This window comes from Pagrus major, chromosome 1, assembly GCF_040436345.1.
Source record: "Pagrus major chromosome 1, Pma_NU_1.0".
Taxonomy (NCBI): domain Eukaryota; kingdom Metazoa; phylum Chordata; class Actinopteri; order Spariformes; family Sparidae; genus Pagrus; species Pagrus major.
Window position 1 is genome coordinate 35,774,801 of NC_133215.1, and position 72,089 is coordinate 35,846,889.

The window sequence follows — 72,089 nt, forward strand, 5'->3', positions numbered from 1 at the left end:
CAACACTGCGGTTAGACGGAAACAACTGATCCCAGATCAGCTGTCAGGGTTCGACTCTGCCTTCTCATCTGCTCCAATCACAGCCGCCCAGTCGGTCCTGGTGTATGTGTGCCAAGTGTCAATTGGTCTAAGTGAGACAACAAAACACAGGAAGTTCGGCTTGTCTTCGAAATAAGAGTCTTTTGGTGTCCGATAAATGAAAACGATGCTAAACCAGCCACTCCCAATAATCTGAAACGAAAAATCCATTACAAAGAAAAAAAACACCTTATTTTTCTGAGAAGTGTTTTTACAGCATGATAGAATTGACCGATATTAGTGTCCTTGTTCATAACATACTTGTTCATATTACAAAGTGTGTTTTGGTGCAGTAGTAGATGATTAAAAACAGCATTGTTGCTTTACACAATTAACCACACTTGTAACTATTAACATTTTATATGTTGCAAATTGAAATTTCAAATAGCCATAATCCGATTTGGCAAATAAAATAATAAAATGAAATAAAACACAATGAAATAAAATAATAATTCTGACTTGCACAAACGCTTTTTCCTCAGATTTCTTGTATGCGTTTGTGGATTGAGTGGATTTTTGTAATGTGGATCATCTTTACATTGACTTTTATTTAGACATTTCTAACAGGAAGTCGTGTGTGTCCCTGCCGCTAGCTTCACTCCGGGCTCTTTCATTATGGTAGTCTGAACGAGCGGCTCGTGAAGCAGGAATCCAGACAGGATTATCAGCCGCAGACACCGCCGAGCTGCACAGCGATATTTCTGGCTCCAGTTCACCTCCAACTCTCGGACCGCACCGACATTTCCATCCGGACCGACGGGCGGGGGAAGGTAAGCCGTCGTCTCCTCCTCTCCTGCCGCTTGTCACTGACAGCTCCCGTTAACAGCAGCTATGATTCTTTACTGGCCAGGAGACATATTCTCTGCTTTATTTAGCGTCGGCTCAATTCATTTTTACATTACGCAGTTGTGAAAAAATAAATAAAATACGGTTGAGGGGCCTGTCATTATCTGTGAGCCCAACAGTCCGGCTGAGCTGTGCAGGTCGTGTTATCCAGTGGACGTTATGGCTTATCGCCCCTGCGGCTACTAGCCCCATGGCTACCGTAGTGTCCCCAGCCTGCAGGCGGACCGGGCTGCCTGCGGACGGGCCGGGCTGCCTGCGGACGGGCAGGGCTGTGTGTCACGGTATTGCACAGTGTGCTATAAGATGAGATGTATGACCACACTGCTTCTGTGTGTCCTCTGTAGCACTCTCTGGACACTTCCACAGGGACCTGTACATGTAGCTGACGGCTCGGCCCTCCTCCCGCTCCTGGTGCCGTGCAGCTGCAGCATCCATCACATTAACGGGATGACGGAGGGAACCGAGCCTCCTCACGTACCGGCACGGTGAGGCGACGTTCACGGGCTGCAGGAATTCTTACAACCCCTGTGGCAGCGTCTTGGAAATTTACAGTGACTTCCCTTTTCATCAGTGAGAGCTCTCCATCTGTGCTGGGACGTCAGAGCTCAGGCTGAACCACAAAGAAACACACCTGGAGCAGGTGGGGGCGAGTCTTTGGAAGCAGGGATGAATGAATGTGCTGCACTCTACAGCTCACATGAGTTAATGAGAGGATGCTGAACTCATGACAAATGCGGCTCACTTAAGTAGCAGGCGTATATAGATTTGATGTTTTCTGTAGTAACCCGAGGTCGACTGCAGCCTTCACACAGGTGGAGCCGGGAAAGCAGATTAAGTCAGAGTTGCAGTGTTCTGTTAAACACATTTATCATCAGGTGCTCCATATAACCCACAGCAGAGGCTCTGATCATTATGACACCATGATGGTGGGAGCCACCATCACCTCGTGCCTCAGGACTATTGTGGTCTAACAGACGGTTTGGTTCCCCTGTGGGAGAGAACGGAGCCTCTATAGCGTGGTGGTCCACTAGCACCATGGACTACCACGCTGAGTGCTGTTTCTGTGATCCCGAGGACGGCCTAGATGAGCCACCACTCCACAGTATCCACGCACCCAACCGGATCCGGCCGTCCTCTTACCGAGCCCTGAGGAGCGCCGTGTCCAGTCTGGCCCGCATCGATGACTTCTTCTGTGAGAAGATCGGTTCAGGCTTCTTCTCTGAGGTCTTCAAGGTATGTGACCTCATCTACTGGTTATGATACAAGCTCTCAGTGGTTGAAATAAACCTTTTGATCATCACTGGTCAAAATATGAAATGACAACAATCTAGTTACAGCACTGTTCATCCTAGCAGTGCTGTAACTAGAGCCTGGACATATACTGGTGCTGAAAACCATATGAAAACTTTGTTTTGTGGAGATCATAATCCAGAAAAAGATGCTTGGGGTCATTTATAATTATTAAATTCCCTGAAGCAAAGTTTACTCTCTCAGTGCACTGATGTCATTTTAGTGCTTGATAGCCAGATTTGAGGGATCAATACAGAGAATGTGTGTGTATCAGCCGATGTATTGATATTATAATTCTTGACTTCCTCATGTCATCATCAGCACTGGGCGAGCATCAGTCTCTGTCTGTCTGTAACACAGTAGTTAGAGGCATCATTACCATAAGTTTCATCAAAGTCTGATGATCATTAGCATCTGAGAACAAATTTGCCATTTATAAAACTACCAAAGCCAGTTGACATGCAGTGTGAATCAGGGCCTCTGGGGCTCAGTTGTGGTTGGTCATGCAGCCTTGCCTGAGTGCATGGTTGTCTTCAAATTGCTTGTTAGACCAACTCCATGCTCTGATCTGATCGACCAGATCTGTATCAGTGGTTTGCACGAGCCATGGCTCATCCATGATGGAGTTATTCAGACATCGTACTATACATCAAACTAAAAGTTCCCACCAGCATCTAACAGCACAAAATATTGACCAACCTTGAACAGCAGACATATAATGTCCCAGGAGATATTCAACAATGGAAATGAAATATACACACACATAAATAATAAATAATATGCAGTCTATAATACACACCAGTATGAGGCTTTTATCTCTTATGAGCGATTTCTCTTCACCTTTTCCAGGCTTCTTTGGGATTATATTATAGAAAACACTGGACAAACAATCTCACCTGGACCTGGAGCAACACATCTCCACCAATGTCTTGCTCGCATTTCTTTCATTTTACACATTGCTTTTTTTTATCTGACACCCCAGTGAGCAGGAGGGTGGTAATCTATATCTATAGTAGTTCATGCCCCCCATCTGCATCACTTCCACTGGAGTGGTGCAGCTCAATCCCATTAAGTAAAGCTACAGTATGGCTATAGTGAAGAGCCTTGTATCTGAGTGTTTCATTGCTGCTGCTTGTTGTCTTGTCTTGTTGTCCCTAAAGTAAGGCTGAACTAAAATTAATATAGCAAGAAGATATATGTTTTGGGCCCCAGGTTATTGTTGACAGTGGAAAGCCTCTGGAACAGCAGGTGGATCATTGTGGGACATGGAAACTCTTTAACATGATACAAGAGTAATTATATTAGAACAGCGTTGTTGTAGGTTTTACAGACTGTTGGGTAAAATCCGAAAGTGTTGATTAAAAAAATAATAGGCCTAATTGTCGTCGTCATCATCATAGAGAGAGGAACATCATCACTGGATGATTAGAAACACCAGGTGGAAACAGAACACTGCAGGTAGAGACTGTGTGGACAGAAATGTCCGTGTTGCAGGGAGACACGTCTGCAGGTACAAGCATTCGTTGCTGTGAGTAGAAACGTCATGGAAATGTCATGGTGTGCCTGATGTAATCTTCAGGTTTACGGCCCAAGCCAACATCAAAGAACTTGTGGCAACGAAGGCCGAGTGTTACATAACCTCACGTTGCCTGTGTCTCCACCAAAAAGCTGCATGTGAATACTCCGCAAAGACTGCAGCTAACGGCCTACTAGCTCGTACATTCTTAGAGGAAATAACTCTCCATACCACCAGGTGGCAGTAGTCTGCATTCGTCTTTCAAAAAGGGAAATCGGAAGACTCAGAACTGGGCATATAGACTTAGACTTAGACAGATTTTATTGTCATTCTGTGAGCAACAAATGAGCACAGAACAAAATTTTGTTTTAGAGGCTCAGCATAGAATTAAAATGAAAGTATATCAAAAAATACCAAAATAAGAAAATAAATATCAAAAACAGAAACATACTAAAAAGTGCAAATTATTGAAAGTGACATAAAGGTGACACAAAGTTGCAAATGTCACTGGTGAAGAGGAGGAGGCAAAAAAAACCAAGTTGAAACCACACTGAATGGGTAAAATCATGGATACTACAGCAATCACAGTGATTTCCCTCACCAACAGGCTTCACTGATGATTCATGCTCAATCTGCCTGGTGCCAACAGTATGGAACACATCACAAAAATGGCTAATGGCCGACTGTTTGCCTGGTGTGTCGGGGCCTGTAGATATGTCATCATCAGCGCTGGTTGAAACATTTACAGAGTAACATTAAGTTTAGGCGCTGTCTGTTTCTTCCCGATGCAAACATTGAGAAAGACCATTCCAAAATGAACAGAAAGCAAAATCTCAGTACACAATGATGTTACCATTTCTCGTCTAATATTTACTGGTATTGTAAATGAATGTAGTCCAGAGATCTGTTATATTTTCTTTCTGATGAGTGGTAACGTTAGCTACTGGCAGAGACATCCTTACTGAAATATAAGATGCTGCTAGTTAGTGTGAAGGGCCATCCACACCAAAAATGATCACTTCAATAATGACCCTGATATCTGCTTGTAAGAATCAATCTAACTCAAGTGGATGGCTGAGTCAGTGACACAACTATAAAGACAGTGGCCAATGATATTGATATCTCTGAGCAACAGTGATGCATAATGCACAGGCCTTTACAGCACGGCATAAAGAACTGAACTGCCTCCTGATGGGTCCTGCCTGTAGCTTTTCAATGCATCTTACTAGTGTTTATTTCATTGGTATGTTTACAAACTCTATACATATACAGCACATATGGTACATTACATTACATTTGTCTGTTGCATCTGTGGCATGTTTGTCGTAAATGTAGATAATGGTGTGTGTGTGTGTGTTTGTTGGTGCATATTTTGTGTGTGTTTTTGCACAGACTAACAGACAGTTTTGACTGTGTGTGTGTGTGTGTGTGTGTGTGTGTGTGTGTGTGTGTGTGTGTGTGTGTGTGTGTGTGTTTGTGTGTGTGAGTGTTGCCTACTTGTGTGTGTGAGGTGACAGGCTGATTGGAGGACAGGTCCCACTTTCCAGACTAAGTAGATTACTCACACACACTGTGTGTGTGTGTGTGTGCGTGTGTACATCTTACTTTTTCCTCTGAGGTAATCTTTATGTACGTATTTAATACCCCATTCTAACATGCAGTCTATCCCTGAAATGTTCTGGAAACAGATCCTGCATGGTGTCATGTGTGAATGGAGCAGAAATTGATACTCAGGGACAAACTGCTGAACCAATTTCCCTCCTCAAGAACTGGTAACATTTTAGGGAAAATGCCTGTATGGCAAGTGTGAACTAGAGGCCTAGATGTTTGACTCAAACTGTAACTCACACAGTAGCTCTGGTAACGTCTGTTTTTCAGTGATTTTTGAGCTGTAGTTCTGCCGGTGAACACACCAACCTCTTTGGCCTCTCTCCTGGTCTTCTGCTGCTCCCGTCACTCATCCTCTAAAGCAGCTCTTCACTGCAAGGGTGTGCTGCCTTGCCCCTGCTCCGCTGCCCGGCCTGTCTCTACCTAATGAGCCCAGAGACACAGCAGCCAAAGTGACGGCGTGTTTACCGGTGGGGCAGCTAGGCTCACAGTCCTCTGTGTCAGCTCCCCCACTGGCTGTTTGTTTTTACAAACCAACCGCGAGAAAAACGTAACGTCAACCCATTAACACCAGACAGCCACTGAGCATAACAAAAATGATAACATGTCAGTTGAGGAAAGTTCAAGAAATATATAGATATTTTATTTTTAAATGAATACTTTTTTCTCTTTTCTGTTAAATTCCGACAAATCGCATACTGATTATAGACCAATATCAGTGGAAAATATCAGCCAACCAGCACAAGCAGGAAATGTTCCTGAATGTAGCTCCATGTGTGAACAGTAAAAACCACTAGGTTATCCCAGTAATTTACAGGGAACTATGTGTGAAGGCTATAAGTCTCACCTCCTGACCTCATAGTCAACACTCAGAATCCTCACGTAGCAGTCAGGACTATGTCCAGTAAAAACATGTAATGCAGTGGTTGGAGTTATTTGTTCAGGGTGAGGGTTTATGCAAAGTAGATTCCAGGCCACATTCCTCCGCTCTTATCTGAAATAGCCAAAGTTTTACACACTCACACCCAGAGAGTGGTGCTTGACGTAGAATATGACTGTTATAGGCTTGAGGAACATCTCAAGCGTTTAAAAGTTTATTCAGTACCTCATATGATTTAAATTGTATGTTCTTCAGATTCATATAATTTAAAACATGAGAGGTGTTTTACCAGTTAAGTGCTTCAAAACATCAGTTTCATGTGTGTAGGTGGGTAGGTAACCCTAACTTTAACCATATTGGTGTTAGCTTTTAGTGGAAAGCACCACCGTGACACAGTGAAACTGATGGTGATCTTATCAGAGTGTGGGGAAGATAGAAAACTTTGCCCCAATGTTTCTTCTTTAATAACTTATCTAGCATGAAGAGAGGCCTCTGTCAATGGCATCTCATCACTGTTCAATAGGTAAGGGTTAATTCAGATATTTATTTCAAATGTAAAAGGGAAGGAAGAAATAAAAACGTTGAATACCATCATGTGTACAGGGGAAAGAATACATTTTGCCATGGCCCAAATGACCTCTCTCCTGCTGTACATTTTTTTGGCCATCTTAATTAATTTTCTATGCTGTGCTTGATCACTAACTCAGTGATGTGATCAACTTAAAGGGGCACTACGTAGTGTTGGAGAAGTAATTTAAATTTAGAATTTTATTATTTACAATATTAGTGAGGTAATAATACAAACTCAAAAATGTTTATATTCTCCACGAGTGAAAGTTAGAGTTAAATCACCCTAAAACTGGTAAAGCTACGAGATGAGAATAAACTGAGTATGCCACCTGGCAAAGGGGCATAAAGTGGTAAAAGTTACACATATTCAGATTTGAAGTAGTGTTGCGTAGTGCTGGAGTACATATTTAATATTCAGTTTTGGTCAAAGGGAGCGGCTCTCACTTTCAGCCCATGCAGAGTCAAAATATAACATTAAAATACACACAAACAGAGGTGAAATCAAATCTTGCAAACTTGACAGTGGATTACAGAAGCACACAGTGGCTCAGTCGTCCTCTATATACACACTGATCAATTGATCAAATCCTATATAAGTTTACTCTCTAAATCTTACTTAAAGTGGAAACAGACAAAGTGACACCAAGTGGGCTGCAGCTCGTAGGCCGCTGTATCAGACCAGCTGGTCTTGTGAGAACCATAGTAAGGCCTCTGACACGCTCTTCTGTTGTTGTCAGTCACACATGTTGGTGCAACCGGACTACACACCTGATAAATGATTGGCCGGTCGTGTGTCACTTGTAGCATGCTCCATTATCAAGGGATATGATAGGCTAAGCCAAAGCCATGTTTGCTATGTGCTATCAAGTTGGATTGTATGCAACGTCCTTGATGCATACGAACATTTTATTGAACTGTTTTGTTATTGCTATTGATGATGTGTCTATCGCCTGGTGGGAGAAAGAATAGCACGGTGATAGCCAGGTTTCCAGGGAACCAAAAACACCTATGGTGTCATTGCTCTATATCCATTACTGGTGCGATGTGTGTGATATTTTAAAACAAAAAACTTGTCTTCTGACACTTTTATTTATTTTGATCTAATTTATTTGACAGAGTGGAGCAGCACAGCTCCTGATGAAATGACCTTTAGTCTATTTAAAATGTAACAATTGAATCATACCCATTCATTGACTCTTCAAGCATTTGTACTTGTACTGGCCAGCGGCAGGAACATACCTGCTATTTTAGTTCATTTGCAGTGTGTCTTTGGCCTTGTCCTGTAGTTTAGGAGCAGAAATAACAATAATGATTATTTATAATAATTTAGTGTGGGGTTGTCCGGCTCTGCAGGTTGATGATAGTGACTGAAGTAATCAGGCCATTTTGAACAGGCACTGCAGTCGTTACTGTTAAACTCAGCTGATTTCCTGTTAACGCTGCTTTATGTGTGTGTATGTTCCCTACTGTACACTGCTGGGTGAGGCCTCAGTAATGGCCCAGTGGATTTGTGAAGATCAGGTGGAGTGATGGGAAATCCAGAAAGCCTATTAGTGCTACGCTATTATTACACACACACACACACACACACATGCATACACACACACAAACACAGACACAGATGTATGCACTCGCAGGTCCAGACACTGGCTGGATTTTGCAGGTCCAAATTACCAGTCTATGACCCATCCAGTCACGCATGACTGTAAACCCACTGTACCTGCATCTTCACATGTTCATGAACTGTGACACTGTTATACTCTGTTTCCAGACTTGGCAAATAATCAAAAGAAATCAACAACAGCTGACCTACAACTTCACTGATGTCATTGTTTGTCAAATACATCATTGTTTGTCACATACATCTTTGTATCACCTCTTGTGATACAAAGTGGTATAGAGTCCAGCAGGGATGAAGTCTTTTTGTAGGCTAACCCAGAAGTTAGCATCGCCTTGGTTCCCTCGACAAAATTTTTATTTTGAAACATCGCTGAAAATTAGCTCTGTGACAAACACAAGTTATGATACTGACACGTTTTGTTCAGCAAGATAATCTCCACAGATGAAGACTATTTCTCCGACCGCAGACGACACTGTGGCCACATGTATTAAACGTCACCACCACTAAGCGTCTTACTACACAATTACTATACAGGTTTTCTGATCAATGTACAAGTTGTAAAGTCAGAGTTAGAATAGTTTGTAACTAAGTGGGCCTGTAAAGTCGGACTAGTGAGTAGATGAGTCTCTGTGTTCGCTGTGATGATGTTTAATGTCCCCGACAACCTCTGTAGTCTCATTTAGACACTTGTTAGCAACCACTAACACACGGAAGAGCTTTATAATTAAACACTGGGACATTTATAGGTGTATTTTATGAGGTAGAACAAAACTTGTAAATATCTTCAGCCTGTGGTAACCACACACCTTATTTCACACATTTAACTGAAAACACAAAAACTCACAGACTTTGAGATGAGGGAACCGGATGTGCTAACATGCTAACTGATTTCCATGTATTTGGACTCACTACTACAGCACTTTACTAAGACAGAACAGGCTGGGGCTAGCTGGATAGCATGCTAACTTCAGCAGGCGTCTCTGCAAGACAGTACACAGTCGTCTTTGATGTAACGTCAACATGTTTATTCACATTCATTTGATAATGTTTTTTTATGTTTTAAACTAAAACTCAGAGTCTGTCTTACAAACTGCACCATTAGAGACACATTTTAAAAAGTTTACATGTGTGAAGAGTTCAGTGTCGGGGGTAACGTGTTATAGTATTATATTTCTGAAAGCAGTAACGGCATATAACGCGTCTAACAGGGTGTGCAGTACAATTATTACAGTTACTATGTCCAGTGATGTCTTACCATCTGAAATTAAGTGTTTCTAGATGTTTTTCAGCCTACAACATACATTACATTTGGAAGTAACCAGCAAAACACTACTGTCAGGTGGCTGGCAGTTTTGCCCTGTTCAGCTCGTACTGGGATCAGGTGTGCAAATCACTATAAATTTGGACAGCTAACTTTATGGGATCCACTTGCTGTACATGAAGCTGTGACTTAAAAACTGCCATTTGTGATCTGGTGTTTCAGGAGAAGAGTATCATATTTTTAATGAAAAGTCTTTGAGCTGAGGCTCAGGAGGTAGAGTGGCCAGTGTTGTAAAGCACTTTAAGTGGTCAATAAGATGAGAAAAGGGCTCTATAAATACAGTCCATTTACCATCACTGTCAAACAATCCTGCTTTTGCAAGATAAATGTGATGTACAATAAACCACATGTACTGTAGTCAGAGCGAACAGATGATCTGTGAACACGTTTCTTGCTGTCCTGTATGTGTCATACAAAACCAAAGCTGAAATGACAACAGGAATCAAAAAGGTGTTCAGACAGGATTGGTTGAACTGTATTTGTCTTTGCTATGTTCGTTAGGTAGCAGGTGAAGCTAACTGTATCCTCTGACTGTTCTGTGATGGCGGTGAAACACCACATCTCAGTCTCTCTCTGCGTGACTTGCTTTCTCACTGTAAACCTTCTCTGATTGTTTTCCAGGTGCAGCATCGGATCACAGGGCAGGTGATGGCACTCAAAATGAACACGCTGGCTAGCAACAAAGCTAACATGCTGAGAGAAGTACAGCTCATGAACAGGCTTTGCCACCCCAACATACTCAGGTTGGTAATACTATATAATATAATATATAAATACACACTCCAATGTAGAGGCTGACCCACTGTATGTGACACCTGTATTGCTGGGTCAGTGTAGATCAATATAATGTCTTTGTATTAAAAACACAGACAGGATCAGGATCAGGATCAGGATCAGGGTTAGGGTCAGGATCAGGATCAGGATCAGGGTTAGGGTCAAGATCAGGGTTAGGGTCAGGATCAGGCAGTGCTGTGCCCTCTGATATCAGAGACTGTGCACTGCTGGAAGTCAAAATGCTTTTGTAATTCACCCTCTATCATTCAGTGTGATGATGGAGGTTTTTTCTCAGACGCCTTAGGATGTCCAGTCAGTATTTTTTAAATCATATTTCTTCACCTCTCCTCAGGTTTCTTGGCGTTTGTGTGCACGAAGGTCAACTCCACGCTCTGACTGAGGTAGAACCCTCCCTCATATCCCTCTTTCTTTACTGTTGTCAGATTCTTGAAATGTCACAACTGTTGCATCTCTTTTTCTCATTGATTTCAGTCATACATACAGTACATATGGTTGTATGCAAATAACACCACTGTGTTGGTGGTGTTTGTACATCTGTGGTTACACTGCCAGTAATGGATAAATAACTGAAACACCACACAGCAAAATAACATGTTGAAATAGTTAAAATACAATCACAACTGCAGCTGTGTGTATCTGCGTTAAATGATGGTGTACCAGGCAGGTTATGATGTTTACATGGTGTGCAGTGGTAACCATGGCTACCATTGAGGCATGGCTGAACATACCTGTCCTTGCCACTAGAGGACTGTCCTGAACAGTTTCATCTCTCTCAGTATAACCAGTGAGCCTATGAGATCTGACATAGTCTCATTATAAACCATGAAGGGCTTCAGGAATTCTGCTCATATTACAGTAAAGTAGATTATATGTTAATAGGAAAGTAAAATGACTCTGGAGATCATGAATAAAAGTTCTGCACTGAAAATGTTACCAAAGTGAAAGGACGTAAGTATGATCAGGAAAATATGATTAAAGTATTAAAAGGTGAAGTAATCAAAGCAGAAACTGTTTTGTACAGGACTGACTGCAATTGTTTTGTTTCATCCTGGATTAATCTACTGATTATTCTCTCCATTAATCCATGGATTATTGGTTTGTAAAAATTCTAAAAATAGTAAGAAATGTCTCACAACTACCCAGAGTCCAAAGTGACACCTTCACAATAATTGTTTTATCCAACCAATAGAACAAGATTCAAAATAATTAAAAACAAATTAAAATTTCAAATTCGGCACATTTGTGAAACTGGAACCATTAAATGTTTTTGCATGAAAAGTGACTTATACCATTATCAAAATAGTCAACTCTTCAAAACATCCTGTGAGGTTTGGGTGTAAAATCTTCATCTGTAAAGTAACTTATAACTGAAGCTGTCAGATAATTATGGTCAATATGAAATACGATACTTACATCTAGGAAGTAGTGGAGTAGAAGTAAAAAAAGTACCATGAAAAGAAAGGAAAAGTACAAGTACCTCAAAGTACAATACTGAAGTAAATGCAGTTCCACCACTGGACCACAGGACAGTAATATCCACACAAGAAGAATACAACAAAAAATACATCATGGGCCAGATTAATAAACAAACCAAGGCGGACAAATCCACTGTTGAGCAAATCAGTGTCTCTTATAAGAGAAGAACAATCAGTGATTCAGCCTTCATAACATCTGCCTTCCCTTAATGTGCACTTTGTCTTTTGTCGTCCCTCTCTGCAGTATATAAATGGAGGTAACCTGGAGCAGCTGTTGGACAGTGATCTGTACCTGTCGTGGGGTGTCAGGATCCGTCTGTCTCTGGATATCGCCCGAGGGCTGCAGTACCTGCACAGCAAGGGCATATTTCACAGAGACCTCACATCCAAGGTACAGCATGCAGATACAAAGTGTGTGACAAAACACAGCTTTTTATTAGAAAATGGAACAGTAAAAATTTGGAAACATTTTACAGTCTGCTGCCTGTACGAGAACATTGAAATGAAAATGTCAAAAACAAGTCAGTCTCTGTGTGCTGGAGTAAAGAAGGGAAAAAACAAAGGCAGCACTCCGCTGGTCTGGTTTTAATGTGTTGGTCAGCCATCTCATTCTGTGTTTGGTGCCATGCTCCATTAACAGGCTCTGACTGACTGGAATGAAGTATTCATAAAAACATTTTACCTTCCTCTTGCAAAGCTGATTATTACTCATTTATTCAGTCCAGTAGCACAGTGGTGGTACCAAGGCAGGGGGCTCCACCAAAAAAGTTGAATCATGCACTGTCTACTGAACAACAGTTTAGAACAGAAGGTTCATGTTACAGAGGGATTATAGATTACAACCTGAACAAATGAACCTAAACTATCAGTGTGGCTAGACTAGTGAGGTCAGTGAGAACGTACTTTTTGCACTATGATGTGTTTATACATTTCTAGTAGTTGTAGTTATTTGTAGATCTGACCTGACTGTTCACCTGTGCAGAACTGTCTGGTGCGCTGTGATAACGGCATGTTCACTGCTGTGGTGGGAGACTTCGGCCTGGCAGAGAAGATCCCTGATTACAGGTCAGTGGGGCAAAATCTAACATCTCTTCCTCTTCTGCGATCTTATAACAAGTCCCTCACGAAAGAATTGTATCCAGCGGGAAAGTCTGTCAGTCTAACTACACAGAGTCAATGGAATATGAAGAATATTCAAGTTTAAATTATAGCAGTAGCTCACAGCAAATTCAGCCGAGTGTAGTGTCTCTGAATGAACACCTGACTTCAAGGGAAACCTGGTGTCTTTGCAGTGATGGTGTGAAGCAGCCTCTGGCCATTGTAGGCTCCCCCTACTGGATGGCTCCTGAAGTTCTGAGAGGGGAGCTGTACGATGAGAAGGTAAACCCACTTCATCTGCTACACTAATGGAGAACAGTACATAAAGCAACACTTTGTACTTTTTGACAGAAGGACTAACACACTTCCTCCTACAGCTGTAACGTAAAACAAGAACTAAACACACAATACTGTAGAATGATTACCAAATGATCATGACATTGAAAGGGGCTCTATGTAAGATTTTGTAGAAATGTACATGTATGAGTCACTTTATTATGAGCCATATGTGAGTGGATTGTAACATGACGTGAAAAATCTTCCTGTCTCTCTCAGTTGCCGAAACAAGCCTGTGTAAGATTTTTTTTTTTTTTAGCCTTTGTATGGCTTTATCGATAGGACAGCTTCAGAGATGACACGCAGCAGGGGGCCCAAGGCCGGGGCTCGAACCTGCCCCGGGTGCAGCAAGGGCAAAGCCTCTGTACATGGGACGCCCGCTCTACCAACTGAGCTAGTGGGCACCCCTTGTTCAAGCTGTTTAATGCGTAGTCCAAAAACAGTCCAAAGAATGTGACTTGAGAATGTTCTCGAATGCCTCATCTCAGTGCCTCTCTCCGCCCCACTAACAGAGAGCAACAGTGGCTAATGTTAGTTTAGAAAAGGAGTCTGCTAACAGACTAATGAGCGGCTTCCAGCTTCCAACACTGAAGTGCCACAGAGCCCTTTAAGCAACTGATTCTAGGGAATTTTGGGAGATGCTAAAAGATTTTTCAAATTTCAGTTACTAGTCAATACATGGCTGAAGTTAGACATCGGTGATGAGGTAAACAAAGACAAAAAAACTTTATTTTATAAGCAAACAAACACAGTCACAGTCTGACATACCGCTGTGTTAGCAATGGACAGTAGGTCAGTTATTTTACACTTAGTGTATAATCACCTGAAACTAGGAATCGTGCTTTCTTTACCTTAGAATGAGCCTTTTATATCTACAGACAGAGCAGGTTCTCTTCCAAGGAGTCCACCATGTTTCTACAGTAGCACAGAATGGACAAACCAAACACTGACTCTAGAGACTCCTCATCATGTTTTTAGTGGCCACTGTGTGAGATAAGGGATGCTCAGTACCACTAGATGCCACTAAATCCCACAAACTGGTCTCTTACCTTTTGTCTCAAAGTTTAAGTGAGCTTTGGTGAGGTTTGGACGTAGTATCGGGCACTCACTACAAAACTATTCGTACTGGTACCAATCTTCTGCTAAACATAAGGTTGCAGTGTACTACTGTGTGAAATCTAGTTTGAGCCCTAACCTGTGTGTGCATGATCAGAGCTAACACCCAGGACAGAGCTGACATGAACACCCTCTCCTCTCCTCTGCTCAGGTGGATGTGTTTGCTTACGGCATTATCTTGTGTGAGATCATCGCCCGCATTGAAGCTGATCCTGACTTCTTACCCAGGACAGAGGTAGGACTCTGCAGTGCTCACTGTGTGTGTGTGTGTGTGTGTGTGTGTGTGTGTGTGTGTGTGTGTGTGTGTGTGTGTGTGTGTGTGTGTGTGTGTGTGTGTGTGTGTGTGTGTGTGTGTGTGTGTGTGTGTGTGTGTGATGTGTCTCACCCTCACTGACAGAAACATGTTGCTTTGTGGTGGAACAGTAATATATGTTCCAAACTGCTCTTTAGGACATGTTGAAGCTAAAAACTTTGAACTAGAGAGTCATGGACACGAGCTCTAGTTTGTTGATTCAGATTAAACTAGTCATCGTTCTGCACTGGGAGGACCTGAATAGCTCACCACTGAAGAGGAGTAAGCCTGTGCACGTATTGTCTGTGTAGGTGTCATTGTAATGTTAATAATAATACTGTGTCATGTAACATTTATTAATGGCCTCTATGATTATTCATACTTAATATGCAATGATTTTTATTTAACATTTGTACAGCCCTGATTCTAAAAAAGCTGGGACGCTGTTTGAAACAAATAAAACAGAATGTGAAGATTTGCTAATCCTGTTTTACATATACTCAATTTAAAACGGTACAAAGACAATGCATTTTTATATTTGCCTTAAAAACTTAATTGATTTTTATAGGGCTTGTGTCCACATAGTGTTTTTTGCCTGAGCAGTAGCGTCTTTGTTACATTGTTTCTAATGAGGAGTGAGCGTCTGCGGCAGCCACTGTGCAGTGTTTTTTCTCTCAGAGCCCCACAGTCCTGAGCATACCGCCACTGCTTTTCTGAACACTAAAGAAAAACTCTATGTGGACACAGGCCCCCATTCTGAATATGATGGCAGTAACACGTTTCAAGGAAGTTATGACTGCAGCAGCAACAGACTGTGAAAGTTGTGGAATGCTCCAAAAACACCTGTTTGGAACATTCCACAGGTAAACAGGTTCATTGGTAACAGGTGATAGGATCATGATTGGGTATGAAAGGAGCATCTTCAAAGTGCTCAGCCATTCACAAACAAGGATGGGCCGAGGTTCAACACTTGGTCACACACATGATTGTATAAAGGAGACTAGGTGTCCTTAGGAACACTTTGTAACACTGTTGTCAATAAACAGCTTTTGTAAATGATTGCATTTTCAATATGGTTTATGTTTTGCATGAGTCCCAAGCGTTTTTGGAATCTGGGTTGTAACACATCAACAGGACAGTATTATTGAAACTAATTGAGACTGAAATAGTTGTGTGCCCGTGTGTGTGTGCAGAACTTTGGCCTGGACGTGGATGCATTTGAAAACATGGTTGGGGATTGTCCACGTTCATTCTTTAGCCTAGCTGTCACCTGCTGTAATGTAAGTACACACACACACACACACACACACACACACACACACACACACGCACAGTGACGTTTGTGATAAGCTATAAATAAGATTGTGAAGCTGACAAATGTTTTCAGTTTTGTTTTCACTCATGTCTCACCCTATCATGGACTGTTGGACCTCTCTGAGAGTGAACAAGTTCTGTAAATGAAAGAAGAAGTTTTATTGATGTGATGATAAGATAACTGTGTATATGTGGATCTTTTTTGGATCTTTCTTGTTTTCAGATGAGTGCAGAGAGGCGTCCGTCATTCTTGGACATTGTCTTCACATTGGAGGGTATGGATGGAGAAGAAGAGGGGGAGAAGCCCATTGCACTTGGTAAAAGGATCAAATTAATGATTGTTCTTAAAAGATGCCTTCATTTAAAGTTAAAGACATGATACGTGTGCTCACACGAGGCTACTGACTTTTTGCCTACAGCCTCACATGGAGAAATGAAATCACATGACTGCCACAACTGTCAGAGATGGGTTTTCCCTCTCAGGTTTTCCCCTACAAGCCCACTTCAGGGCTGAACTTGGGATTTTTAGCATGTCAGTTAGAAATGTTTGCAAAAACTGAAACAAACTGAAACTTTCTCCAAACCTCATTATCAGTACCACACAACTGAAATCATATTTCCCCTTTGTGTTACTGGGTTGCAAAAACCCAGTAACACCCACTAAAATCTGCTTTTTTGACTTCAATGTAAATGGGTACAATCAGCATTCACTCCTGCATCAAATGACTCCACAGTAGTCACATAATCGTAGTCAATAGATTACGTCTGATTGTAAAGAACATGTATATCATGGCAGTCCTCAGTTCCAATGATTCTACAGCTCTCATGTTTCTGTGATGGAATGAATGGATCACATACTAATTTGTCACAAAAACATTCATGAAGTTCGTTTCAGTAATGAATTTATTATAGGTCTTCTGAAAATGTGACCAAATCTGCTGGCTCAAGAGTATACATACAGTAATTCTAATATTTGGTTGAATGTCTCTCGGCCATTTTCACATCAGTTAGCCGCTTTTGATAACCATCCACAAGCTTCTGGTCGTCCTCTGGATGCATTTTTAACCTCTCTTGACAGAATGGTTGAAGTTCAGCTATATTTGTTGGCTTCCTGGCACAGACTTGTTTCTTTAGCACAGTCCACATGTTCTGATGGGGTTCAAGTCATGAATGCAGGCCTAATGCAGGCCTAATGCAGCAACATTCTCTTAATTTTTTATTTTTTTTCTATTACTTTTTTGTCAAGAGAAAAAATAAGAGAAGTCACTCCAGATGCACCAAACGTTCTTACCATCCAAATCTGCTGTAACCCAGGTGTGCTGAATGATGAATCCCCACTTGATCATAAATCTGAGGTGCCTGGCTGATTGTAATTAGCATAGGTAATGCCCACTAAACACCATATAAGGGCAGGTGTTGTGCTGTGTGCAAATTGCTGACACTGGCAGAGGGATTGGCGAGATGCCAGCAAAAAAGAGTAGTAAAAAGAAGAAGAATTTCAGCAGCAGTAAACTTGAGGTAAAACAACGCAAACATGTGATCTTCCACAGTGTCAGCACTGGCGTTACACGAATGTCAGAAAAACAGTATCAAGGCACACAAGGCTTTCAGTACTCTCGGAAGTGCACGGCTCAAAGAGGACTGTGAAAAGCCTGACCTGTCTCCTGTCTCTCTCTCTGAAATGATCCTGTGGCCAAAACTCTGAGTACTTGGAGGTGTGGAGGCACAGGATTTGTGTTTCGCCTAAACTGAGGCTCCAGGTTATTGCACAAAGCCATAAGCAGTACTCATGGCAATCTGAAATGGGTCAGCAGCCATTCATCTGTCTCACCAAACAGATCTGTGCGATCTCTAAAAAGCGCTCACTGCGTAAAGCCCTGTTTGCCAAAGCATCTAGTAGCAGTATGTAAGCCATGACTCAGGTGCTGAATGCACGTGATCGTCCCAGGGTTTTTATAGTCTTAGTTAGGATCAATTGACCAATAGTATTTTTAACCACAAAATAAACAATCCACTCATTAAAATTCCTCTAAAAACATATAGGCTGATAATATTATTATTATATTTTTTTATGTTCCTATAATTTAAAACATGTTTCCGTACATTGGACAAACAAATTGTGGACTGTGTAAACAGGATGTTTGTCTCTTTTCTTGGTAAGAGTGCTCTCGACCAACCTTACAATTTTCTCTTACCAAAGAGAAGAGCAAAAATAAGAAAACATTGGTGAAATCAATGGTTTCTAACAGAGTAAGAGAACATTGTGGATCAAACAAAAACAAGAGAACATTTGTTCTTACATCGCTTCTTGCATGAGGCCCATTGTCCTGTTGGAACACCCAACTGCAACCAAGAGCCAATCTTCTGCTGATGATTTTAGGTTTTCCTGAAGAACTTGGAGATAATCCTCCTTCTTCATTATTCCATTTACTTTCTTTAGAGCAGCAGATCCACTGGCAGCAGAACAGCCCCCCAGCATAATACTCCCAGCACCATGCTGGACAGTAGGTTTGGTGTTCTTGGGGTTAAAGGCCTCACCTTCTCTCCTCCAGACATATTGCTGCTCATTGTGGTCAAACAACTCAGTTTTAGTTTCATGTGACCACAGAGTTTTCCTCCAGAAGGTTTTTTCTTTGTCCATGTGATCAGCAGCAAACTTCAGTCGAGCTTTAAGGTGCTGCGTCTGGATCAAGGGCTTCTTTCTTCCACAGCAGCCTCTCAGCTCATGTTGATGTAAAACACACCTGCCTGTGGACACTGACACCTGTCCTCCAGCAGCTTCTAATTCATTGCAGACTTGCTTTTTGGTGGTTTTTGGTTGACTCTTCTTCTTCCATCCTGACCAGTTTTCTCTCAGCAGCAGCTGATAGTTTGTGTTTTCTTCCTGACGGTGGCAGTGACACAACTGTGCCATGAGCTTTATACTTACAAACAGTTGTTTGTACAGTTGATCTTGGAACCTGTAACTGCTTTGAAATGGCTCCAGGTGACTTGTTCAAATGAATGATCTCTTTCAGATCAATGCGGAGCTCTTTAGACTTTCCCACTGTAGTGTTAGTGGCTGAGTCTAATGGATGTATCAAATAGGTCCTATTAAAAATGGGCCCAGAAAAGTAACCAGCTGTTATCAATCAAAATCACTCAGAAGAGGTTAAGAGGCCATGCTACACAGAACATTTCATTCACACAATGTTCTATAATCACCAGAAATGATTATTCAAGTGACATTTAAGTCACATTTTCAGAAGACCTGTAATAAATTAATTATTGAACAAACTTCATGAATGTTTTGTGACAAAGTAGTTTGTGTTTCACTCGTTCATCACAGAAAACTGAGAGCTGTAGAAATCATTGGAACTGAAGACTGCCATGATGAACATGTTCTTTACAAGCGGATGTAAACTTTTGACCACTACTGTATGTTAATTGATCATCCAATCCAGCACTATTGGCAGCATGTGCGGAACAGTTATTTGTATTTCCTGCCTTTCTCTGTCTGTCATGTTCTCAAAATCTTGTTCATTTTCTCCCTCCTTCCTTTGTTCAGGGCCAGTGATGGTAGATGTAAGCCCACACCGGCGCCGCAGCTCTCCCTGTCACTTTAGTGACCACAACCAGCAACGGCAAGGCTTGGCGAGGAGCCAGTCGGACATGTTACCACCGGCAACGCTGACCCCTCCTTTCCTCGGGACCCCTGCACGGGTCAACCCTTTCTCTCTCAGACAGGACCTGAATGGTGGGCGGTGTAAACTCTTAGACACACCCAGCAAGTCCGTCATCTCCCTGACCTTCACCCTTCCAGCGCTTCGCGATCCATGTGCCTCCCCCCACCTTCTCAGAGGGATGCCAGGAACGCGAGCACTGCCGAGGAGATGTCAGTCACTTCCCTGTACCCCAGAGCTCAGCCGGACTTTGGCCTTGTCTAGAGACATGGAGGGGAAGGAGGAGGAGAAGGATGAGGACGTCAGAGTGGCGGCAGTTAAAGGAGAGAGAGAGGAAGATATGGAGGACAACGTGAGGAATAATACAGGTGTGTTAGAAAAGGCGGATGAAAGGTTGCATGACAAGCATATGGAGGTAACTGAGAAGAGAGAGTTGTTGAAGGAGGAGGATGGGATGGGGGAGGATTCAGGTCTTCCTGTCGAGCTGGAGATGGTGTCTCTGGAGCGGTTGGAGGAGGAGGAGGAGGAGGAGGAAGAGTTTGTGTGCCTAACAGAGCCCATGGACTGCACCAAGTCTCCAGACGCTGCAGATAGAGTCTTGGACTCCACACCTATAAGACCCCTGCTCACCTCTACTTCCTCCTCCTTACGGACCAATGGATGGCGACTTCCCATCTCCAACGGACCGCCCTCCTTGCCTCCTCTGCCACGACTGGACAACAACAACGGCTCAGCCCTTGTAATTGGCCAGCAGGTCCAGTGGGGTGGAGGAGGGCGGTCTAATGGTTACAACGGAGCCCAGGTCCTGTCCTCTGATCCTAACGGCACCTCTGAACAGGATGAGGTCATTTCCTGTCCAGGCTGTTGCCTGGTGGGTCTGAGTTTCCCCTCGGTGTGCCTCCGTGGCTCAGCTTCTGTGTCTGCCCCCCGCCGAAGGGCTTCGTTACCACGGCAGCGACCCTACCGGAACCTCAACGGTCCCATAACTAGTGGCGGCGCTTCCTCGTCAACAACAGTCGCCACAGCAACCAAAGCTCTACTGTGCCGCAGTACAAACGGACTAGTCGTGGCTGGACCCTCAGTGCCGTGTGAGCCTGGCCGGTCTCTGCCAGAGGCCCAGACATAAGCTGGCTCAGAGGGGATTTGGTTTTGAACTTGTGATATCCACCAGCACTAAATGTCAGCAGACAAACACAGCAACACTAGATGTTGCTTTGCTAATACTGAGAACCCAACACTGACCCCAGCATCTGAGATGTGTTGTTAATTCTAGTAACAGCAAACTGTAGTAGTTAGTGATTAGAGCGCCACCTGGTGGGCTGGAGGATTAATCACAACAAATCACCGTGACAGTGAAGACATGGTGGTCTAACATAGGACAGGCAGAAGACAGCTGAAACAGACAGGCTTCAGACAAAGCGGGCTGAGCTGGGCTATAAACTTAACACTGAACAGTCAGGGTCAACCTCACATTACTGCCGCTGGAATGGTGCTGATCCACACAGAGCAGCTAGTCTGACTTACACTGATGCATGCTCCATCCATACTCCAAACCAAATCAAACTGAACTCAGTCTGCACTCATCTGTGCTGCCTTCATGTCTGGAGGCTCTTATGGTATAAAAAGTGTGTGGCTGCCTAAACAAGCTAAGTATACTTGGAATTTATTATCATAGTTATGGCCATCATTTCTATCAGTGATAATAACATTGTACTCAATTAACCCTCAAATTAATTGCTGGAATGTGTGAACACGGAGACATGATTCAAAAGTAGTCTGATGTGGCAAACATCCATCACAGTTTACAGACAGACCTCCTGCTTCAATTTCAACACTCTTCTTCTGTTTTGCATAGCAGCCCTGGCACTGCACTGCACTGTTAAGGCCAGGTCCCATATGGAGTGAAAATGACGGATGTGAATGGGGTTTACTACAGCCAGCCCGGTGTGGCTGCAGGTACATAAACGTATGATAAAACACTGTTTTTGATTCTGTTTACTGATTAACAGTAGCTAAACCCTGGGAATATTTATAAAATTAATAAAGATGATTTACTTTGTACATTTTTATCGCAGTTGCCCTCAGTATGTGTGTGTGTATGTATGTGTGTGTGTGTGTGAGTGTGAGTGAGAGAGAGAGAGATACAGACTGATATCTGTTGCTAAAGGAAGGAACTTCCTCCGCTCGTCATGTAAATTCTTTATTTTTGCACACAGTTTGGAGCACCTTACAGTAAGACACCAGGCTTTTACTAGACGGTGCTTTATTTAAATATGTGTTACTGCTGTTTTATGTGTGTGTGCTTCTGGCCCAACGAACTACAGAGCTCTCACCCTTTGACATCTACTCCCCCTCACATGTATCTTGTGTATTTACATATACATTTTGATTACACTGTTGTTGTAACTTAAAAAGTGGCATGTGAAACAGGTATGAATATTTATTGTACAGATCATTCCACACACTGTGTGTGTACAGTATGTGCTGCGAAAGGTAGAGTGATGGATACTAACAGGATACATTTTATCCTATCATTTCTGATGTTAAACCATGGTTCTTGCTTCATTTCTATTTTTGTTCTGTTCTTCCATACAGCTAGAAACCTGCGTGCAATAATCTGGTAATAAAAAACATGGTTGTGCATAACCCTGTGTGCTGTTTTTTATTTCTTCTTTTTAAATTGGCTGAAAGTGAAAAAGTAAGGTTTAATTGAAAAAGAGCAAGTTTAAAGTTGCGAACATTACAATTAAAATGATTCACTAAATACTTCTGCAGATGAAGCAAGGAAAAATTCCAATGATATCAACCACAGTAAACACTGCTCAAAATGTTTAATCATTTCAACGTAATACAAGGAGTTTATAACTGCTCATGAATCAGTCTCAATTTAAAACTGATAGTGACTGTAGTCCAGTGGTACAGCACAAACCCTGTTTACTGTGTTTCACCATTGTCATATCTATGATATATTTGTATTACATAGCCACAAATAGATTCATTATGTCGTCGGCATGCATCCTGTAAACAGCTGTGTTTAAAAAAGAGAAGAAGCCGAGTATAAAAAATGTGTGTTGTTCTTTAATTTGCTTTCTAAACAAATGCAATGCATTTGTGCATACAATGGTGTATGAGAGGTGGATAGTGATCAATCCAATATATAGACATATACATAGATTTACATAATTTCATGTGAATAAAATATAATTGAACTTATGATATAAAACTACTTTCAGTTTTGTGAATAGATATATCTTTTGTGTTTAAACTCCTACATTCAGCTTACTATGTTACTCCCCTCACTACAGAATTCCAAACAAATGTATTCTCACTTTCACTCTGTGGAGGGAGCAGTGTGCAGTACTTTCTGCAGTTTGAAAGAACTGCTGCCATTTCTTGTAAATGGTGGAGGGAGGGGTGAGCAGCAGTCGCAGTGTGGAGGCATGAATAATCCTGACCTGAATATTAACTGTTGCCTGAACAAGAGTTCACTACACAACTGAACTTAGTGTTCCATTATAATAATACAATAATTAATATTTGGGTATGTTTAAATGGAGCTGTACTTTCAAGTGGATAAACAGAAACATAGTTATTTACAGGACACTTCCCAGGAAGTGATGAGGAAGTCATTTTAAATTGTGTAAATTAATGTGCATTACGACTAAAACAAGCTGGATAAGATGACTTTAAACCCTGGCTGCTCAGGTTTGGATGGTCAAAAGTTGCTGTGGGCAGTGATCGTTTCAAAGTCTGCTGCTTTTCATCCAAAACCCACACTTTCTTCTCCAATACTGATGAATGTGTTTCTGCCATTGGAAATACTTGTTTCAGCAACAAAGAACAACAATAAACAGTTTAAAAAAAGAAGAAGAAGCAAATGTAAATGCCAGTGGGCTAATTTTATGACAAGTCCTGCTTTAAAAGTATATTTTTTTCTTTCTTTCTTGAAAATGTTAATGCACCATAGTGCCTTATATTACAATGTATACATTTCTGTCACACATTCCGTTGTTGGGATTTGTGCAGACATTAACGATACATTATGTACAGTGCTTTTGAAATGACTGTAAAGCAATTTCATAGCAATCCTTGCTGATTTACCCATAAAAAATATTAGAGCTAGCCTTAGCTCACATGGCTATTGTTCACCTGGACACCCTAGCCAGACTAATCTATGATAAAAACTTAGAGCCAACCAACCAAATAATATTTTCATTATTTTTGGCAAGTTTAATTTATTAATAGGAAGGAACTTCCTCCGCTCGTCATGTAAATTCTTTATTTTTGCACAGTTTGGAGCACCTTACAGTAAGACACCAGGCTTTTACTAGACGGTGCTTTATTTAAATATGTGTTACTGCTGTTTTATGTGTGTGTGCTTCTGGCCCAACGAACTACAGAGCTCTCACCCTTTGACATCTACTCCCCCTCACATGTATCTTGTGTATTTACATATACATTTTGATTACACTGTTGTTGTAACTTAAAAAGTGGCATGTGAAACAGGTATGAATATTTATTGTACAGATCATTCCACACACTGTGTGTGTACAGTATGTGCTGCGAAAGGTAGAGTGATGGATACTAACAGGATACATTTTATCCTATCATTTCTGATGTTAAACCATGGTTCTTGCTTCATTTCTATTTTTGTTCTGTTCTTCCATACAGCTAGAAACCTGCGTGCAATAATCTGGTAATAAAAAACATGGTTGTGCATAACCCTGTGTGCTGTTTTTTATTTCTTCTTTATAAATTGGCTGAAAGTGAAAAAGTAAGGTTTAATTGAAAAAGAGCAAGTTTAAAGTTGCGAACATTACAATTAAAATGATTCATTAAATACTTCTGCAGATGAAGCAAGAAAAAATTCCAATGATATCAACCACAGTAAACACTGCTCAAAATGTTTAATCATTTCAACGTAATACAAGGAGTTTATAACTGCTCATGAATCAGTCTCAATTTAAAACTGATAGTGACTGTAGTCCAGTGGTACGGCACAAACCCTGTTTACTGTGTTTCACCATTGTCATATCTATGATATATTTGTATTACATAGCCACAAATAGATTCATTATGTCGTCAGCATGCATCCTGTAAACAGCTGTGTTTAAAAAAGAGAAGAAGCCGAGTATTAAAAATGTGTGTTGTTCTTTAATTTGCTTTCTAAACAAATGCAATGCATTTGTGCATACAATGGTGTATGAGAGGTGGATAGTGATCAATCCAATATATAGACATATACATAGATTTACATAATTTCATGTGAATAAAATAGAATTGAACTTATGATATAAAACTACTTTCAGTTTTGTGAATAGATATATCTTTTGTGTTTAAACTCCTACATTCAGCTTACTATGTTACTCCCCTCACTACAGAATTCCAAACAAATGTATTCTCACTTTCACTCTGTGGAGGGAGCAGTGTGCAGTACTTTCTGCAGTTTGAAAGAACTGCTGCCATTTCTTGTAAATGGTGGAGGGAGGGGTGAGCAGCAGTCGCAGTGTGGAGGCATGAATAATCCTGACCTGAATATTAACTGTTGCCTGAACAAGAGTTCACTACACAACTGAACTTAGTGTTCCATTATAATAATACAATAATTAATATTTGGGTATGTTTAAATGGAGCTGTACTTTCAAGTGGATAAACAGAAACATAATTATTTACAGGACACTTCCCAGGAAGTGATGAGGAAGTCATTTTAAATTGTGTAAATTAATGTGCATTACGACTAAAACAAGCTGGATAAGATGACTTTAAACCCTGGCTGCTCAGGTTTGGATGGTCAAAAGTTGCTGTGGGCAGTGATTGTTTCAAAGTCTGCTGCTTTTCATCCAAAACCCACACTTTCTTCTCCAATACTGATGAATGTGTTTCTGCCATTGGAAATACTTGTTTCAGCAACAAAGAACAACAATAAACAGTTTAAAAAAAGAAGAAGAAGCAAATGTAAATGCCAGTGGGCTAATTTTATGACAAGTCCTGCTTTAAAAGTATATTTTTTTCTTTCTTTCTTGAAAATGTTAATGCACCATAGTGCCTTATATTACAATGTATACATTTCTGTCACACATTCCGTTGTTGGGATTTGTGCAGACATTAACGATACATTATGTACAGTGCTTTTGAAATGACTGTAAAGCAATTTCATAGCAATCCTTGCTGATTTACCCATAAAAAATATTAGAGCTAGCCTTAGCTCACATGGCTATTGTTCACCTGGACACCCTAGCCAGACTAATCTATGATAAAAACTTAGAGCCAACCAACCAAATAATATTTTCATTATTTTTGGCAAGTTTAATTTATTAATAGAATCTGTATACACATTACAAATAATAAAATGTTTTCAAAACAGAAAAAACAACTTTGTTACAGTATCAGTTAGTGTAAATGTGATTCATTACTTATACCCCATGTGTAAGAAAGCTCTATAGGTCAGGGTCCGAAACCCCCCTCCTGGTACAAGGACAACTGACGCGTCAGGACACGCCCAGTCACACTGGCAAGCAGCACATTACTCAGTGAGCAGATATGTGAGGCTGCATGGACGTTCTGTGTTTCGCTAATGACGTGTGCATTCTTGAGGAGAAAGTCCAACAACCTCATTAAAGGAGTGAAATCAGATCTCTCTCTCCAAGTGCCTTGATTCTCTGACCGGAATCACAGTCCATGATCTGCCCCCTCAACCAGCTATCTGTTTAAAGAGGTGTGCCCTCAAACACCCTGGGTGTTACCATGACAACTTTCACCAACGTTCTGACAAACACTGACACTTTGGGTTTCCCAACCCGTCAAAAACTGACGCATTTGGGTGGTGGCCGGCCCGACCAACAATCCCGGTGTGTCAGTATTTGACGAGCTGGGAATGAGACTCAAAAATCAACTGTTCTTACAAATAGGACCTTTAACCTTCACCTTATTCATGAACTTATAGACCATACATATTAATAATCATAATAATCATTAGCTCTGCAGCAACTGTAATTCCTACTGTCAGGGAGTCAGGGACTCTGGAGGGAGCAGTGTCCAGTACTTCCTGCAGTTTGAAAGAACTGCTGCCATTTCTTGTAAATGGTGGAGGGAGGGGTGAGCAGCAGCTGCAGTGTGGAGATCAGAAGTACCTGAATATTAACTGTTGCCTGAACAAGAGTTCACTACACAGCTGAACACACAATTGTGAACTTTACAGGCAAGTGTTGAACCCACATATGAAAAATAAGGTTTTGGATTATAATATAGAAATAATTAATGCGTAAGTATATTAATGTTTACATGGAGCTATACTGAATAGTGAATTCCTGTTTTCCTTAAAAGTATTACTAAATGACATAGCTACATTACAGGACACTTCCCAGGAAAGTAGGTTATTTCATAGAAGTTATTTCAAATTGTGTAAATTAATGTGCATTGCAACAAAATGTTCAATATTTTTTGATTTCTTAAAAATACACCTATATGATTTAGTTCATGAATCAAAAATCAACTGTTCTTACAAATAGGACCTTTAACCTTCACCTTATTCATGAACTTATAGACAATACATATTAATAATCATAATAATCATTAGCTCTGCAGCAACCGTAATTTCTACTGTCATAGGGGCAGATATCACATACACCTTTTTCTCAGACATGACCTGTCAGTGATCTCTTCTAACCTCAGCTAACACCAGCTCTGCAACAAGATGATGTATTTCTTTGTGCACTGCAACTCCCACAGGAAACTGAAAGTAGTGTAGATCTGGCACCCGCATTAATCTTGTCCCCATTTGAAATAGATCTAACAGAAGTTAGGATGAACCCCACTCTAGTCAAGGGCCCATTCATGAACCCAAATCAATATGTAGCACTAAGGCTGGTCACACTCAGCAGCTGACTGTCTGGACATAACACTGTCACTTAACAGTACGTTCTGTTTATAGTACTACAGAACATTTCAAACAAATGTATTTTCACTTTCACTCTGGAGGGAGCAGTGCCCAGTACTTCCTGCAGTTTGAAAGAATTGCTGCCATTTCTTGTAAATGGTGGAGGGAGGGGTGAGCAGCAGCTGCAGTGTGGAGATCAGAAGTACCTGAATATTAACTGTTGCCTGAACAAGAGTTCACTACACAGCTGAACACACAATTGTGAACTTTACAGGCAAGTGTTGAACCTACATATGAAAAATAAGTTTTTGGATTATAATATAGAAATAATTAATGCGTAAGTATGTTTAAATGGAGCTATACTGAATAGTGAATTCCTGTTTTCCTTAAAAGTATTACTAAATGACATAGCTACATTACAGGACACTTCCCAGGAAATTAGGTTATTTCATAGAAGTTATTTCAAATTGTGTAAATTAATGTGCATTACAACAAAATGTTCAATATTTTTTGATTTCTTAAAAATATACCCATATAATTTAGTTCATGAATTGCTGATTATTTTCTCATTAACTTGTTCATTAATTCATTTCTACAGTGTTTGTCTTTATATTTTGAAAATTATGTTGAATTAGTTCATGCTGATCAACATCTCAGTGTTTTGTTTTTATGTTTAGTTGACTGATTATATAACTTCATAGACGTTATAAATTCTGGTCATAAAAAATGTAATCCTGGTAATGGAAAAATCACAAATCAACATTTATCTTTTTTTTTTTCTTTCTCCATTCTACCTTTTTTCATTCGTGTACTTATCTGCTTCTGAACAAGTCAGATTGTGTCCTCCATACAGTTAAAGTACAGTGAGGCAGGAACCCACCCAGCACATTCTAGGAAACCGCTTATGGACCAAAAACCTAAACAGGAAATTCTCATTGTATGATGTTATCATCCTCCACTGCAGTTAAAAATAACACAACAGACAGAGCAAATGCTCACTGAACTGTGACTGCCATTGCAGGTAACAGTATTACATTTGTTAGTATAAAAATCCCTGTGTGTGTATGTTTGTACCTATATGAATATTTGTCTAAATTCAGTTTTGGGTATTGTATGACTGATGACGGTAATATGTTAATTATAGCTGAACTGTTGTCTCTGAGGCAATGAAATATAGAAAACAGTTGTAGTTCAAAGTCTGTTCCAAAGTCATCACAGATGACAGATGGAGATAAATTGTGAAAATGGCTATACATGTCTGCACATTCCTATTTAGACTCTAAGAAACCCTGCTTGAACTGAACCAGCCAAGTTTCAGTTTCACAGCTTAAGTAGTTCTAGGTGTGGTTTGCTGAATGGGGCCATCTGATGAAGAGGACAAGCAGCAGAAAGACTCTGAACTGTGAACTGCACCTGCTCTCTGTCAGCCAACATGACCAGCAAATACTACGGTAAGTCATAATGATATGTGCTCATGCTGTTAGTTACACTCTAATGTGTTATACATAGTATCCTTCAGCAACCCTAAAACCTCTCAGCTCACTGTAACAATGTTCATGAATTGTATAAAGCCAGTCACAAGCATGACAGTGAATGTTGAAAGAAAATGTACTAAAAACATAAATTTCTGTTTTTTATGGCATTCAATCAGAACTATTTCAACGATGACAGTCTGGAGTGAAAGCAGATGGTTACCTTTATTTGAAAGCTAAAGTTCAAGTTTAAAAGTTGTAAAGATAACATTAGAAGAGTGTCAGTGGATAAAGTATGGATAAGAAAGAAACCAACAGTTAACATGTAACATATTGCTCACTGCCACACAAGGTAAATGCAACCTCATCGCTAGAATAAATGTTGGCAATGCAACTTTCTGCAAACTAATGATATGTTGAACCTTTACATTTATGTAGGTTTAATTTAAATGTTATGGTGTGACCACAATGAGCCCGGTCTGGTTAGGTTTAGGCAACAAAAAATGGTTAGTATAGGTTTGGAAAATGTCATGTTTTTCTTTCTTAAAATGCCTGTTTTCGTCTAAATTGTCCAGATTGTCTCCTGAAAATATAAAAATAAAAATATCCAGTGGTGTCACACTTACAAATGTTGGAGCTCAGGCTCGCTCTGCCATAAATATATAATGTGAACATTATATGACATGTATTGTAGGAATGTCAATATGGTACATATGACACAAATGTAAACACATCAGTCATTTACAGAATGTCAGGTTAAATGTCAGCATTTTATTCTGGTGACTGAGCTGTAGTACAACTATTGGTTTTTGTGCAATAGGAAATGAACCATTGTTTAAGTTGAGTTTAGTTAACTTAACTAATTGTTCCAATTCTAATAGCAGGTTGCTGTAGTGGATTTGGATAGTGAACCACAAGGATATGTGTCACTTTTTCTGAGAGGCCAATTTAAGAAATTGAGACTGCATTGAGTCAAAGACGCTATAAAAATTGGCATAATGATTTTGTATTTCTATACAAACGAGCTATAGTTTATAGTTTTTGTGACTAACCATCAAGATATTCCTTTTCTACACAGAAAAATAAAACTGTATGTCGTCTGAATTTAAGTTTCTCTTTCACACTTCATTCAAACTGGACAGAAACTAAATTAAAGTCACCACAACAGTGTTGATTTGTCTTTCTACAACCACCTCTCATTTGGTCCAAATAAATCCTCAGTTCACAGAGTAAGATATGAAAATTGACCAGCTGGAGGCACCATGGACACAAGCAACCCAGCACAGCTACTGACAGTCCTATCTTTCTACATGGAGTTTGCCTTTGATAGTGATCAATAATCAGTAAAGATGGTGTTAACAAACTCTGTTTGACTGTTTATGAGCAAAATGCTCTGTTTAACTGGAGGAGGAGGAGCGCTGCGGGGTGTCTCTATGTGCTTAATGTGGTCCGTGGATCTCTGTCCTCTGATCGGACAGGACAGGTCATAAGAACTATTATTCTGATCAATGGGGGATGAGGTGTGGCTGGATGTAATACTTCATCTTTAATGAGGAACATATTAATAACATAACCTGCAGCCATCCTCCAGCATCAGGGCCCATCTGTTTGCTGGCTGAAATGGTGCACAGCGCAGCGCAAGTGTCGTTGGTCTTAAAATGAGGTGAGATCAGGTGCTTTGCTGGCGCATCTTGGAGCAGCAGAGAGTGTTTGCGGTAATAAGATGGGCCCTTGAACTAAAGTCAATGTCGCAGTGATTTACCTGCTATATAGAGGGCAGCAAAACTAAAATCTGTAGGTATAAACAGGACAGTACAGAGGATACTCTCCGGAGGAAACAGCAGCGATGGCGCTCAGGAGTCGGGAGATTTCAATGATCAATGAAGTTAAACTCTGTCGTGTGTGTAAACACGCGCATCGTTTCTCTTACGGGGGCTGGAGTCCATTGCAGGTTATGTTATTAATATGTTCCTCATTAAGGATGAATTATTTCACACACCCACACCCAATCCCCTATTCTTCAGAACAACACTATCCCTGAGCATTTCTGTAAGCGTCTATGTTTTACCCTGTTTCTGTAATGCAAAATCAGTCCTAGACTGACTGAGTCATCATCTTTCTGGGGACACCCCAGTGTTTGTGTCAGTGTTTTGTTATCAGATATGGGATTTCATTAGTTTTTTATTTGTTACATTTTCAGATACATTTTCAACACATGAATAGAAAATCATTAGAACCATATTACATTAAACATGAGTTTACCACTACAGTTTGTCAGAACTCACAAATTTTATCAGGGAGCCACTGAATTTACTGGCACCCACTCAAATGACCAGCTGTGGGTCCCTGGTACTCACTATATCAAAAACCTATCAATATCACTGAGCCCCAAAAAGCTGATCAGAACTTTTCTAATAGCCCTAAGCTGTAAATTAGCTGTAAAATATTTCACTATAGCTCCATGATGAATCATAGACCTAAAGTCTTGACTACAGTTCTACACAGACTGTAAACGCTTGCATGATGTTGATGCAGTTGAATCCAGATCCAGTCTTATCTAATGGTATTTATTCTCCCATACAGGAGTAAATCATGTGGAGCTGAGGATGGTGATGGTGGGGAAGACAGGAATTGGGAAGAGTGCCACTGGAAACACCATTCTGGGACGACAGTGCTTTGAAGCCAAGTTGAGTGCAGTGTCTATGACTGTGAACTGTTCTAAGGGCAATGCTACGGTGGATGGGCAACAGGTTGCTGTGATTGACACCCCGGGCCTGTTTGACACCAGGTTTGGCATGGACAAAACAGCTAAAGATATATGCCAGTGCATCTCTTATGCCCTTCCTGGACCCCATGTATTCCTGGTGGTCATCAGGCTGGGCAGATACACTGATGAAGAAAAGCAGACGGTGCAAAGGATTCAAGAAATCTTTGGCCAGGCAGCAGACAAATACAGCATGGTTCTCTTTACTGGTGGGGACCTTCTGGAAGTCACTATCGAGGAGTTCTTGAATGAAAGCCCAGACCTGCAGCAACTTGTGTCCAGATGTAACGGCCAGTACCATGTCTTCAATAATAAGATAAAGGATCGCTCTCAGGTCAGTGAGCTGCTCCAAAAGATTAGAAATATAGTCCAGAGGAACGGAGGAAGCCACTACACCAACGAGATGTTCCAAGAGGCCGAGAGGGCAATCGAAGAGGAGAAACAACGCATCCTGAAAGAGAAAGAAGATCAAATACGGAGAGAAAGAGAGGAACTGGAGAGGAAACTTCAGAAAAAATATGACAAGGAGATGAACAAAATTCAAGAGCAACTCCAGGCTGAGAGAGAGAGGGAGAAAAGAAGAAGAGAGGAGGAAATGAGGAGGGAAAGGAGAAGGAGGGAGATGGAGAGGGAGATGGAAAGGATTAGGGAGAGGGAGGAAAGAGAAGCAGAGAGGAAGAGAGAGGAAGAGGAAAGACAAAGAATGATGGCAGATATGAGGAGACGTCGAGAGGAACAACGTGAAAGAGAACTAGAAGAGGAAAGAGAACAGTTGAGAAGGCAAGCACAACGACAGGCTGAGAGTGATGATGACTGTACGATTCTCTGATTTGGTTTTCCTGTCTTTTCTCTGTGTGCCACTGTTCTGAAGTGTAGTAACCTAACTAGTGAATGTATGAGAGGAAGAAACATTAAGTACATGTACACTATGGCTACCATTGATAAGTTGACAAATGACTATGATTCACAGATATTAGATTAGTCATGAAACTTCAGACTAACACAGAAGGAATTTGTTCAACATGATAAACTTTGGTGCTAGGGACTACAGAATTTGGGGGAAAAGGTGCAGTATTTTAAGATGCATACATGAAATTATTAAATGATATTTCCTATAAAAGCAGAATATATGAAATGTTTGTCTACTAGGAAAAGCCTGGTATCATCAGACTTATTTGCATATGCAAATGAATCTGGCTACACCAGGAACTATAGAACTTTTATGTCATGAATTATTACTGTCACAACAATCAATCTGGATTTGTAATCTGTCTTATTGATTTTACTGATTGTGTTATTGACTATATTAATAAAATCTCTGTTCATGTCAAAATGTGTATATCTGACCACACAATGCAGTGAATAATATGTAGTATTTTGTATTCTTCAAGTGGACAAATATTGTGATGCATCGTTGGATGGTTGTGGTGCAATGTCTTGAAGGGAAAAGAGCCAATTCACCAAATCAGTCTCAGATAAAGGTGCTAAACCGTCGGTTTGTCATTAATAATTAACTTAATAACTACAACCAAAATTACCATAACAGCTAGTAACGGTTGAAGGATTTTGGAGTTCTTGACAGAGTCGAGGTTGGCAACAGTCACTCTTGTACAATATTAAATAGACAGCATGAAGGTTCAAAAGCCTTTTATTTAACACAAAGATGAAAACACACTAACTAACATGTACTATATACAAGTGTCTGTATGTGTGTGTCTGGAGGAACCAACTAAAATGGTGGCTAGCGTTCAAGCTGAGTTCAGTTCAGAGTCCATTTTGAAATCCACAATGAACGACTTCATCTGTGGATCGAACACATATATTTATTATGATTATAAAAATAATCACTATTTAGGTTTTCTTTTACATTAATAATAATATCATAATGATAGCTTTATGTAGCACCTATCTTGTGAGAACATAGCTGCAAGTAGAAGCAATCGCCCATAATTGTCTTGGAAACTTTTGGGGGAAGTTTCCTGGCATATTATCATTAGGTTTTTCGCCCGTACTTGCACTGACAATTTGGTTGGGGGTCAAGTGAACCCCAAAGGGGGGATTATATCATATGAGAACATAGCTGGAGCAACATTTACATGAAGATCTGAATTTGGTGATCTCAGAAGTCGTAAAGATGGAAGAGGAGAACTACAAACAACCTGGGTGGCTGTGATCAATAGGGCCGTTACGTGGGCAGATATGTGGAGGATGACCTAAGCAGGGCTAAGCTTCCTGATCAGGGCCACATATGACACCCTTTCCAGTCCCCAAAGCCTGCACCTGTGGTATGGCTCAGAGGAAACATTTAAACTCTGCAAATCTCAAAACCTGAGCCTGCAGCACATACTCTCTGGCTGCAAGGCAGCGTTGATGCAGGGTTGATATGGATTGCACAAAGACCAAGTCCTGCACAAGCTAACAGAAAAACTTCTGAAATATTTCATAATTTCTAATAATGTTATATATCTAATTCTGTTTACTCAAATACAATCATTTATTTCATGTCAGATTTATTTATCAAATTTTTGCTCTTTTTAAGTTCCATATGATTCTCTGAGGATAAAAAACATCAGGTTTTATCTTATCAGTCAAAAGAAATTTTCATGTTCCAAAAATGACATTTCTGTATTCTATAGAAATGGGCTCTTACATGCTCATTTAAGCAAATTATTATGATTGATAAGTAATTGGTTAACATGTGTGACTTTTATCTTGGTGGATTACATTCAAATATATGAGCTAACCATCTTATAAATGAAACTGCATAAAACTGGATGAGTACCCTGAAAACTTTCAACGACGCATTTTAAGATTAAGATTAAGATTAAGATTAAGATTGTCTTTATTTATCCCACAACGGGGAAATTCACATGTTACAACAGCTCGAGGTGCAACAGTACAAGTAGAATCAGAAAAATATGCATAGAAATATTAAATAGAAAATAAATAGAAAAACACAAGATATTTACAAAAAAACAATAAGATAGTTACAAAAGCAAACAGGTGGGTGGAAAGTGACAACGCCCTTCCGTCTTTATTTGATAGGAGAGCAGTGCACAGTCGAGTGCAGAACTTAAAAGAACTGCTGCCATTTCTCGGAAATACTAAGGGTAGGAACAAGAAGGGCAGGCTTATGTAGCTGCTTTGTGCAGCAGTGTCTGCTGTGCGGTTTCCTGTAAATGGTGAGAGAGCTGAGAGCAAGGGTTGAGTTTTAGCTGTTAAAAACAGTGGACACAGAAGATAAACTTCAGATAACAATGATCATAACTATAACTGTATGCACAGTTAATTATTGAGTTCTTGTCAGCTGTAATTACAGTTATACGTCATCTAATAAAAAGTCATTATGTAAGTGAAACAACTGTGATTGGTGGAGCCAGTTGTGGGTGGGGTTTGTTGCATAGGCTCATGTTAAAAGAGCTGCAGCAGACACACTCTAAACTCTCACTTCAGCTGCTGTGTCAACTCTGTACTCAGACCCAAACATGGAAGGCAACTTCAACAACCCGAACATGCCCGGCAACTTTTACAACCCGAACATGCCTGGCAACCCGAATATGCCCGGCAACTTTTACAACCCGAACATGCCTGGCAACTTTTACAACCCGACCATGCCTGGCAACTTTTACAACCCGAATATGGCAAGCAATTTAGGTAAGTTTTTATTCATATTTTAAAGTACAATTATTTACTTAGTATAACAGTGATCACTGCTGAATCTAATTTTATTTGGCACGACTGTACCGCTGTACCTGTGTATAGACCTGTGCTGAGTAGAACTGCAAAGACATACTTATTATTTTGCAATTCTAACCTAACCTTTCATTCATAAAATGACATTACATTCTGGATTACTTTAGTATATTCACCAGATTTTTCAGGTAAATGTCAAGATTTGTTGGTCACTAGGAACAAGATATGGCACTTTTAAGTCAGATAAATGCCATTTTGTTCTAAAGAATCTGAGCCCTCTTTAGGTGTTAGGTTCAGAAAATGTGCTTTGAAATTGAGCTCAACCTTTTCACATTTGCTGGTCTACTGAGTGGTGTCACATAGACAAACAGTTACATTATTGTTAATTATTATGACTCTATTGTTTTCCTAAGGAGAAGGCAACTTAAAAACTAAGAAATCTCCAGTTTAAAAGGACTGCAGCCATGTCCCACTATTGGTGATCTGAGCAGTATACTGAATGGATATCTGATCATGGAAAGAAAACAGTGCATGAATAAATCAGTTTGTCCCAAGTGACGTGTCTGAAAGAGAAATATAGTACATTTCCTTAGTCCAGTTTTTACAAAACTTTGAACCCCTGACAAACTCCCTTTTTGGCTCTCTCAAAACAGCTGAATAGGCGTTTCTTTTCTCCCATGTTTGTAGACATTGCATTGAGTAGAATGTACCTGATGTAGATTTGTTGTCACTCATTCTTCTACACAGGATATAGCCGCACAAATAATGTGGAGCTGAGGATGGTGATGGTGGGGAAGACAGGAATTGGGAAGAGTGCCACTGGAAACACCATTCTGGGACGACCGTGCTTTGAATCCAAGTTCAGTGCAGCGTCTATGACTGTGGACTGTTCTAAGGGCAAAGCTACGGTGGATGGGCAACAGGTTGCTGTGATTGACACCCCGGGCCTGTTTGACACCAGGTTTGGCATGGACAAAACAGCTAAAGATATATGCCAGTGCATCTCTTATGTTGCGCCTGGACCCCATGTATTCCTGGTGGTCATCAGGCTGGGCAGATACACTGATGAAGAAAAGCAGACGGTGCAAAGGATTCAAGAAATCTTTGGCCAGGCAGCAGACAAATACAGCATGGTTCTCTTTACTGGTGGGGACCTTCTGGAAGGCACCACTATCGAGGAGTTCTTGAATGAAAGCACAGACATGCAGCAACTTGTGTCCAGATGTAACGGCCAGTACCATGTCTTCAATAATAAGATAAAGGATCGCTCTCAGGTCAGTGAGCTGCTCCAAAAGATTAGAAATATAGTCCAGAGGAACGGAGGAAGCCACTACACCAACGAGATGTTCCAAGAGGCCGAGAGGGCAATCGAAGAGGAGAAACAACGCATCCTGAAAGAGAAAGAAGAACAAATACGGAGAGAAAGAGAGGAACTGGAGAGGCAACTTCAGAAAAAATATGACAAGGAGATGAACAAAATTCAAGAGCAACTCCAGGCTGAGAGAGAGAGGGAGAGGAAGGAGAGAGAGGAGGAGAGGAAGAGGGAGAAGGAGGAGATGAATGAGGAGAAAAGAAGGGAGAGGGAAGAGAGAGAAGCAGAGAGAAAGAGAGAGAGAGAGGAGAAAGAAAGGCAGATGACAGACATGATGAATAGAATACAGGAACAGCATGAGCGAGAACTGAAAGAAGAAAGGACAAAGTTACAGTCCAGGTATGAGGGTGAGGCCAGAGAGGAAGCTGAGGGGTTTAATCCATTATATCCTCTGGTACAAGCAGGTGAACTAGCACTTGACGCTGGCAGAAAAGTACTTGCAGGAGTTAAACAACTGGGAAGGGCAATTGGGAGCTGGTTCAAATTTTGAGTGGCCATGGCAGTTTAACCACAGAAGAAGGTTCCAGAGGCTTTGGCACACAGGAACATATGAAATACAAAGAAAATGTAATTCATCCACACAACTATTTTTTTCATCAGAGTCAATGATGAAGCTAATTTTATTTGTTGAGGCCCTCCTACAGGAGGTTAGTAAGGCTAAGTCACTTGTATCATGGACCCACATTTTCATCTAAGTGTCTTTTCCCTGGATTTGTCTCTTTCCTGAATATTGCAGAGGATATATTTAGTGTGTACGTTTTATTTTTGACAGTATGAGATGTTGCATATCATAAACATGTTAAGATCATATCATTACTCAATGAAATTATTCTTTTAATATTGCTTAGCTTTTCATTTAACCACTGCTCTTTGATTTTGCTTTATTGATGATGCTGATTAATGATGATGTTCTTGTGTGCTGAACTGAACTTGAAATAAAGATGTGATGTTAAGACTAATCCTTTGTCAAAGTGATAATTAACTGTCAAAGGTCACAGGCCAACACTCTCTCAGGAACTTAGAGTCATACACTAAAGTAGTTGTAGATAACACTGTTATTCATTTCACATTTTGAAATGATAACCCATCAATATCAAACATATTTAATAAAATGCAGCTTTTTTTTTTTTACAAATTACCTGGAATAAGGCCTGGAATGGCATCACCCCTCCCTCTCCACCCACACTAGTTTGACACACTACTACACAACATCATTTAAGAAGCTATACAATTATTTTGGAATTTATTTAGAGCGATAAAAGGCCCAGACTATCAACAATATTACTTAGGCCCACTGGATGGTGGTCTGGGTTCTCTAAAATGTAAAGATAAATAGGCAGCTAAAGCTGATGTGCTGGCATACTGGCATCATGAACCACTCAATTCTGCCCCCTCTGGCTCCAGTTTGAGCCAGAGGGGGCAGAATTGAGTTAAGGACTTTACAACTATATGCCTCAGTGTCCAGCCTACAAATCCTTCATCCGCACTAAATCAGTAAGTCGTAGTTTTTTTTTGTCAGAAATTCACAGAAGAAAAAAAGGTCCCTAATATTTCAATAAACACCACTTTGCCATAACTATGCCTTTATCCTGGCATCAATCAATCAATCAATCAATCAATCAATCAAACAAACAATCAAAATAATGTGTGTAAGGACAAGACATAGTGTTATTCTGCACCCTTCTACAAGCTCAGTGGATTTACTATTTTAACAAATGATTTGACTACATGGAAACACTGGTAATGGTGTTAATCACCTCTCACAGATCATGGTTCCATTAGGACAAGTCACTTGTTTTATCTCAAAAATGCCGGAATTCCCCTTTAACAGATGAGGTGTGGAGGACAGGGTGGAAGGAAAAACACTTCTGACTGTCGAACTGTCAAAGTTTGATTTTCAAAAAAAGGTCAATTTGACAATAACAGCAGACACAGCTGCCTCTCTGACCTCTGCTGTGGACGCTTCTTCATTTAGGACATTCGTGCTTTCCTCTCAGAGACTGGACAGTCAAACAAGTGTCCTGAGTCTCCTCCTTCATGGTGTCCCCCTGTCCTCCACACACACACACACAGACACAGACACAGACACACACACACACACAGACACACAGACACACATACACACAGACACACATACACACAGACACACACACACACACACACACATCAGCTGCTGGTTGGAGCGACGACGCGCGTGTCTGCTGTGAAGGCGCGTGCCCGCGCGCATGAAGCACGAGGATGAGTGAGCGTCCTGTGTGTCTGCGCAGCGTCACAGCGTCACAGCGTCCTGCTGGCAGCCTCCCAGGGACAGATGCAAGGGACTCTGCCCACAAGTGAACGACGACGTGTCTCCACTGGTGTCGGCTCAGAAAGACTGACAGCGTGCAGCACATCCACACGAGCGGTACGTAGCCTGTGCGACTGATTCCCTGCTGATGGGCTCCAGTGGCTGCAGGCAGGAGGGCTGCTGTGCTGTGGCAGGCTGGACAGATGGGTGTGTGTCTGTGTTGTGTCCGGTCCGGTGTGACAGTCCGCCCCTGCCTTCAGTGCTGTGGTAGAAGGTGATGTGTACAGTAGACAGGTGAATGTGGTCGGTCCAGTTCTGTTCGTACAGTGGAGAGACAGGTGCTGATCCACTGAAGGCAGGGGTGTTGCCTCTCTCTCAGTTCACTCCACAGATGAGACATCATCCTCACCGAACTCAAAACAGCAAACTGTCTGTGGGCCCCTACTGTAACCGAAGTAAATCCAAAGTGCTGTAATCAGCATTGTCTTCAAAAATACAGCTTACAGGGAAACATGTCTCTCTGTGTTCCTCTCTGTATTGACGGAGTGCAGACATCTGTACTGTATAATGTTGCATCTCAGTATTTCGGACAGGGTCACTGTAAGAAAATAAAACTAAAGGCACTACTTTAAAGATTCTGTCAGGTAGCTATATATCCAAAAACTGTACTCACAAAGAAAACTGAAACAGTTTTCCCATGTGGTATTTTCAAACTGTGAGGAAGCTTGTCTGTCTTATTACAGTGCAGTCACTTTCCTTCTGACTTCAGCCAGGAGGCTCCGGATACACTGAAGGGTAAAAGAGTAAAATGCACACAGTATAGGACAAAAAGGGCTTTTCAAGCGTTAGAAAAATAAGAGTGTAATGCAACTGTTTCTGCACATTACAATGTATCCTGTTTGATTTTAATATTTTCTGAGCAAAAAAATAATGTCTTTACCACAATTTACTAGTGACACCTGCTAAAATGTCATTCAGTGTAACAACAAGCTTTGAATCCTTTGCCAGTATCTAACCGAGGTTTCACCCACACGTCAGCAAGATGTTTTTATAAGGAAGTAAATGTAATTTAAAAAACAATTAAATTAAGTTGGTTCACATATTATTTTATATATTGTATAAAGTACAGGTATTATTGTATATTGTTTCATTTTTACATAAACATATCTGTTACACTGAATGTTTTGTTCCCTTTATTGCAATGATTCTAGTATTTTAGTTTGGATCCATAAATTATTTTAGAAGTAGCAGGTTTGAAAACAAATGTTGTTGTTTTTTTTTATTTAAAAATACAAAAATCCATTCAAATAGTAAAATATATCAAACAGTGATCTTTACACAATAATGGTATTTACAGTTATTCATAACATATATTTATTTTTCTAAAAATCTAACAATGAAAATATTTTGGAATATGTCACTGAATGAAATGCAAATATCTAACATAAGTCCCATTCACACTGCATTTTTCAGGTGGGAATATTGCACCAATATTCCGGCTCACTGGGGGGGACAGTTTCGTTCCGCCTCTGATCCGCTACCGGAGGTAGTGACATAGAGGCGAGACAACGTCTGTGTGTAAGGGTGAACCGGTAGCAGGGGACAGGAGTGTGACGGTCTGATGGCGTGCACAGCCTGAAAGTGTGGGAAACATCCAACACTTCAACGAACAAAACAAAGTTACGAGACCAAACAACAGTAATGTGGTAGCAGATAGTGTCTTCGGCAACTTATATGAGGTAATAATTACAGAATTTATACGTGGAAGAGTCGCTGTCATCCTGTCTGTCCTACCGGCTTTTTGTCATTTCCCTACCTCAGCAGTGAGAGCGAGGCAGCTCCTGTGGTTTACTGATGGCGATAATGTCATGTCATTTATAGCAAAAACCTCTCTTTGTCACTTTCCACGATGCATGGTGGGTCAGGATGTCAATCACAACACTTTATAACAGTATAGGTATGATTACAAGCAGTTTGCTGAGATTTTTAGCTTAAAATATGACAGAAGTTAATGATGCGTACCATCACGCCTCTTTTGGATCCACAAAGAAACGATTCACTCGAGTTAACGCTAACGCAACTCTGTGTTATGTTTCCAAAATATTAGTCCATTAGTCCATAACAATAAGTCTCAAAAAGATATTTTCGAGCACTGTGTCAAAAAAGTGCAACATTACATTGTAAGATTTAGGATTTACTGAAAAGTCTACTGTCACTAATCCAGAGGACAGTACAGAGTAAGCAATCATTTGTCAGTGTGTACAGTGGAAAAGAGTGGAGAGTTACCCTATAGGCCAAAACAGTGTCAATCTACATAGTATTTATCTGCTGATCATTCAATATTGCAGGGGAATATATCAAAATAGAAATACATAGTTAAGGCCTCAGTATGCCTCAAACAAAAGAGATAGTCTGATGTGCCATCCAACCACTTATTCATTTCATAATCATAAATTATATCTGTTCCAAAGGGACAGGTCTTTAAACCTGCTGTCACCTCCTGAACGCACCCACCAAACCACCCCAACATTTTTCTTCAAAATGTCTCTGTCTTGAATGGCTTTGCCATCTTCACTCCACAAATTGTCCAAATGGTGCATACTTTAGGAAAGTCTTTAGTTTTTTTTTCGAGAACCCAACCGATATACTGGTTAGCCGGTGTTGGCTAATCACAGATATATCCTGTCCGGGTCTATGTTGTCTGATACACACTGGGATGAAACCTTATTAATTTTAACATATAATGTGGAAAAAGATGTTTGAGGTCATTTATGATTAGTCCATTTCAAGGGATGTTTACTGTTGGTGCACTGATATCATTTTATACAATACATTTTATCCATTTATCTGTAAAATCCTGCCTCTATTTTGAAATCTTTGTTAAAAGATAACCTCATTTATATAACCACATAACCACATTTGACAGGTCATTGCAAAGAAATTGTTTATGGGGCGCTTGTTAGCTCAGTTGGTAGAGTGCGTGTCCCATGTACAGAGGCTTTGTCCTCGCTGCAGCGGCCCAGGGTTTGAGTCTGACCTGCGGCCCTGTGCTGTGTGTCGTCCCCCCACTCTCTCATCCCATTTCTTGTCCCCTCTCTCAGCTGCCCTGTCAATAAAGGCCAAAAAATGTGTTTATATCTGCTGATAACTTGTTATCAGAATTTTTTTTCCTCCCTAATATCAGTAATGGCATCGGCTCAAAAATTGAGTATTTGTCAGGCTGTGATTAATTGTACGTTTTCATCAGGAGTGTTTGTGATGGAGGGGCAAGTGCTGCTTTTTTACTTACCTTACCAAGATGTATCCTGTCAGTCTGGGCACTGACAACCTTCTAGTTGCTAACTGGCTTCTCTAACAAAGCTGATCCTCAGCATCTTTTTCTTTATGGATAGAATAGACTAGACAGCAAAGTGTAGGACAGAGAAAGACATGTGCTCTGTACCTTTATGTCCTATAAATCCCAGGACAGAAGAAACATCTCAAACGTGAAGACTGTTTTTATTTAAGAATTTATGCAACACAAAGCAGACATTGTCAGACCTAACAAGTTTGAACATATAACACAGTGCTGTCTCTGTTTCCCTCTGTGTCATTGTCTGTCCTCAGGAGGTCAGTGATGACATCAAGACTTCCTAGGTCCTAACCACATTACCATGGCAACAGGGAGAAAAGGTATGTTTGGCAGTTGATGTGTGTGTTGTGTGTGCATGTGTTTGCATGTGCATGTGTGTGTGTGTGAGTAGGTGCTACTGTTGACTGGCTGTATTTTGGCCTTCATACAGTTAAGTCTGGCTGTTATCACCAGGGGGCAGTGTGTATCCAGAAGTCTGGTAAACTGGAGAAATGCTTCCAAAATGGGTCAGTGACAATACACAGGGGAGTACAGTGTAAAACAACATATAAGATATTCTCACTTTTCTGACAGCTCCCCTCCTTTGTAGTTTAGACATTGTCATAGCCATGCACTGACAATGAACATTTGTATGAGATATGATTCAGTTTTTATCACCTGGGTCTTATTTGTGTTTTAACTTTGTCATTACTTGAGGCTTTGTGTTGACCAATAACACCACTAGAGTGTCAGAGGGCACACTGTACTTTGTCCTCAGAGCACTGTGCGTTTGATGATGTAGCACTCCCCCTATATTGGACTTCCACCACTGGGCAACAGCTGCTTTAAAAATGTTCTAATGCTGTTTGAGCGCCCAATATTTCTACAACCTTACAAAACGTTTTCAGCTCACTTATTACCTTTAGAAATTCAACAGTTTCCAGTGAAAATTCAAAGATTCATGACCTGCAGGACCTAATAAAACCACGGAATGTGTTTTTAATGTCCAACTCATCTGCCTTCATCACTACATTACATGTGAATGTGAATCTCCTACTTCAGCACTCAGTCGGTTGCAATCACTTTAGATGTTTGTTACATTAGACCTGTTACAGTTGTGTTGTCCAAAAGGCATAGTGTCAACTTATCAAGATGTTTCTGTTGACTCACATCTGATCTTTCCAATCTTTGTTTGCATCTTCAGTGTATTGCTTTACAGGAATAAATTCAAGATATAATATGTATAATATGTTTCTGCATTAAACAGTAAAAAAACAACAACTAAGTGTTTGTTCTGTATGTTGTTGAGTTGTGTACTTACATCATCCCAAATGTTTCCAACAATGTTTAAACAAAAGAAAAATAAAGGACAGACTTTTTGGGCAGGACGACCTTCTTCAGTGTGTATTCTAGCAAAATCACAGTAAAATGACACAGGTGTGCTAATTAAAGGTTATCCGAAACTGCACAACAGGTATACCCCAATAGGGGGAGCTGTATCCTTTTGAAGGAGAGCAAAGGAGCACGCAGGGTCTCATACAAACAAAACAACATCTCACAACAGAAGAGCACCTAACTGTATCACAGAAACAGCAGGACCAGAGAATCCACCAGTTTACTCAAGGTAACGTTTCAAGACTAAACCTAACGTGACTACAAATCAGCAAGTGTGACTGTTTAATGGTGTGTTCACCTCCAGCCATGCATATTTGCACAAGTTTGACTACATGGCATCATTTGTGATTGTTAACCACTCCTGAGAGTGTCTATTCACCCCAAACAGTCAGACTACTTTACTACTTTTAATCCCAAAAGTAAAACAGTAATCTCTGAGCTCCTTTCACGTCTGCAAACAGCTCTGGATCAGAGTTTATTCCTCCAGAAGGTCTGGCTCTGCAGCCGACTCTCTTTTCCAGAGCTTGTATTAAAAACATTCTGTTCTGTTTTTGCTTTGTTGCAGCTTTGGTCATATACACACATTTTTACATTTAACCATCATAGTTCACCATATTTCCATTATTGTTACTGATACCTTGATTGCTAGATGATTTAAAACCTGTGTTTGTCTGTTACCAGGCTCCACCTCCAAGGCAGGTGGGGTGCATTTCCCTGACGACGATCAGCCCCCCGGCTCTCCAACGCGGAGAGACGACCATTCAAACCTCTCTACTCTCATTGCTATCCTAGAAAAGGATGGCAGCTACTTGGTCAAGGTGTGTGTGTGTGGATGGACAAAGAACCCAGGGGGCTGTTCATGGCACGTCACATGCATGTCCTCATTTGTGTGTGAATGAATTAGTCACATTATTACAAACCCGATGACAGGCCAGATGGGTGACAAGAATGATCCGGGATCAGCAAGAACTGTAGCAGTGTGAATATTCACAGCAAATCTCACAGCACCCTGACCTGTAGATGTTAAATGTACTGGTGTTGACCACAGTGGTGGACAAACAGCTCAGCCAATATCAGCACACTTAAAGCAGATATAATCTATATTTTCATAGTAACAATGAGTGGATTGACAATGTGAAATGGGTCGCAGTGATCTGCAGTTCCTTGAGTTCTGTTAGAATGAGCTTCAAATTACAACTCATTTTTTTTGTTTTTGTTTAAAGAGTTCTGCTCAGCACTATTCTCAGTCACAATTGGACAAAAATAAATAAATGAAAGGAAAGCTTATCAAAAGTATTTGTTAATATGTGTGAACTTGTCGTCTCATTACTGAACGCTCAGAACACTGAACCCGAACCCTGAAACATTGATTGAAGCTACATTGCAGAGAATGGGCATGAGCATTACAAGTGAGAATGCTGTGCAGTGCCAGACCAGTTCTGATGGCCACTTCCCGAACGGGGAGTATTTAACCCTTGCCAGACCCATGAGACTTACTAAGTGTCCAATAAGGTTACTCTTATTACTCATCTATACATATGAGAGGATTCTATTGGGTATTTGTCTAAGTCACCTTTTGTGGTCTTCAGGTCACATTTAATACAATCTAACAGGAGACTGGAGACAGGCAATGCCATCAGGACAGCTGCCCTAACCAGGCATCTGCAGGAAACACAGAGCTTAAATGGCCCTCAAGCTTTACCTTTAACCACTGTGTCACTTCTCTGCATTGGTATCAGCACTGATGAAAGGAGCCTTCAGATATTTTACTAAAATAGAAGTAGCAACATCACAGTGTTGAAATACTCTTTAACAAGCATTAAAAAATCAGTTGGGTAAAAGTACAAAAGTATCAGCATCAAAAAATATTTAAATACTAAAAGAAGAAGTACTTATTATGCAGAACGGCCCATTTCAGAATGGTATATATACATATACATTACTGTATTATAATTATTCTTTATTGTTGCAGCTGGATAGCTGATAATAGATCATAATTTACTGAATGATTTATATTTGGTTAATAATTTAAATCTGTAAAGTTACTAATAATTATGTTATTCTTCTTCTTCTTCTTCTTCTTCTTCTTGTTCTTGTTGTTCTTGTTCTTCTTCTTGTTCTTCTTGTTCTTGTTCTTGTTCTTGTTCTTGTTCTTGTTCTTCTTGTTCTTGTTCTTGTTGTTGTTGTTGTTGTTCTTCTTCTTGTTCTTCTTGTTCTTGTTCTTGTTCTTGTTCTTCTTCTTCTTCTTCACCACCAGACAACCATAAAAATGTAACAACAGCTACACCCCCTCTTCATTCCCCTCCTTGTTTTCCCGACTTTGTCAGTTACTCTTTGTCTCTACTCTGTCGTTCCTCTCTTCAGGCTGGTTTCCTGAAGAGCCACCACTGTTATGAAATTGTCTTCACTGTCCCTGATGTCCCCACACTGGGCAAAGAGCTCTCCTGTCTTCCTTCCTCTTCTCCAACCAGGAGGTCCTCCAGCCTCCGGGTCCATCGTATTAACTCCACAATGGAGGGTAAGTTCAAACAATGCAAACAAACAAGTGCATTTCCATAAGTATAACTATTGGTCTCTTACTTCATTATTGAAACAGACCGACACAGTTGTCATTTTCACGCCCAGCGCCCACGTTGTGTAAATAACAAATGTACTTGCTCCCACCTGTGCACCCCTGGGCGGGTTGGTCTTAAAGTGAGGTGTGGTCAGGCGCACTGATGATGGATTGCTGTGTTGAAGCAGTGGAAAGTGACAGCACCATAGACCAACAAAAAAGCTGGTCTGAAGTTAAAAGTCTGTTAACAGTCTGTTTCCTGATATTTAAAGGACACATTAGAGGCTCCTACACAGGCGGGTTCACACCGTTCATACACTCTGATTTTATGATTTGAGAGGCTGCTTTCAGTTATTTTAAACATTTCCATTCACAGTCATGTCGCTGTAATAAATATCGTGGCACATTTAATCAGTGAAACCAAAAGCTGTAGTTTTAAACTCTCCAAAGGAAACAAAATTAAACATTTATCTTCTAAAATAAATATGAATCTCAGGATTTATCAGGATAGCTGCTTAACTGTGTGTGACCTGTCCATGTGTAGAAGAACACAGAACATTAATTAACATGAAATACTAACCGATCCTGTCTGGAGATTTAAATTATCAGTCATTAATATTTTCCTCATTAAAGACGTATTTCACATGAACGTAGAAGCCTGATCCAGGGAATGAGATCCACGCACACGCAGAGGGATGCGCACCAGCGCTCCTCCTCCTCAGTATAATATCAGTTTATTTTTTCATATGCAGTCAAACAGAGTTGTTGATGGGACAGGTGATTGTGAGGATCCAGCAGCAGAGGATCACATCCCTGTCCCTAAGTAGAGACCAGTGTCAAGCCCTGGCGCACCTGGCTCTCAAAGGGAATAGGAGATGACACTCTGATGGGTTAAATTTATGTTATGTCCAAAACACACCCATGACTATTTCAGAGTATAAATACAACCCCTTGCACTGCACTTTACCAGATTATCTGCTGTTTAACTAGCAAAATGGACTTGGACCTATACGCACTTGCGCCATGCGCTTAAGACAAAGTGCCATAGACACTTTGAATTTCAAACATCCTGTGTATATTATAGTGCCACCTTAGTGTGTGTTTCTTTCATCATTCTATCATTAGCAACATTATATCCCATGGATCTTTCTTTCTAGTACAACAGCAGTTATCTATTTCAGTCTCTCAGGAAGATGAAGGAATGTCTGTATGAGACAACCCTTTTGCATTACGGAGGATAGTGGAGCAGAGCTGAGGTGGGACTTTAACTCTCTGGCCATTGTTCCAAAGATGCTTAATGAAGCCTTCAAATCAAGTATGTACCATGCAGCTCAGGGACTGACACTGCTTTGATTGATACAGCTGAGTGAGCAAATTCCAGCACAGCAAAATCATGTTTCAAAGTGCATTTGAAGCACAAGTACAAAATAGACTGCACTGTCAGTGTCAGCACTGTGTGTGTCTGATGATTATCCACAGTGAATGAAGAAAGCAACTGTCTCTTTCTCATCCTACAGTATCTCTTCTTATTTATCTGTCTGTAGGTACAAAAGTAACTGTACATATTGTTTCTTTTTTTTTAAATGTAATATCGTAATTATTATTAGCATGATGAGGCTTCAAACAGCCATCCCCTTTATACCTTGATCACTTCCCTTGCTCCTCTCCCTCGACATCAAAACAAAGTTATTGGCTTGATAAGACTCATGCAACTGAATTTATGAGATAGTGTAAATAAATACACCGATCAGCATAACATTATGACCACCTGCCTAATATTGTGAAGGTTCCCCTTGTGCAGCCAAAACAGCTCTGACCTGTCAAGACGTGGACTTAAAGGAATAGTTCACTTTAGAACGAAATTCAGTCATTATCGACTCACCCTCATGCTGATGAGAAGTCCGGTGTAGTTTCTTATTCCTCAAAGTGCAGCTGGAGACCCGCAGGGGTACCGTCCTGCAGCAAAAATCCATATAACGGGCGTCAATGGTGTCTGACAAGAAAAGGTCCATAAAACTACACAAAAACTTTGTAATATTCCTCCATACTGATCGTCCGCTGCAATCCAAGTGTCCTGAAGTGGCAACATCCAGAGTTTACTCGAAACAACAGCCATTTACTAACATTTTACAGCCTAAAAGGTTACTATGCTATATCTGCCTGGAGGCACGCTCCCGCGTGCACGTGAGTCTCCCTCGTGCCCCGCTCGACCTCTGAGGGTGTCCTGTGGTGTCTGGCACCAGGGCGTTTCATAGTGGATCCTCTGGGTCCTGTATGTTGGGGGGTGGGGCCTCCATGGATCAGACCTGCTCCAGCACGTCTTACAGATGCTCGATCAGATGGGTTCTGGGGAATTTGGAGGCCCGGTCAACACCTTGGGCCCTTTATTGTGTTCCTCGAGCTGTTCCTGAGCAGTGTTTGTGTGTGTCAGGGCACATTGTCCTGCTGGGGAGCCACTGCCATCGGGTAGTGTTGTTGTGATGAAGGGGTGTTCTTGGTCCACAACAGTGTTTGGATGGGTGGTGCGTGTCAAGTGGCATTCACATGAATGCCAGCAGCCAAGGTTTCCCAGCAGAACATCGCATTGTGATGAGATGATCAATGTTACTCACGTCACCTGTCAGTGGTTTTAATGTTGTGGCTGATCGGTGTATATATGTAGAGATTGACGAACCCTCTCCCTCCCCCTCTTTAGGAGGAGTAAAAGTAACATGTGAGTACAGGACTCACCAGGAGGGGGTGCTGCAGGAGGAGATCACTCTGATAACCAGAGGGAGGAAAGACAGTGGTCTGAAGATCAGACTGCAGGCCAGGGTCATTGGTATGTGCTAATACACACACACACACACACACACACACACACACACACACACACACACACACACACACACACACACTGAATTTGTTACTATTCAGAGTAAGTTGTTAGTACAGTGTGTCGTGTGTTCACCAGTCAAACTGCAACTTCTGAATGCCACTGCCAGATTAACTTCACAAACATTGTTTTTTCCAAAGATATGTTTGTGATTTTTATTTTGTGAGATCTTTCTGAAGCTGTTTCACCACCAACCACAATTCAGTCAGAGACACTTCAAGGAAATGATCATTTATAGCAAATGGTTCTGCAGTTTGTTTTTGTGAATTAGATGAAGCTCTCAAAGAATCAAAGCTGCTCTGAGGATTCTGGTGAAAGAACTAATCTGCCCTAATAAACACATTCTGTAAATGAAAATGAAGTCTTAAAATAGTCTGACTCACCGGATGTAGACTGTTGGTATAAAGCCTGTCATAGGCCACCTATTTCAGGCTGCAATCCCTCTTCCTGCCACTATCTGTGTGTTACTAGCTTTTTTGCTACATGAAACAAGAACGAGCAGGCCAGCAGGGTTACACTAACACTAACCTGGTCGCTAACATTACAAACCTAAACAAGCTAGCAGCTCTTTACTTTTCTTTTGTGGGGTTTTTGCCATATTAATGCCATGGTTCACCTCCACACATGCAAAACAAGTTTCCCCCTACACTATTCTGCAGGCAGGGATACTGTCGATGCATCCTGGGTATAAAGCCGCCCAAGATGATTGTGATTAGTCTAAAGATTTGAATACATGACAAAGCATTTTTCCTGGCAGAATGATAATTGGTGCAGCCAGACCTTTGTCTCCAGCCCTGACAGAGTAAAACACCAAGTGTGTGAGGTGGAGCTTGGGGTGGCGATGGAAGCAGAATGATGGATCATTTTCACAGAAGACATGATGACATGTCAAAGTAGAAATAGCACAGGTGTAAATGATAAAATGATTGATGAATTCCCTTTAGCTGCGTCAGTTTCAGGCTCCTTGTGCCTGATGGCTCACTGTCACACCGTTATTGCCACTCCCTCTTACAAACAGGCTGGACGTGGAGAGCCTTGCAAATTTGCATGTTAAATTTCAATCTGATTGAAATTTGCATTAATGAATCATTAATTTACATTAATGAATCAGTAATGAATCTATGCTCTATTTGATTAAACAATTTCCTGTTTAATTAAATAGAGCTCCTGTGTGTCCTTTAAGCATTGCATTGTGTTACAGATGTACCGAGCAACATTACACTCAAAACTCACACATATGCAGCACACACTACACACTTAAAACCTGACTAGAATTTGTATTTGGTATGGAATGGGACACAGGTACTGCTGAAATGCAATGCACAAATAATAGCTCCTCCTAACTGTAAATAAAAGTAAAACAGTTCAAGTAAGATCTCAGAAAAATCAACTAGAGACCATCATGTGATGGGATCATACAGATAAAAAACACTTTTTTCTTCTGTCAATGCTGATAATCACTGTAGGACTGGCATGCTAAATTAAAATCCTCCTTTTGTGAAGATAAGACCAGCAGATCAGTGGCATATGAGAATGGGTCAGTCACAGGGCACATCCTGGTTGTTAACTGTTATTTTTTAATCCATCGATGCAGACGAACAATAACTCATAGGACCCGCATTTTGATCACAAAATTCAGCTGCGATGGATGATTCTATGAGAATGAGCCTGACACCTGAGAAGTGCAATGCCAGGAGTGAACAGCAAACTGATGAACAATAATCTGTCTGCACTTCTCTATCCCTCTCACACTCGTCCCCTCCCTCCCTCTGCCCAGACCCACATCACGGGACGCCCATGCTGCATGAGGGGGTGAGATGCCTGGGTGCTCAGAAAGATGCCCACACAAAGCACAGCAGTGACCGTAAGAGGATATGATAAAAAGATACACACAAATAATGTGTATCTGCACAACAGTGCTGTTCACTGACTGGGTCAGGGCCCAGAGTGGTAGTATGAAAACACCAGATTGTGTTTCATCCAAAACTGCTTTATTTGACTGGAGTCAGTGATACTATGGTTTGCTAGTGTTATATTCCAATATACACTACCAGTCAAAAGTTTGGACACACCTTCTCATTAAATGTTTTTTCTTTATTTGTATTATTTTCTACATTGTAGATCAATACTGAAGACATCCAAACTATGAAGGAACACATGGAATTATGTAGTAAACAAAAAAGTGTTGAACAAACCAGAATATGTTTTATATTTTATATTCTTCAGAGTAGCCACCTTTTGCTTTGATGACAGCTTTGCACACTTCTGCCATTCTCTCAGTCAGATTCATGAGGTTGTCACCTGGAATGGTTTTCCAGTCTTGAAGGAGTTCCCAGAGGTGCTGAGCACTTGTTGGCTGCTTTGCCTTCACTCTGCGGTCCAACTCATCCCAAACCATCTCAATTGGGTTTAGGTTGGGTGATTGTGGAGGCCAGGTCATCTGATGCAGCACTCCATCACTCTCCTTCTTGGTCAGATGGTCATTACAAAGCCTGGAGGTGTGTTTGGGGTCATTGTCCTGTAGAAAAACAAATGATGGTCCCACTAAGCGCAAACCAGAAGGGATGGCATGTCACTGCAGAATGCTGTGGTAGCCATGCTGGTTAACTGTGCCTTGAATTTTGAATAAATCACTATCAATGTCATCAGCAAAGCATCACACCTCCTCCTCCATGATTCATGGTGGGAACCACACGTGTAGAAACATCTGCTCACCTTTTCTGCGTCCCACAAAGACACAGTGGATGGAACCAAAAATCTCAAATTTGGACTCATCAGACCAAAGTACAGATTTCCACTGGTCTAATGTCCAATCCTTGTGTTTCTGGCCCAAGCTATTGTCTTCTTCTTCTTGTTCTTCCTCAGTAGTGGCTTCTTTGCAGTAATTCGACCATGAAGGCCTGATTCACGCAGTCTCTTCTGAACAGTTGATGTTGAGATGGGTCTGCTACTTGAACTCTGTGAAGCATTTATGTGGGCTGTAATCTGAGCTGCTGTTGATTTGTGGTTTCTGAGTCTGGTAACTCTACTGAACTTATCCTCTGCAGCAGAGGTAACTCTTGGTCTTCCTTTCCTGGGGCGGTCCTCATGAGAGCCAGTTTCATCATGTGTTTGATGGTTTTTACGACTGAACTTGAGGATACATTCAAAGTTCTGGATATTTTCTGGATTGACTGACCTTCGTGTCTTAAAGTAATGATGGACTGTCGTTTCTCTTTAGTCGAATAGCGCTATTCACTGTATTGAACTATGTACCAACCCTACACAATTACACAAATTAACTCTTGACAAGGCGCAGCTGTTAATTAAAACCATTCCGGGTGACTACCTCATGAATCTGACTGAGAGAATGCCATCAAAGCAAAAGGTGGCTACTTTGCAGAATATAAAATATAAAACATATTCTGGTTTGTTCAACACTTTTTTGTTTACTACATAATTCCATATGTGTTCCTTCATAGTTTGGATGTCTTCAGTATTGATCTACAATGTAGAAAATAATACAAGTAAAGAAAAAACATTGAATAAGAAGGTGTGTCCAAACTTTTGACTGGTAGTTTATATGTTGGAAAATTACAGGTCAGTCAAATAATGAAATAAAAATGGATGCTTTTTCACAAGAGTCAAAAGTCTAGAGCCATATATAGTTGCTAACAAGACAGCTTGAAAACCACCAGCTTGCAGCTGTGGATGGCAACTGCTGTTTAATTTAGATAGCCACGAAGCCTCCGTTGATGGAGTACAGTAAACCAGCACTCAACGTTTATACCAGCTCACACACGCGCGTGCTCGCGCGTGCACACACACACACACACACACACACACACACACACACACACACACACACACACACACACACACACACACACACAACCACACACAAAGCCACTGCTTGCTATGATCAGCAACAAACATGTAGTAATGAACTTTAAAGTCACAGCAGCAAACCAAGGAAAGTTTTTGACTTTTGACTCATACTGTCCTGTTGCTTTACCATGTCCACCACCTACCATAAAGAACACTGTTCAAAACACAGTACAGTGAATTGTTTGTGGTTCACATTAAAATAAAGTAGACTTGCATAATGGCAATTGTAATAATTAATGTCATTCCTCTGTTAACTTTAAAGGCATCAAAAACAGAACCAGCTGGAGTATCTTACATGTTTTAGCTCTTCTCTTAATTTGACTGCATATCTCAATATAGAATTAGATTAACTGATCAGGATTTGTGCAGGATTACACACATTTACTGCTGTCCTTGTAGTTTTACTTTGGCAGCGTTGGCACTGTTTGCAGCTTTCTGAACGGACACACTTTACTGTAGGAGCTGGACTAGTCCTGTATTTCCTGTAGCCATAAATATAAAAAGATGACATTATGAGGATTTCCCATATAACCACACTGTTGTATTTTTAACTGTAGCCAGCAATTAAAACTGCATTGTGTTGCAAGTATTATATGGCACGATACTATTAGAATATGTTTAAATATGTTGGCATCCTAAAAAGCAGAATTGTTGTGCAACACATCCTTAATGGAAAATTCTGGTATTTTTAAACCTGGGCCCTATATTCACACGTTCTGGTGTGTAAATTATTCATAATTACCAAACGTTTTGGAATCGGTCCAGTAGATTGCCTCAGCTGAAAGGCTGCAAAGTAATCCTTTGGGCCGTATCCAGGCGTCAAGTGTTTTTTTCACCGAAGGCTGTGGTTGTTATTCAACACTACAGAAATGATTCCCACGGACATAGAGCTTTTTGTTGAAGTGGCAAAAACAAGCACTTTCTGTGAGTTGCCCCAAAGGATTATGTTACAGCCATTGCAGCCAGCTGAGGCAATCTACGGGACCAATTTCAAACTTTTGGGAAGTACGAATCATTTTACGCACCAAAGCCTGTAAATACCTATATTTATTATAGGATTAAAAATACTGGAATTCCCCTTTAGGACCATGAAGTCTGTTTTTTTTTTTTTTTTACTGTTTGTGGTGCAGAACACAATCTGAACTGAAAAAAAACTGTCTTTGATTGAACAAGAAATGCTGTTCTTCTTCTTCTTCTTCTTCTTCTTCTTCTTCTTCTTATTTTTATTATTATCATTATTATTATTATTATTATCCATGTTATTATGAATCATTTCTCTGCAGACCTTTTATTATAACTAAGGAGTACGTATCATTGTCTGTTTTGGAAATTTTATCTGCCTTAAGCATGTTCTCTGTTGACATCAGTGTAGCCTTCTTCATGTGTATTATGAGACTTTACATTAGCAAATGATACGTCATTGAATTGCTGTAAACGTACTGGTAATGCTGAAACAAAAAGAGATTGGGGAGTTTTTCTCTTCTATTTGCATGATTGATACTGTATCTCATGAAATGTAACCAAATTGACTGTCTTGGCCAAATAATTCCAGGTGAATGACAGACCTGTGTGACAGCAGAAATGTGTCAAATCTTTGTTTGTTTGTTACCATACTGTATTTATTGACTTTAGTAAAAGGAAGCTGCAGCCTCACTTGTTACAGTTACTTATTACAGGAATAGCACGTTTTTGATAAATTGTCTGATTTGAACTAAGATAATCAGGGTATTCTTGGTAGATTATCAGCTCCATTCATTATGTAATTGAGTCTATGCTAACCCTTTAGCACACAGTACATTAAAGTGATAGTTGGGTCTTGTATAGATGTTGTACGGTTGAGGGATTGTAGTGCCAAAGGAACAGGCTGTCTGACAGCAATGTAAAAATAACAAAAATGCTCAAGAGCGTACACTTCAACAACTATACATATTTTTTAGGTTACTAGATCACATTTCACAGTTTTACTGGAAATACTTAGTAGTTCCGTAGGTGTCCATTTATCAGAATTAATTGACACCCTGCAGCTAAACAGAATTGAGTGTTCACTCAGACCATGGTGTAAAAATAATACCATCACCTTTGAACGTCAGTGATTTTGAAAAACATTGCTTAGTTGAGGCTAGCAGGCCTCAGTAACACTTCCTCATACCAGTGACCTATCACTCAACATGACTATTAGTGTTGGAATGGCCTGTGATCTACCAAAGGCTCACTAATGACCAAACATGTTGATTCTGAATTTATTTTCTGTTCATTAAAACTTTGTTGATCGTGGATGTGTGACCTGCAGTGTGTGTTCATATGTGGAGCTTCATTGTCTGAATTGTGACCTGCCAACACAGTGTGTGTTCTTACGCGCTTCTGTCCATCAGGACTGTACCGTTTTCAGCTGAATGTAAATAAAGTATTATCTCACATGTACGCTGTACAAGGTAATGCACTTTTCTGTTTATTTGAATTTATACTACATAGGTGTCTCTCTGATCCTCCCTGTGAATGTTTTGGACATGATATATGGGTAAAAAAAAAAGTACATTGACTGCTTTACATTCAGCGCTGCCCTTTAAGTCCGTTTGTTTCAGCTTATGATCACATAGACTCTGATGTTGATGAAGGTTCTCAGTCATCCAGGTCATGGTAAATCTAGGTGCTGTATTGTAAGCAACTGGACTTGTTTCGGTTTCTTAAAGACGTTTCCATTCTCATCCAAGAGGCTTCTTCAGTTCTAACTAACTGGAGGGGAGTTGCAGGCTTTTAAACTCTGTGTGGGAGTGTCCTTACAGAGTCGTTAAGGACACATGAGAGCTCTGAGTTTCAGAGTCTTTAGGGCCACTTGTGGGTCGTTGACCCAACTGGTCTTAATGTGGGATGTTAGGGCTAGGTGAGCCCAGGTGTGAATGGTTGTTAAGCTGTCTGGGGAGAGAACTCAGTACTGTATTGTAGGTGGTTGATAGGTAATGTCTTAGGCCACCTCCTCTGTTCAAAGACGGTCGTTCCAGTTTGACATAGATGGATTCTGTTACTCCTCTTTCAAACCATCTGTCTTCTCTGGACAAGATGTTTACATTGTTGTCCTCAAAGCAATGATTTGTCCCCTTCAGATGTAAGTGGACAGCAGAGTCTTGACCTGAGGAGTTGGTCCTCCTGTGTTGTGCCATTCGTTTATGTAGAGGTTGTTTTGTCTCCCCAGTGTACAAATCTGTGCAGTCCTGGCTGCATTGAACAGCATAAACTCCATTACTCTGTTTATGCCTGGGTGATTTGTCCTTAGGATGGACAAGTTTCTGCCTCAGTGTGTTGGTGGGTTTGAAGTGAACTGGGATATGATGTTAAATGAAGATCCTCCTGAGTGTCTCAGATGTTCCAGCGACATAAGGAATGATGATGTTACGTTTTCTCGTCTCCTCTCTGTCTGCTCTGGATCTTTTAGAGGTTTTGACAAAGGTCCAGTTTGGGTAATCACAGGTTATTAAGTGCTCCCCTGATGTGCTTTTGTTCCTTCTCCTTCCCCTTCTACTCCATTCCAGTTAGTTAGAACTCAAGAAGCCTCTTGGATGAGAGGTGAAACGTCTTCAAGAACCTGAAACAAGTCCAGTTGCCTACGATATACAGTACTTAGATAGACCCCGATGTTAGCTTTGTTAGCTGACATTAGTTAACGTCAGAACTTGTTCCAGCAGGACTGCCAGACCAGTAACAGAAAGTTGAAATTGAAAACCAGTGACACTGAAAAATTGGAAGATTGTCATTGATAGACACATTAAAATTTAAAAAAATGTCCAAATATAATTAAATAAGTTTGAATGTCTGTGTTTTCAGTGCTAATACAACTTTATTTAAATTTCCTTTGTTAGTTCTGTTTTTGGAAGCAAAGGTGAGCTGTGCCACTGTATCCAGTTCTAAAAAGTAGATATATGGTATATATGGCATCGTTAACTGTCGCAGGAGTTAACAACACTCACCTTCACGTTCAAATGGATACATAGTTCACCAGTTGATGGAAAAATCTTGTGTATGTAAAGATTTAAATCTGAAGTAATCACATTCAGTGGCTGCTAGTCCTGCCAACTAGTGAGGAAGAAGAATGGCAAGAACCTGAATGCCTTTACAACAATAAATTGAGGATCTACCATTCTTTGGCCTTTTCATCAAAATTTGCACTGCATAACATAACAGTTCAAGCTGCTGGTTGCCATTTGTTTGTGTTGGCAGAGGAACACAGTTGATGTTGGCTCTGGAGTAATTCTGGCAGTGTTTGACCTTGCAAATCCAGTCATTACTGACTTGGCTCAGTGTGTGGTCTAGTGTATTTACTCAGTTGTATGGTTTATGGTCCTTCCTGACTGTCATGGAACAAAATGTATACAGATTGGTGGAAATACTCTTTATGTGCAAGAGGGTTGAAAACGCAACATCATATTCATCATTTGAATGTCCCTGTTTGCACTTGACAACCAAATACAAATGCTATACCACAACCAACGATTTGAATAATGACAACCTGCTCATATGCAAGAAAAGGCTGACAAACCTCATAGGAAAATATATTAATAATACACCAGCAGTCAGCAAGCACTAGGAGTAATTACTGTCTGCTAGTATGGCTCCCATGAGCAAGAAATTGTAAGACAAAGACAGCTTCTCCTGCTACAACTCAGCCAGGTCGAAGGTAATTACAACAAAATCATTTCATATTTCTCTCCCTAACTGCCAATGAGGCTCCTGGACCTGGTTGTGTGAGACAGTTTATATTCATGATGTCAAAATGTTTGTCCATGCAGCTTTTTCTCTGTCTATTGCACAAGTAAGTGAGTAGAAGACAATACTACTATGGACATTAGTGACCGTGCAACCAATCATTCTCATTGCTGCCCTCAGTGTGGTTTTCAAAATGACATTTGTCTCCCATTTTTCCCCATGCCATGAAGTAACAAAAAAACTTGGGGTTCCCTGGTCTCTCATGAAGGGTATACTTAATAAAAGACCAGGGAGACCCAACTATTGCCAATTTTATAGAAACAGCTTATAATTTAGAATGTAAAATGAAGGATTACATGAAACAGATGTTGGAAACTGTATTAGATTGCATAATATCACAATGTACCGAATCGTCCTGTATTAACAATGTATCCTGCCTGAATCGTATCAGAGCCCCTGTATCTATATATGTATCAGATCGTCTTATAAAGGAGAGATGCACACCCCTAGTGAAAACATAACCTTTTTGTTGAGGGTGATAAATAAATAGTAATCTGTTCCTAACAGTAAACAAACATCTTCAAAATGAAGAGGTCTGTCTGCCTATAATAGAAATAACACACAAAGTGAAATTATATTCAAGTCCAAACACAGAATTTAAGATCACCAACCACTTCCAAAGAAGAGAGTACCTACCGATAACATGGTAGAAAACACAAGCACGAGGTTGTAGCCAGGGCTTAATTTGGAACAGGAGCTGGGACTGGCACCTATTTGATAGGATCCTGCACCTCCTTGGTCACTATCAAATAAATCCTATCCTGTCCTTTTATTTCCCACTGAAGTATCTCAAAAATCACTTGTTTGTCTATTTTGCAGGCATTTTAAATCTGATTTTTAAAAGAGATAGAGGGAACGGTCACGTCACGCAGTGAAACCAAAAGCATAATTAGTTGTTAGGGCCACTTGTGGGTCATTGGTCCAACCAGCCTTCATGTGGGTTGCTAGGGCTAGGTGAGCCCAGGTGTGAATGGTTGTTAAGCTGTCTGGGGAGAGAACTTAGTACAGCATTGTAGGTGGGTGATAAGTAATGTCTTAGGCCACCTCCTCTGTTCAAAGACGGCCATTCCAGTTTGACATAGATGGATTCCGTTACTCCTCTTTCAAACCATCTTAAAAGCCTGCCAACTCCCCTCCTGTTAGTTAGAGCTCAAGAAGCCTCTTGGATGAGAGGTGAAACGTCTTCAAGAAACTGAAACGAGTCCAGTTGCCTACGATACAGCACCTAAACTTACCATGACCTGGATGACTGAGAACCTTCATCAACATAAAGCTTTGAGTTTTGAGCATGAAATGTCAGCTGAGCTGGCATGTGATTTATGCTTCTTAGTGTCTGAATATTTGGCATATGATGTAAACCCCACAAGTAAGTGGGCGTTGGTGTTATGATATGATAAAATGAGTAGGTGCAAATCTGCTACGCTGTCCACAGTTCAACCGATCAAACAGACAGAGAGACAGACAGAATATGTCAGTTTGGTTTCTTAGCCTGCTCCTTTTTGCAGTTGGTAGTTGATCATCGCCCCTAATTCCATTCCCCCCCAATCTAGCTGTCCACAAACAGAGAGGGGGAGAGTCAACAGGGAGGTGAAGGGACAGCCAAGGAGATAGAGAGAAAAAGAGGGAGCGAGCGTCTGCAAACAGTAATGCTCATCAGCTGTTACTGAGCTCCTCTCCCTGCTGATTTTGAGAGATTAATGTGAATGCTCTGATTAAAAAATGTAAATAAATAATGCTCAGTTTGTAACGACAGTTTCAGTTTTGTTAACTGCTAGCCCCCAGGCGTAGAATGTGCTGCAGATTTTGATGTGTTCCCTGACTTTTTTTGAGCAACATGACTGCGCCCTCTGCTGTTCAAACAACAGTACAATGACAAGGTGACAGGAGAATGCATTCACACTGATTTCCCTTGTTACATCCATGAACTTCAGGAGCAAAAATAACCATGTTACAGGTTGGTATAGATATAGTCATAGTCCCCCGACGGCATAACAAAATTCGGTATATCATTACATCTCTAGTATCTTGCTTAACCCTTACATCACGGCCCACTTCGTAGATTTTTCTGTAGCTTTCATTGTAGTTTATCAATGACTTTGATCTCTTCCCAGTCGATGCTGTGACTGACTTTGCTCGGGTGTTCACAGACATTCCCAGTCTGGCTGCTCCAATGTGAGAGTTATGGTAGGAATAGGGGAATGGAATTCATGATTTGGTGAGAAAGAGTGGGTCTTGAGACATACCTTGAACATTACGTGGAAGTACTTGGTCAGCAGCTCATGTGTCTAGACTGAAAATATAGGTGGCTAATGAAGCTCAGCTGGTTGGTTTTTACTTCTCTGAAGATTGGATATTAGAGAATCAGGAGTAAGAGTGGTTTTGTCAGAAAGACTGGGATGAAAAAAAGGGTTACAGGAAGGTGAAGTTTGGGTGAATTCTGAGGTCCCGAGTAAGTTGAAATAAGGCAGCAAGAACATGGATTCCAGAGTTCAGTCAATCGTGGTTGATCCCAAACCTGAACGTAGTAGCCTGTCTCCTTTGCTGTCTCCTGCATTTGGGTCCCCTGTTCAGCTCTCTTTGTGAACAACCATTTTTTGTCTTTGCCTTCTTTATTTTGCTTTACCGTTTATTGTCAAGTTTGCCTCTTCAACTTAGTGTTCTGTTCAGCAGCTAACATGGCTTCTATTGCCCACATGCTGGAGTATATCATATTGAGGAATACAGTTGAGAGAAATTGTGGTATGTTAACCCTGATTTGAAGCCAATTTAAACTACTACAAACTACATTAGAAGGTTAGAAGCCAGAAACTGTTTTGTTATTTTGCTTTTTGTGGAACTTAATATTACGACACAAGCTATAGATATATATGCTCCATGATAAATGGACTATTCTACCTACACTGTATAATACCCCTGGTGTTACTCTTGAGAATTAATCACATTACATTTACTAATTAACCTACATTAACAGGCAGACCCTTAGCTCATTTTTATCCCAGTTTGGATCCAATAAACACATTTGTTTAATAATTTCTGAAGATATGTTTCCTCACATTGCAGATAGAATGAAAAGAAGCAGAATCATGGGTTGAGTAGACTATCCCTTTTGTTTTTGCAATACTGTGATATAAATTTTAGCTTGCCACCCCCTTCCCAAGACATCTGTATGTGTTGTTGAGATAGAGTGAAGGGAATGTTTAGAAGATTGGACAGGAATGTATATTATATTATATGCATGTCATAACTGAGTCAGCCAAGAAAGGCTAGTTAGCTGGAGTTTAGTGCATCTGTCTGCTCGGAGATAGTTTGATATAAGCAGAGTAATGTGCTGTATTTTCTCTGTGGGCAGTCCAGTGATGCCTGAGAACTCTATGGAGGTGGAACACCTAAAGGTTTTCTTTTTTTTGAAAGAGGAACATGAGTTTAAATAAGTGTGAGAGTAGTCAGTCCGAGGCATCGAGGAGAGGATGGAGGGATGACAATGAGAAAAATTGGTGAATGTTACAGTTTGTCTTTGTTAGTAAGGATTTAACATATGGCTTCTGAAGGGGAGCAAAAAAATCTTAGGAGTGCCTTTGTAGCCAAACGTGAGGGTGTAATGAAGGTCCTTTCATTACCACTTTGTGTAGCACAATGTTAACAATTAATAATAGAATAAGACACTAAGCCAGAAGATTTAATTGTTTTATTGAAATTGTTACATTTCCTGATGCTGGATCAGGAAATGTCCCCACTCTCATGTCCCCACTCTCCTTGATCTTGTGCACCACACAGAAAATGGCAAACCTATTGTACTGAACCCAGCAAGAAGTAAGGTTAAGAGCCCAGGGCAAGAAGATAGGGAGGCCCCATTAGCAGAACCTGCAGTGGTCCCAGTCATAGGGCCGTCTACACCATGTGTTAAGGTGACCACTAGGGCTCAGAGTTCAGGGGAAGTGCTCTGGGAGTTGCCATTCTTTGGGGTTGAGTTGGAGGCAGGTTACATTAGGCTGTCTAAGTCTAAAGCAGAGAGGAGGAGAGAAAAATGGAGGGGTACAGCTAGGAAAGGGACAGATGAGCTAATTAAACCAAGCCATCCATTAGATTTTGATATTCCACCAGATGTAGGCACACTGCAGAAAGAAGACACTACTTTAAAGCCTTGGTTTGAGAAAGTGACGGAGGTTGAAGGGATCAAGCAGGGCAGCCCTGAATCCGCTACTTATGTGGTAAAAGGGGAAATCCTTTATTAGGACAAGGGTAATGTTCAGGCGTTAGCATTACCACAGCAGTTCAGACACAGAGTGATGGATTTAGGGCATTCAGTACCGTGGGCAGGACACATGGCATTTCATAAAACTTTGTGTAGGATTGCCAGTCGTGTGGCCAGGAGTGTACAGTCAGGTGTCTCAGTTTTCTAGTTCTTGTGAGACGTGTCAACTGACATCAGGGAGGAAGGTTGCACAGGCCCAGCTACAGCCATTACCAAGTATGGAGTCACCTTTTGAGTGAATTGGCATGGATGAAGTGGGACCCTTAGAGAGGAGCTCCTCTGGCAATAGATACATTTTAGTAATCTGTGATTATGCAACCCGCTATCCTGAAGCATTCCCCCTTAGGTCAGTGAAAGCCAGAAAGGTTGCTAATTGTCTTTTACAACTGTCCTCCAGAGTAGGCATACCTCGTGAGGTACTGACAGACTGTGGGACCAATTTTATATCAAAGTTACTACAACAGGTTTATCAGCTGTTAGGAGTGAAGGGAATTAAGACCACCCCTTATCACCCCCAAACGGACGGGCTGGTTGAAAGATACAATCAGACACTAAAAAACATGCTGTGCAAGTTTGTGTCCCACACAGGAGCTGACTGGGACCAACGGTTGCCTTATTTGCTCTTCGCCTACCGGAAGGTGCCACAGGCCTCAACAGGCTTCTCACCATTTGAACTGCTGTATGGATGCCAGGTGAGAGGACCATTGGACCTCCTGAAGGACTATTGGGAAAGTCCTACAGCAATGGGTAAGAACGTTGTGGCATATGTGGTAAAGATGAAAGAGAGGTTGGAGGAAATGTCAGCACTGGCCCAGGAGACCACGAGGATGGCGCAACAGAACCAAAAAAAAATGGTATGACCAAAAAGCTAGGGAGAGGGTCTTTGGACCTGTTCAACTGGTGCTGTTGCTGCTTCCGACGTCCGACAGCAAGCTGCTGACTAAGTGGCATGGACCTTATGAAGTCACTCGACGGGTCGGTATGGTCACATATGAAGTTCATATGCCAGAGAGAGTCAAGAAATATCAGACATTTCATGTTAACTTGTTGGAGTTCCAGGTGCGCCAAGAGCCAGTGCATCAGCTGTTGGTTCGTGCAGTCCAGCAGGAGCAGGAGGTGGATGAGAAGTTCTTTCCTGCCAGCGTAGTGGATTCCAGTCCACTAGAGCTGTCTCATCTGTCGGCCTCCCAGCAGGAGGAGGTTGTACCTCTTCTGGACCCAGGGCTCTTCAGAGAGACGCCAGGTTTCACCACCCTGGTCCGGCACAAGATTCGACTCAAGGAAGATGCTCCATACAACATATTAGTTTAATGATTTGTGGCTGACTGTGTAATGTTTGAATGCAAGTTCACTCACCTGTTGGCTGTGTCCAAATTCAGGGGCTGCAGCCCTCGAAGGGTGCATTTGAAGGCCAATTACGTTACAACGCCGCGCGAAGGCTGTCCAAATTCAAAGGCTCCTTCAAATGCAGCCCACAAATGCAGCCTGCACTTCCCTCTTTTTGGAGGACGCACCGCTACTATCCTTCGCGGCCTCACATATCCCAAGATCCTTTGCGCACCGCTGCTCAGTCCCGAAACAGAAGAGGAAGAAAGAGACAATGGCGACATCAAGTGGCGCAGACATGACATTCAAATTTAAGTAATGGGTTTATACTCGGTTTTTACTCATTTGAACATCCAACGCCAGATATGTTAAACTTCAAGGGACTATAAAACCTCCAAATTTCAACTTTCAGTTAAAATACGTGACGCTGGTAATGCTATGGTAAATATAGTTGTTATTCACCAATGGGTTAATGTTTATTTTTTAATGTTGATAATTCAATTTAGATTTGACACATTGTACACACACAAATAAATGTACACGTTTGATAGATTTGAACCAAAACAGACTTTAATGCATGAACACCTGGTGACGCAACCAGGAAATACTCCGAAGGCTAGACCGTCCCATTTAACAACAGTGGAAGCGGCCTTCAAGGTCTCTCCGAAGGACCGGCCTTCGTGGGCCGCAAAGGCTGCGTCCTTGAAGGATGCAGCCCCTGAATTTGGACACAGCCGTTGTGTCTCCTTTTCAGGGTGTTCTGGCAAAAGAGTCCCCAGGGAAACGAAGCACAAATTTAAAGGTTCCAGGAGATACCACCTGTTGATTGGTGTAGGGGTGTCTAGGACTTTAGTTTGTATGTCAGGATTGCTAGGATTGACTGGTATGGTGTTAGATAAAATAAGATCAGGTAGAATACTTTATATTAGTATAATCTAGATGTATTCTGAAGCCTGTATATTAAAAATTGCAATACTGAAGACAATCTGAATGGGTTCTTGAACATGAGAAGATCCTTTACCGTGATAAAATATTACCAGTATCTCAAACTTTTACTATCCAAAATTCTATATGTTTATATACTATATGTGGTTGTAGGTGGCTGAAGCATAGCTGGGGTGGGTAGGTATAAGCTTATGCCTCAATTCTACTGCATGGTCATGGGTGTTCCCAGGGGGCCAGCAGGGACATGACCCCCCAATCCTGTGAGAAATGTGATTTGTCCCCCGCAATATATAACTGTAAACACAACTATGTAAATTTAACCATGTAATCTTTATGTTAGCTGATGGTTTGCTGATGCTTAGCTGATGCTTGCTAGCAAGCCACAGTAAAGTTAACCACTGTCTGCAGTAGCAAATGTAGCAATGAAGTGTTTTTCATCTGATCCAGATACTTGTTTTGTTTGTCAGCAGCCTTACAGCACTACTTTTGGTGCCCCTTCAGGAATTGCTCTTGAAAAAATTCCATGCAGTTGTCAAAAGAATTCATATGAGATTATTGCCCCAGTATATGGAATGTCCCGAATATTACATTAATGTTATGTTTACAATAATGTACATTTACTGTATTCAATAACAGACAAAGTTAGCAACTCAGACTCTTAAGGTGCTAGATGTTCGACTTTCTTCTCCAGATTTCTTTCTCAGGTATTGATGGAGAACAAACACCAGCTAGAAGGAGAATGAATATTGGACTTACAATAATGTTAAAATACTGTGGCCCAGTGTCTGTATCAATGTGCCAATTAAATGCTGTTTAGATACCCAGCATTTTGAATTTGGCTTGGATAGTGAGGTGGAAGAAATTTTAGGGGATCTTTTAATGTCACCCTCAAAGCTGATCAGTAGATTTCAAATACAAAAACCATTACATTACAGTTAAAGACTATTGTATACAAGCAAAAAATAAAACAGAAAATTGTTGATTCAATAGTTTTTACAGTAGAATCAAGTTAAAAATATTACATGGTTCCAACAGAATTCACCATAATTTTGATCATTGTCCAACAACACATAGGGACTGGTTTTAGAACTGATCACATCTAGCTTCTTCAAGGCACGTTACAAAGAGAGGTAGCCTGGCACTGCCTAACTGTTTCACAAGTGTGTATTAGTCTGGAAACTTTCTCAAATTACAGCTATACAGTAGATTAAAATGTCTTTCTGAAAACATTTGAGATGGGAATTAGACATAGACAATGCAGAAACAGAATCTTGATTCATATTTGATCCACACTACAGCCAGACCTGTCTCTATCACAAACACAGCTGGCTATGCAAGTCTGAGTAAATACTGCATTGCGCTGGATGGACCTGCAGAGACTGGCTGTAATTGGATGGACCTACAATCAATCAGAGCAGCAATACTTGTGATGTGACAGATTTGGAATAGTGACACTCCAATTTTCCTCATAGATTTCCATTACACAAGAGATATATCTAAAACCGTACTTATATTGAACCAACAGGAAGTCAAGCAGCTCAACTGGAGGATGCATGTTTTAAAACCAGCTCATCCAGAGAAGGCATTGACATTAGCCCATAAGAGAGGCACAATCACTGACACCCTTGACAACAAATGAACTGCCTTTTATCTACTCTATTGTAATGAAGGGATGAATGTGTTTTAGAGGTACTTATGTTTGCATCTCAGTCTTCATCCAACATACACAGAAGCATGCAGAAGTTATCAGTGAAGATTTCCTTAAACTGCTGGCTCATGTCATTGCAACAGGGCAGATGATTAGAGGAGCCTCATTCCTTCCTGATTTATTAGTACAGGGGCTGAAGAATGGATGGATGGTTCCAGAAAAAGTATCTGTGAATGTGTGGATGAGCACCCTGGCCTCCATGTTGTAGAAGGACACCAGTCCCTTGTCACAGTCCACATAGATTCCGATCCGGGATGGTCTGAGGTTCACTGTCAGGTTGGTGGAGGGTTCTGTCCGGAAGGCGTAGTCAGTCCGATCCCGCAGGCTAAGGAACCAGTAGCCATGGGCGGGGCTTACCGTGATTTTGCCCTTCCGATTGACAGACCAGCGTGCCACTCCCAGGTCCCAGTCAGTCTTTCCTCCCACCTCCACCTGGAAGAGGGTACAGTTTATTGCAAAGAGTGCAGACTTCCACCTAAGGGTAACCTAGGGTAAGGTCAATATGTTGATTTATAATAATAATAATAATAATAATAATAATGTTTTTACTAAAGGAGCAGTAGAAGACATACTATATGTCTGTATTGTATTTCACTCTCTCATCATTTTTAACTACATACATGTATTTTCCCAGTCTGACAGCAGATGGTGCACTTTTCACAACTACTACCCAAGTCAGCTACAGTGCCTCCCCTCCTGATAAATCAACACAGTAAACACTAATGAACACATGCTGATTACAAATGAAAATGTGAAAACTGTAAACAAACAGCAAAATGTAACAAATGTTAGTATGATGTTTTTTTAAGGCTGAAATCATATTGATAGCAGATGTTGAACCTGCACGTGATGTAAAACCATACAAGCCTGTGCTTCCTTGAACACAAAGAATCATAGCTGTATCACTCTAACACTTGCACAGCTACTCTCCAATGTTGGCTGGGGATTATTTGGGGGCACAGGCACTGAGAGCTGTTCAGCAACATTACATCAATATAACAATGATTTGTGAGGTCTAAATGTTTGTTGTAAACTTGTTGTAACAGCCCGAATACTTCCAAAAGCATACTGACGGACAAATGTGTGAGTATTCCACTGATGAATATCACTGATGAATAATGTTTTTTAATTGCCTCTTTCTTCTGCAACCTTTTTACTACTATTCTATTCTAGTGATCAGCACACACTGTTGTTGATGTGCACACAGCTCACATTGTTTCCCTCTTACCTCCCAGTAATGGCGCCCTGAGCTGAGGCCCTGATGGGCCAGCACACACACCACCCGATCAAAGCGCTTGGGGTTGTCTGGCACCAGCTGATGGCGGTCACCACAGTGCACCTGCTTCCCATCTGCTGAGATGATGAGACGTGGGTGGGCTGTGTTGGGATCTAAAGTGATGTCGACTGACAGATTGAGAGAGAGTGATTCAACCAGCAGTTAACCAATGAAAATCACAACAAATTATAAAGGCAGATTTTTTTGAAGCTTTACCTGCATATTCTTGAACCCTCCTGATCTCTGCAACAACAAAAGAATATATATACTTTTTTATCTATCTAATTATTATTATTATTATTTTTGATTCATTAAATTCAACAGGATCAGAAAACATATAATAACAAACAATAAACAACATTGTGTGCTGTTAGCTGATCCGACTCTTACTTGGGTTAGGTCTGGGTACTGATTGGTCCAGTAAGGATCGCTGGCCTGTTAATTAGGAAAAAGAACATTATGATGTTGACTACACTTTAGGCTTTGTAAGGGAACAAACAACCATCATTCTGAATCAGATTGGCAGGAGACAAATTAGAGCTTCCAGAACATAAACACATATGGTGTTTTTTTGTCCTTTCCCAAAGTAACAAGAGTGAAGATACTGTATACTGCTGTATTACAGTTGGTGCATATGGTTGTAAATGCTCAGCAGAAAAGGTTGTTATTACACAAGTATCCATCTTTGTCTCTTGATCATAGATCAAGATGGAGTTGCAGTTGGTTTTCTCTTAAATTCAGCATCTTTACTTGACTTCCAGCTCCATGCCAGGTGTGAATTAGGACTTACAGACTTCTGGCAGTTTCCGCATGTCTTCCTGAAAACGCTCCATCATGTGACTGACAGTCTTGAGAATCACCCCTGATGTCAGCTCAGACACCACAGAGACACCCAACCAGTCCTTAGTTTGTGGAGGGGTGGACATGGCAGGGAACGTCTGGACATAGACAAGGATATAAATAATGGACTCTAGAACGTGATCATGCTCTGGAATTTTAGCTGGTTTTTGGTCAGCAAATATGTAAGGAGCAGGTCAGGGAGAGTGCCCAGGTAACTGGTCTATAAATTGAAAACAAAACAAGCAAATAATGATTTAAACTGATATTACAAGCAAAACAATAGATATATTTCAGCCCCTTTACAGTATAGCAATAACCTATAAGTCAGTATCCAGTTGTAGAACAGTAAAAGCCTGTTCTGAATTTTCTTGTTTGCATATCTATTACTTCCTGAGAATCTTGCCCACAATATGATGATAGTGATGGTATGACATTTGAAAGTAGAGCCCTGCATGTGATTGGGATCTCTCCAAAACAATAAAATAACAATTAACAATAAAGTAGATGTCAAAATGTGAAAACCGTTATTTTTTTACATTATGTAGATCATTTTGTTAATTTTTGAATGTTTAACCAGAAGTCTTACAAATTGCACTATTGAAGGGGTGTGCAGAAGACTGATAACCATGACATGACACTTGTCATGAACATGAAGGAGTCTTTAAGAATAAATATGACTGTTTTCATTAAGTGTCATTTGGTCAGTAATGTCACCTTTAATGCAAAGTTGACATTGTTTGAGATGTCTTTGTTACGACAACTTGACATTAACCAACAAAAATATTACCTGTCATAAACATGGCCGAATGAACAAACTTAAAGAAAACATTAAGCTGTCATGTATGGTTGGTTCTGACACTGACTGTCATAAGTCCAGTGTAATTGTGTACAGTGGTACAATCTGGATGGCAGTTTGACGACAGAGAACAGAACCAAGAGGATTTATGGAGAGTTAACTGTTTTGATTACGTAAGCTAACCGCCAACTCCTGCTAATGTAGCTAGCTGCCATTAGCTAATTAGCCACGGAGCAAGTGCCATTAGCTAGTTTCTTTAAATTTGATAATTAGGCTTGCTATGACATGTTTATGACAAGTATGTTGTCTTAGTTAATGTCAAGTTGTCATAAGACAGACATGTCAAACTGAACTTTTATAAGTACTGACTGACAAATGACACTTCATGACAACCAGCATAAACATTCTTAAAGACTCCTTCATGGTCATGACAGGTGTCATGGCATGAACATGTCACGCCATCACAGACCAATGTGAAAGTATTTACTGGTGAACAGAAGGAGGAATTAGCAGCACGTGAAAACGTGTGTGTGATTAACACTATACTAAGGAAATATTTGACCATTTCACTTTTACCAGGGCAAAAATGTCAAGGACGAGGACGATCTTGTCCTTGGATTGGGAATTCCTAACAAGAATAGTCTAATACAGTGTGTATCTGCATATTTATCACTTCTGTATTTTTGTATGCTCCTGTTTCATTCCATTCATCCATACCCTGAGAAAGTGTATGTAGTCTTCAGACAGAGCCAGCTGGCTCAGTGCAGTGCTCCTCTTGTTAAGCACAGATATCTCCTCCTCCAGCTCTCTCAGCAGGCTCTGAGCTCTATGCTCAGCTGCTCGCCGAGTCATCTCGATCACCTGGGGGTAATGGGAAAAATGTATGTCATGTAGCTTAGGTAATAATGCACAAAATGACAAATTCCATTAATAATCAGATGACATGCCACCATATTTTAGTGAAAATGAAGCAGCCTCAAAATGAACTGCCAAATACAAAAGCACACAGTTACCCTTTAATTTTTACAGGCTGTTAATTATGTAGTATTATGAAGAAACTGCCAAGAAATAACAAAAGTAAAAGCAGGTAAATCAATATAATGTCAAGTTGTGAAGTACTGGGTAATTGCAGAGTAAAATTAAAGTAGAATAAAGATGCTTGGTCAGTAATTATACAGGAATAAAGCTTACACAATACACCGGTAGTTACTGAGTATTTGTATCCCTTAATGCATCGTAAAGACAGGCTGTTAGCAGGTACGCTAATACAAAGTTGTGTGGCCTCGTATTTTAACCGTCACCATAATTAACCTATCATTACCTTTCCACAGCCTGTAAAGTGTAGTATGCATTGTTTCTTTGAAACACATGGGTAGCACTCAGTAGAACACATACCTCCGCCAACAGTCCCCTTTATTTCAATCAAGCCTAATTGAGGATCAAACTTGATAGCCCTGAATCACTCTAAATTTTAAATCACCCTTAACTGTTTAACCATAATTTAAGATCATAAAATCGATTCCTGGATCTGTCCCTTTTCTGGATTAGCACCAATTGTTAGTGAGATCTGTTCTGGACTGAGACTCATCCTCTATCCAAGTTTAGTGTAAATTCATTCAGTAGTTTTTGGATAGCTAATGCCCAGTTGATAGATTACGACATGGTATCAAGATAATTACATTCAAGTGTCCAGTTTTCCCTTGAAATAGCTTCATAGTTCCCATATAACCAAGATTTTGTACATACCAGAGAAATTCACCTTAATCAAGCCTGATTGTACCTTAAAATGGCCCAATAGATTCCAAGTATTTGAATTAAATGCGGGGTTGGTATCATCATAACTTAATTTCACATTCATGTCCCCATGACTGGGAAGAAAAAAAAATCTATCATTGTAATAATGCCCCTGCTTGTATTATATTTCCAGCTGTAGCCAAATCATTTGCTTTTGGGAAACAACTTATTGCTTGGCACTCTTCTCGACTCATCGGAAGTTAAAACTTTGGAAATTACAAACACATTAGGTTTATTATACTCGATGGTGGAATGGTGGAAACTGGCTGCTGCAACAAAAATGTTAAAATATGAGACCACACAACCTGGTGTTATTTGCTAACAGACTGTTGTTACGATGCAGTAATGGGTACAAATGCTAAATAATCAATACGATACTACTGAAGTATTGCGTAAGCTTTATTCCCATGTAATTACCCACCAACCCTCTTCATCCTGCTTTACTCTGTAATTACCCCGTACTTCCAGTAATTCCCAGCTCCTCCACTACTACAACTTGTCAATGTGCTGTTTTGACTTCTGTTATTTCTTGGTAATTTCTTCACTATTATACATAATTAAAAGCCTGTAACTTAAAGGTTAGGAGGCACAGTTTTCCTTCAGCCTAAAAACAGAATGTCTCTCTGGTTCTCTTAATGGGACAACACTTTATACAAATACATGTTTTTTATTCACGGCAAATAGGTATTCAGGTAAGTAATATTTTGTACGTTTAGTATTTAGTATATTAGTGTCTTTTAACCTTGTAATAGTAAAAATCAGCATTTACTTAAAGTAAAGTAAATTAATTTAACTGGGCACATTGATACTATAAAATGAACAAGAAAAACTAAATAGCTGTTTCGCTGTGCTACAAAAATAGAAAGAGCCTTGGCTTTTAATCTGTGTCAGTGGTTTTTACCTCCAAGACTTCAGTTTGACAGTGCTCCACACTCGAGATCAGCTTGGAAAACACACAAACAGCTCCCTCTGTCTCTCTTTCAGCAGCAGCCTGGATAAAAGATGAAGGGCAAACAATGTGAGCTGTTTGACGGCACCAACTGCAAATTTGAGGTGGGCTACTTTGATGAGCCCTTGGCAGGTGTGAGGA

At 40.6% G+C, this 72,089-nt stretch overlaps 4 protein-coding genes across 4 annotated transcripts in view; 3 read left to right on the top strand and 1 right to left on the bottom strand.

The window, feature by feature from the left end:
* The first annotated feature begins 1,929 nt into the window (after window positions 1–1,929).
* Window positions 1,930–22,411, top strand: LOC140996359 (dual specificity testis-specific protein kinase 2-like). Its single transcript, XM_073466740.1, has 10 exons — window positions 1,930–2,157; window positions 10,352–10,473; window positions 10,857–10,905; window positions 12,245–12,391; window positions 12,983–13,065; window positions 13,293–13,380; window positions 14,702–14,785; window positions 16,036–16,122; window positions 16,380–16,473; window positions 19,704–22,411. Exons 1-10 carry the CDS (start codon window positions 1,960–1,962, stop codon window positions 20,942–20,944), a joined length of 2,193 nt encoding a protein of 730 aa, XP_073322841.1. The 5' UTR covers window positions 1,930–1,959; the 3' UTR covers window positions 20,945–22,411.
* Window positions 22,412–29,085: 6,674 nt separating this feature from the next.
* On the top strand, window positions 29,086–37,954 carry LOC141003306 (GTPase IMAP family member 8-like). Its single transcript, XM_073474663.1, has 4 exons — window positions 29,086–29,145; window positions 31,750–32,745; window positions 35,408–35,584; window positions 36,371–37,954. The coding sequence occupies exons 1-4, from the start codon at window positions 29,127–29,129 to the stop codon at window positions 37,483–37,485; spliced, it is 2,307 nt and encodes a 768-aa protein (XP_073330764.1). The 5' UTR covers window positions 29,086–29,126; the 3' UTR covers window positions 37,486–37,954.
* Window positions 37,955–42,935: 4,981 nt separating this feature from the next.
* Window positions 42,936–51,315, top strand: adisspa (adipose secreted signaling protein a). Its single transcript, XM_073480865.1, has 5 exons — window positions 42,936–42,954; window positions 44,690–44,826; window positions 46,373–46,526; window positions 49,258–49,383; window positions 51,215–51,315. The coding sequence occupies exons 1-5, from the start codon at window positions 42,936–42,938 to the stop codon at window positions 51,313–51,315; spliced, it is 537 nt and encodes a 178-aa protein (XP_073336966.1).
* A 15,044-nt stretch (window positions 51,316–66,359) lies between these two features.
* The window catches only part of LOC141003393 (E3 ubiquitin-protein ligase TRIM21-like), a 20,658-nt gene continuing 14,928 nt past the window's right edge, over window positions 66,360–72,089 (bottom strand). The window contains exons 4-10 of the mRNA XM_073474723.1: window positions 71,901–71,990; window positions 69,923–70,066; window positions 68,360–68,507; window positions 67,960–68,004; window positions 67,786–67,812; window positions 67,522–67,697; window positions 66,360–66,725 (exon numbers count right to left, since the gene is read on the bottom strand). Of these exons, the coding sequence (XP_073330824.1) occupies window positions 66,360–66,725; window positions 67,522–67,697; window positions 67,786–67,812; window positions 67,960–68,004; window positions 68,360–68,507; window positions 69,923–70,066; window positions 71,901–71,990 (996 nt within the window). The remainder of the gene's footprint in view (window positions 66,726–67,521; window positions 67,698–67,785; window positions 67,813–67,959; window positions 68,005–68,359; window positions 68,508–69,922; window positions 70,067–71,900; window positions 71,991–72,089) is intronic.

What these genes read in the sequence shown, in the direction of transcription:
- LOC140996359 (XM_073466740.1), top strand. Translation starts at nt 1,960, where the DNA reads ATGGACTACCACGCTGAGTGCTGTTTCTGTGATCCCGAGGACGGCCTA. An exon ending in TGCCACCCCAACATACTCAG is followed by an intron (nt 10,474 to 10,856) that starts GTTGGTAATACT and finishes ACCTCTCCTCAG; the next exon opens with GTTTCTTGGCGTTTGTGTGC. An exon ending in GGAGAAGCCCATTGCACTTG is followed by an intron (nt 16,474 to 19,703) that starts GTAAAAGGATCA and finishes TCCTTTGTTCAG; the next exon opens with GGCCAGTGATGGTAGATGTA.
- LOC141003306 (XM_073474663.1), top strand. An exon ending in GGCTGAGAGTGATGATGACT is followed by an intron (nt 32,746 to 35,407) that starts GTACGATTCTCT and finishes CTCTGTACTCAG; the next exon opens with ACCCAAACATGGAAGGCAAC. An exon ending in GAATATGGCAAGCAATTTAG is followed by an intron (nt 35,585 to 36,370) that starts GTAAGTTTTTAT and finishes TCTTCTACACAG; the next exon opens with GATATAGCCGCACAAATAAT.
- adisspa (XM_073480865.1), top strand. An exon ending in TATTAACTCCACAATGGAGG is followed by an intron (nt 46,527 to 49,257) that starts GTAAGTTCAAAC and finishes CCCCCTCTTTAG; the next exon opens with GAGGAGTAAAAGTAACATGT. An exon ending in ACTGCAGGCCAGGGTCATTG is followed by an intron (nt 49,384 to 51,214) that starts GTATGTGCTAAT and finishes CCCTCTGCCCAG; the next exon opens with ACCCACATCACGGGACGCCC.